General features: G+C 50.9%; 6 protein-coding genes across 13 annotated transcripts; 3 read left to right on the plus strand and 3 right to left on the minus strand.

Moving 5' to 3' along the window:
• Positions 1-2,316: 2,316 nt before the first annotated feature.
• Positions 2,317-18,400, minus strand: ZNF48 (zinc finger protein 48). Of its 3 annotated transcripts, none has more exons than XM_060648970.3 (3): positions 18,133-18,400; positions 6,150-6,243; positions 2,317-4,934 (listed from the first exon to the last, which is right to left on the minus strand). In XM_060648970.3, the coding sequence occupies exons 2-3, from the start codon at positions 6,226-6,228 to the stop codon at positions 3,133-3,135; spliced, it is 1,881 nt and encodes a 626-aa protein (XP_060504953.1). In that variant the 5' UTR covers positions 6,229-6,243; positions 18,133-18,400; the 3' UTR covers positions 2,317-3,132. The 3 variants fall into 3 exon arrangements, with proteins under 3 accessions (XP_060504953.1, XP_060504954.1, XP_060504952.1); XM_060648971.3 differs by lacking the exon at positions 18,133-18,400 and adding an exon at positions 6,782-6,989; XM_060648969.3 differs by lacking the exon at positions 18,133-18,400 and adding an exon at positions 6,411-6,770.
• Positions 14,542-18,393, plus strand: SEPTIN1 (septin 1). Of its 2 annotated transcripts, none has more exons than XM_078440043.2 (12): positions 14,542-14,586; positions 14,791-14,838; positions 15,014-15,104; positions 15,184-15,291; positions 15,517-15,640; positions 15,945-16,079; positions 16,178-16,295; positions 16,857-16,958; positions 17,080-17,179; positions 17,404-17,569; positions 17,817-17,907; positions 18,021-18,393. In XM_078440043.2, exons 1-12 carry the CDS (start codon positions 14,557-14,559, stop codon positions 18,105-18,107), a joined length of 1,200 nt encoding a protein of 399 aa, XP_078296169.1. In that variant the 5' UTR covers positions 14,542-14,556; the 3' UTR covers positions 18,108-18,393. The 2 variants fall into 2 exon arrangements, with proteins under 2 accessions (XP_078296169.1, XP_078296170.1); XM_078440044.2 differs by having other exon boundaries at positions 15,205-15,291.
• Positions 18,401-18,567: 167 nt separating the features above from the next.
• On the minus strand, positions 18,568-20,837 carry MYL11 (myosin light chain 11). The gene is made up of 7 exons (XM_060648986.2): positions 20,730-20,837; positions 20,025-20,120; positions 19,698-19,773; positions 19,395-19,499; positions 19,210-19,288; positions 18,855-18,903; positions 18,568-18,765 (listed from the first exon to the last, which is right to left on the minus strand). Exons 1-7 carry the CDS (start codon positions 20,730-20,732, stop codon positions 18,661-18,663), a joined length of 513 nt encoding a protein of 170 aa, XP_060504969.1. The 5' UTR covers positions 20,733-20,837; the 3' UTR covers positions 18,568-18,660.
• Positions 20,838-24,361: 3,524 nt separating this feature from the next.
• TBC1D10B (TBC1 domain family member 10B) lies at positions 24,362-35,335 on the plus strand. The gene is made up of 9 exons (XM_060648968.3): positions 24,362-25,666; positions 28,869-28,968; positions 29,264-29,371; positions 29,463-29,569; positions 32,512-32,626; positions 32,752-32,817; positions 33,037-33,226; positions 33,571-33,725; positions 33,813-35,335. The coding sequence occupies exons 1-9, from the start codon at positions 24,738-24,740 to the stop codon at positions 34,455-34,457; spliced, it is 2,415 nt and encodes an 804-aa protein (XP_060504951.3). The 5' UTR covers positions 24,362-24,737; the 3' UTR covers positions 34,458-35,335.
• Positions 35,324-37,126, minus strand: LOC132689330 (sesquipedalian-1-like). Of its 5 annotated transcripts, none has more exons than XM_060648982.3 (2): positions 36,906-37,126; positions 35,324-36,149 (listed from the first exon to the last, which is right to left on the minus strand). In XM_060648982.3, the coding sequence occupies exon 2, from the start codon at positions 36,123-36,125 to the stop codon at positions 35,505-35,507; it is 621 nt and encodes a 206-aa protein (XP_060504965.1). In that variant the 5' UTR covers positions 36,126-36,149; positions 36,906-37,126; the 3' UTR covers positions 35,324-35,504. The 5 variants fall into 5 exon arrangements, with proteins under 5 accessions (XP_060504965.1, XP_060504963.1, XP_060504967.1 ...); XM_060648980.3 differs by having other exon boundaries at positions 36,822-37,126; XM_060648984.3 differs by having other exon boundaries at positions 37,035-37,099.
• A 10-nt stretch (positions 37,127-37,136) lies between these two features.
• CD2BP2 (CD2 cytoplasmic tail binding protein 2) lies at positions 37,137-39,681 on the plus strand. Its single transcript, XM_060648979.3, has 7 exons — positions 37,137-37,244; positions 37,794-37,897; positions 38,141-38,279; positions 38,429-38,586; positions 38,699-39,134; positions 39,236-39,342; positions 39,433-39,681. The coding sequence occupies exons 2-7, from the start codon at positions 37,820-37,822 to the stop codon at positions 39,541-39,543; spliced, it is 1,029 nt and encodes a 342-aa protein (XP_060504962.1). The 5' UTR covers positions 37,137-37,244; positions 37,794-37,819; the 3' UTR covers positions 39,544-39,681.
• The last annotated feature ends 27,701 nt before the right edge of the window (positions 39,682-67,382 follow it).

Genomic DNA, 67,382 nt, shown 5'->3' on the forward strand with positions numbered 1-67,382 from the left:
GAAAGTCACCACTGGCAGGGTCTCCTGCTGTGGGAAGGCTTTGGAATAGATGCTTGCGAAAAAGGAAAAAGAGGGCTTCTGTCCATTTGCTCTACAAATGTGTACAAGCATATACCAGGACTCAGATCTAGTTTCTGTGCTTGAGAATCTTAGAGTCTAGTAAAAAAAGATTGTGATATATATATATATATATATATATATATATGAATAAATATACATATACATATACATATACATATACATATACATATACATATATGAAAGGGAAAACAATAGGTATATAAGTGTCCCGGCAGCATAGTAAGATGAGTGAATAACTGAATAACCCCCTTGGAAGGGAGTGGTTATTGGGTGCAGCCCTCGCTGAAGAGAAAAATGTGAAGGACCTTCAAAGATGAGTGGGAGTTTGCCATATTGACAAGGAAGTAGCAGTTTATGGGATTGTAAACTCCTATGAAGAGCCCATCATGTTTCAAGGACACCGTTCACCGAAGTATTCAGTGAGGCCTATTGTGTGCCAGGCTGCTGTTAGGACGGGGCGGGGGTGGGGGGGTGAGGGTGGGGTAGAAAGTTGAATTTGGAAAAGGCTTCATCTTACACCTCACCCCTCTGCATTTCACTATTTGCCTTCAGACTCACTAGAACTTTACTTAAATTCTTGGGTGCCCAAAGACTTGGTGCATACTCTTTTTCCTGCCTAGAAGACTCCAGCTCCTATCCTATCCCCCACTCCTTTTCTTAGCTTCTAGTTGCCACTTCTTTGGCGAGGCCTTTGAATCGGGCAGGATTCTCTTCTGTGTGTATGCTTCCTGCAGAGTCCTTACTACACTTGGAATTATTTGGCCAACGTCCATCTTCTGCATAGAAACCGAGGGCAGAGACTTTGTCTTATTCATCCTCCTATCCCCCATACCCAGCACACAGTAGGTAATGCTGTCGAGTGACTAATAAGCCTCAAGAAGTTCTGCAGGTGTTAAGTATTGAGAATAAGTAGATTCTAACCCAGGCTGGAGGTTCAGGGAAGGCTTGTGGGGGAAAGTAATGCTTGAAGCGTTCTGACTTGGAGAGGTTAACAAGGGGGAGGGAGTGGGGATGGGGATGAGCATTCCAAGTAAACGGAGCAATATTTGAGAGGCACAGGGCGGAAATCACACAAATGGAAGACCTTGAATGCCAACTTGAATGCCAAGGAGTTACGTTTTACAGAGAAATGTGGAAATACGGCAGGGTTTTTAATAGGGGAGCGACACAGTCAGATGTAATTTTACAAAGTTCGCTGCAGGCTGGCTTGGATGGAGGTCGACTGGTTGGGAGGGGAAACACGGAACCCAGCAGGGGCGATCTTCCAAACGCCCCCGGAGACCTCCATTCAGATCTGTGGGTGTGTGTGCACTTAAGGACCGAAGTCTCCAAGAACCCCAGGCTTGAATGCAGCATTCTAGGGTTTCGAGAGTGTATTTAACAACTTGGCAGAGGTGGGAAGACCCGGAGGAAGGGCGCTCTAGCAAGCTTTCGTTGGTTTCTAGGGAAGCCCGGCGGATGGTTACGATCTCGCGAGAGCGTCTATCCGGGGACCATTCCCCCCACGCAGAATAGCGGAGACGCCCAACTCGCGAAGTTGCTAAGCGGTCTTGTACTTCATTTCTCAGATGGGTTAACTGCCCTCGTCTTCTTTGTCCCTGGCCAATCAGGTCAGTTCCTCTTTTCCTCCCCATTGGCGCCCTCCTCGGAAAAAGCTAGGAATTGTAGTCCTGCTCCTAATGACGCATGGGTCGCTGAGAATATATGGTTGTTTTTTTCCAGGGACTAAAGAGGCATCCCCTTTGCCCTCCCTTTGGACTATGCAGTCAAACGACCTGTTTCCCGATAAATAAAAAAGGGCTTCAGGGAGGTGGGGTTTCCCAGTAGGCCCAGCATCAGTGTCGGGGACTTCTGTGCCTGTACTAGACGGACGGCCACCTTTCCCCGGGTACCTGTCGCCATAGCAACGGTGCTCACGGACCGACCCCCCCCCACCCCAGCCCGCCCTGTGGCGCCGAGTTTTTCCTTTTAGGGGCCGCGCTCGCCGTTGTGGTGTAGGTGGCGCCCGTGGACAGCCAGAAGTCAGTCAGGAGCATCAGCTGACAAACCTGGTGGCTGTTTTTTCGACCAGATGTCACACCTAGATAGCGGCAGCCTATTCCATCTTCTTTATTTGCTGGGCTCAAAGAAGGCAAGAGACCCCTCACAGGGTTACACATGGCTTCACCTGTGGTGGGGCTCTGACATCTTTTCCACCCCTCACCCTGCGCACACACACAAGCACAGAGTCCAAGCTTCAGACAAGAAAGTTTATTGGCAAGGAGATACATGGAAATGTGGCTGTCCTGCCTTGGAGCTTCCCTGGCCTCTCCTCACTCCAGTCCTGTCCTTCTCCCAGCCAGTTTGTCTCTGCTGACGTCCACCAGGACCTGGGCTTGGCATCGAGTGTAGGAGTGCTCCTTCTGCTGTCTCTGGTCTATTCTGCCAGTGTCCAGGTGTCAGGGCAGGTTAGGGTTCTCCAGGGCAGATGGGTCTGGGCTGTCCAAGAGCGCCCTTCCTGGCTAAGGCCATGTCCAGGGGCCTGAGCCTGCGTACTGCAGTCCACACAGCAACACTCTCCCCATCAGAAGGTTCAAGATGCTCCTGCCTCTCTACCACCCCAAACTCCTGAAGTCTCGCTGTTGTAAACACAGGTCAAACCCTGTTTGGTGCTGGCCAGGGTGCTGGTCTCCTAAGGGCAAGGTTGGGTAGGAGCAATCCTTAACGGGTTAAGAGGCAGCAGGAATTTAGAGTTCTTTAAGGGCCCTCAGGCTAAGGCCAGTTATTCATTCAACAAGTATTTATTGAGTGCCTACACTATTCAGAGTACAAGGCAGTGTTCTAGAAGCTGGGGGTATAGACCACACTGTCAAGATCCTGACTGAGCCCAGCCAGGACAGTTTCCTGAGCTTCAAGGTTATTGTCTCCAATCTCTATTTCTATCTATTCACTCCTTTCTCCCATTTCTTCCCCTTCTTCTCCCTCCCACCACCTCCCCGGCCCTTTCTTCTCTGCTTAAGCAGCCGATGCCCTCCCTTTGGTCTCCTGGGCCTCCACCTTCCCTGGACCCCATCATTCCAGTCCTGTTGGCGGCTCCTCTTTGAGGGGCCTTGCCCGACCATCCCCTGTCCCAAAGGGCCTCAGGACCAAGTGCCCACGCTGGTGCTTGATTCGGGCAGAACTGTCACCAAAACCTTTGCCACACTCTGCACACTTATATGGCTTCTCCCCAGTGTGTGTTCGCCTATGTTTGACCAGATCTGAGCTCCGGGGAAACTCCTTCCCACAGAAGCCACACACATGGGGCTGGCTGGGTCCAGAGGGCTGGGCTCGGACTCGGGGTCGAGGGGCCATGGGTGCTGGGCCAGGGGGGTTATGTGGCCTCAGGAGAGTGGATGGTGGTGGTGGCCGAGCCCGTTCACCTCGGTGGGTGCGGAGGTGCTTGACTCGGGCCGAGCTGTCAGCAAAACCCTTGCCGCATTCAGGGCAGAGGTAGGGTTTCTCCCCTGTGTGCACACGATGGTGTTTCACCAGGTCCGAGCTTCGGCGGAAGCCCTTGCCACACTCAGGGCACTTGTGGGGCTTGTCACCTGCCAGTGGTGGGGGTGGCTCCCCAGCCTGTGGGCCCCCGGGCTCTGGCTCCAAGCCAGGCAGGCCAAAAGGCCCATCACCTGAGTGTGAAGGGCTTCGAGGTGTCAGTGGGGGGCTTGTGCCAAGAGGCGGTGGGGGTGGGCTTGAGCTGGGGGGTGGGCTGGGGATCAGGGGGGCCAAAGGGTAGCCCGGGAAGCTGAAGTCCTGGGGCTCCATGTGAGTGAGGCGGTGGCGGAGGAGGGTGGAGCTGAGGCTGAAGGTGCGGTCACATTCCGGACAGGCGTGAGGCCTCTCCCCACTGTGGGTGCGGAGGTGTTTGACCCGGGCAGAGCTGTCGGCAAAGCCCTTGCCACACTCAGGGCACAGGTAGGGCTTCTCTCCCGTGTGCACCCGCAGGTGCTTCACCAGGTCTGAGCCCCGGGCAAACTCCTTTCCACACACATCACAGCCAAAAGGTTTGGGCCCCAGGTGACTGCGCTGGTGGCTCAGAAGGCTGCAGCTGAGCACAAATCTTTTGCCACAATCGGTGCAGATATATGGCTTGTCCTGGGCCTTGGGTCCCTGTGGGGCTGCTGTGGCTGCTCGAGAAGGCTGCCGTCTGGGCACCACGGGCCGGGGTGGCTGCTCCCCCCGGTGTGTCCGCTGGTGCTTTATACGAGCAGAACTGTCACCAAAGCCCTTGCCGCAGATGCCACATTTGTAGGGCTTCTCACCCGTGTGTGTCCGCTGGTGTTTCACCAGGTCAGAACTCTGCCGGAAGCTCTTGCCACATTCACCGCAGATAGTGGGGCGCTCACCAGCCGGGATCCTGGACCGAGGAATCTTTGGGGGACCCTGGGCTGGTGGTCGGGCTCTGTAGGGCTTTTCACCACTATGAGTTCGCTGGTGTTTGATACGGGCAGAGCTATCCCCAAAGCCCTTGCCGCAGACCCCACACTTGTAGGGTTTCTCCCCTGTGTGGGTCCGCTGGTGTTTCACCAGATCTGACATCTGCCGAAAGCTCTTGCCGCACTCGCCACACACGGCAGCCCGATCGCTAGCCTGGCCCCAGCGTGGCTCTCCCAGGAGCCGGGGACCTCTGTCCCGAGCCTGAGGTTTTCCCGGTCCCTCTCTCTGGACCCACAAGTCATCCCAGGTCTGGATGCCTTCAGGTTTGAGAGAGGCATTTCCTACTTCATGACCTGGAGCCGGATCTTCCTCTTCCTTGAACCCCAAGTCATCCTCCTGGGGGGGATGTTCAAACTCATCCGGCTGAGAAATCTCCACATTCTCACTCCCTAAACCTGGGGAAACAAAAGGGAGTAGTAGACCCTGCCCTTTGGCTCAGCTCCTATCTTTGATGGCACCTTCCCCAGGAAGGCTTCCTTGGCGATCTGTAGTCACAAGGATGTCTCTCCCTCTCTCCTCTGAACTTCTGAAATACTTATTATTGCTGCCTCTCATCAACAATGGTAACTTCCTGTCAACGTGCCCTTAATACGTGCCGGTCACTGAACTACCCATCACTGAATCCTTGCAAACAATCCTATGATACAATGCTACTACTACTCCCATTTTACAGACATGGAGATTCCAAGAATTTAAGCCACTTGCTTAAGGTTATAAAGTATCACGCTGGTAAGAACAGATACTACACTTGGCCAAAAGGCCAAGCAGCGATGGGGTTAGGAAGTATTAAAGCCACGTTTCTCACTCGGGTCTGTCTGATTTCCAGGCCTGTGTTAACCACTACATTATACTGTCTCTATATGGAACACCTACTATTTACTATTTCTATTATATCTTCTTATATTAGCCCATTGTGTAATGTATTACTTCAATTATCTTGCATATACCTGAGAGGACCCAGACCCACACCTGTCCCTCAAAATGCTTAGGAGAGGTAAGATCAAGCACAAATAATTATAATTGTGGGCTCAGAAAAACTGCGGTCACAAGAGAAAGAGGAAATAAGGAGATAGGGCAAAGCTTTCACAGCACAGAAAAGAGTAAACCATAGAGAGGAATGGAAGATAAAGCTGGAAAGGGATGTTGGGACTAGATTAGGCATGTAAGGCCTAGATCGAACACTACATTAAGGCTTTTAATTAGCAGGCAGAAGGGAACTAGGGAAGGTTTTTGAGAAGGCAAACAGGATTACATCTGGACTTGGATCAATGTGGCTGCTGAGTGCATCACTGAAGAGAAAAGGGCTGTGGGGAGGTTTTTGCAATTGTCAAGACGAGACAGAACGAGGCCTGAAGTAGGGCAGAGGCTGTGAGGCTGCTGAGGACTATCCAGGAGTGGGGAGAGTCCTTGCGATGATGCCCCTTCACGGCCTGACGCACAGTAGGTGCTCAGAAACGTTGGCTCCCTCCCTCGGTTTTTGCTCCCCTCCCCCTCCCCCTGGAAGCACGGTTCACGTCCGATTTTTCTGGGCTTCGGCCAGACACAGCCCGGCACCGGAGTCCCCACCCAGCCTTTACCTGCCGGTGGCGAGGCACTGCCCCGGCCCTCACCTGTGCGGGCGCCTCTCAGCTGCTCCCTCTCCTCTGCGCCCTGGAGATCCGGGCCCCAGGGCTCCACCGCGCGCTCCATCGCCCGCACGCCGCCCTGAGCAAGGGGACAGACACAATCCCACGGTCACACAGCCATGTGCGGCCCGCGGCACCCTGTCGCTGCCCTCTGCCGGCCAGCGCGGGCACCGGGCAGCGGCCGGGTCCGAGGTGCGGGGTGCGGCTCCCGGTGACCCCCGCCCGCGCCGCCGGCCGTCCCTGCACCTGCTGCTCCTTCCGGCCCGCAGCGCCCCCTTCTCCTCCCAGCCGCCTCCGGCTGTGCCACACCGGCGCCCTCACGAGCTCCTTGGCGGGGTTTCGCTGCCGGAGCCGCCGGCGGCCGGGGTATGCGGGCTCCGCGCCAAATGGGGAGGGGGCTCGGACCCAGGCGTCCCGGGGGCGGCCGCCGGGGGCGGGGACGGGAAGCGGAAGCGCCAGGCCTCACCAAGCCGCTCTAGGAACTGGGAGGAGCTGCAAGCCTGTGGAGGCCGCCCGCGTCGGCCGGCGCTCGGTGGCCGGCGGAAGGCCGCGTGCCGCGGAGAGGGCTACTCTAAGCCGAGGACAGTTGCCCGAACTCGGTGGTATTAACCGTGTACCTCCTGGGCCGGAGCCGGGTGATGAGGGCCGAAGACTCTTCCTAATTGTCGCTGTGTCGGGCCACCTGCGCCGACCCCCGGGGCTGGCCGACTGCGCCAGCCACCCTGGCCCGGAGAGACAAAGAGAGATCGAAGACTGACCCAGGGAAAGGGGTGGGGGAGAGACCCAGGCAAACAAAGGGCGGCGGAGACCCCAGACGGGGCGGGGGCGGGGCGCCGAGACACAGGAAACAAAGCGCGGCGGGTCCGAGAGGCCTGGGGCCGGGGGTGGGGTGGGGATGGGGGCTGGGCTGGGGGAGACCGAAGCCTGAGCGGCAGCTAGAGGCTAAAGGCAGATGCCTGGGAAATGCTGGGGAGAGTCAGCCTTTGAAGTCAGGCCCGGGGCGGAGACCCTGAGCCAGACACAAAGTCGTAACCTAAGAACCCCCAGTCAGAACGCAAAAGCCGAGAGAGACCGAGAGAGCGGCGAACCAAAAATACAGGAGCAAAAGATTGGCCTCCAGAGACAAAGAGATGTAGAAACATAAGAGATAGATGAAATCGTTGGAGCACAGTCGGAAGAGCTATAAGAAAAAGAAGGGAATCTGGAGAGAAAACAGGCCCAGAGGCAGAGAAACAAAAGAGAAACTAGCAGAGACAAAGAGATAGAGACACAAAGAAATAGGCCACAGGGAGACTAGGGACAGGTCGACAACCCTATAAAGGCCACACCCAGGGAGAGGCTAAAGCATTAAACTATCGTTCCCAGCTTGGTGGGCCGTTCCAGTGGACCCTGGGGCGTGATCCCCAGTATCTGTACTCTGCAAGCTTGCCTTTGGGGAAGGGGGGAGTGCTTGGAAGTGTTTGTTCATTATCTGATAAGTGAGGGGTGACAGAGGTTTGTATATCAATTCACAATTTATTAGCACCTCAGTGCTAAGCCAAGAGTTTGGAATAAGGAGGTGAAACACCAGTAAGATATATCCTTGGATGCTACCAGTTTTAAGGGGCAAGTACACAAACCATGAAAAAGAATTAATTGTAAGGGTGTGAGGTACATGCACCAGTTCAGGATAGTGTGCGAGAGCAGGAAGAATTCTAAATTGGGAGTGAGTCTGCATGGTTCTGGATGCCTCCTATTCATAGGTATTAGACACAGAAACTAGGACCACAAATCAATCAGTACATACTTAAGCATCACGAACCAATATCTAGACACTGTCTACTCCCTGGACTTACAAAGAAACTCTCCAGGGAGCTCTTGATCTAGTAGAATATGGAGATGTGCCGACGATGAGACAGATCTATACCAATCTGACGAACAAAATAGGAATGTAGTGCAGAGAGAGATACCTTCTGTAGAGTTTAGTGGCTGTGTACTCTGTCTTTAAGGCCATTTATGCAGTCTGATTCCTGACCTTGTCACTTAACTGTTTGACACTGCGGAAATTAGTTCTGTTTCCTAAACTGTAAAACGGGGATGATAATACCGAATTTGAATGGTTAAGGATTAATATGTGTAATATGTATAAAACACTGAGCCAAAAAATATCAGCTTTTACTCTTTTGGCTAGAGTAACCAAGAAAGAAGGTGGCATTTTTGAGCTAATCCTGACAGAACTAAGATTTCAACAAAGTCCAGAGCTGGCTGAGGTGGGGGCTGAATGAAGAGAGATGTGCCCCCACATTAACAGTTGCCTACACACTAATCGAAAACCTACTATGTGCTAGAAGCTTGAGATCCAAAGATGGCTAAGACCTACCCTCAAAGAGGAAAATAGAGAATAGTTCTGTTTTAATGTGTCACGATGTCATGAGTTTACATAATAGGAAAGCAGTGGAAGCTAGAGTGGTATGTTTATTCATTTGCTCCACAAACATTTCCTGGGGGCCCCCCATGTGTCAGGCACTTGTACTGGCAAACAGAGGCAAGAGGGTACCAATTGGCAAAGAGCTAGCCCCTCTCGGAGGAACCCTCCCCTGAAAGGCGGCCAGCCCACACACCATACTCACTCTTGGAGCTAGCTTTGACTTTGAGAAGAGAAAGCCTGGAGTCACTAAGTCCGAACCTGAACTCCAGTCTAAAGATACAGAAGCCCTTCTAGGGTCGCCGGGTGGGGCCTTAGGTAGCTATGCAGGTTTGATGGCAAGATGAAAAAGAACGAATCTAGATAATTAAATGAGAAAACTGTCCACCATATATTGCCCATAGGAATGTCAAGGCAGGATCTTCCTTTCTCTAAACAGGCCCCAAACCTTATAACATGAATGACTGGACACATTTGTTTGAATAATAAGCATGCAAATGAGTATTATGTCACTAGTAATTCATGTCATCTCTATACTAGACAAACCGAGAGCCTTTTCTGCAGGACAATTTGTTAATATGCACAAATGCCTTAGATACGTGACTTCCTTTGATTCAGTAATTCCCCTTCCCCTAAGGAAATGGGACAAGTACACAATGATGGCACCACAAACAGGCCCGACCCATTTCAGCATTGTTTATCACTGGGAAGAATGGGAATCAATCTAAATACCAAATATCTATGAATAGACACATGAAAAGATGTTCAACACCACTGATCGTCAGGGAAATGCAAATCAAAACTACAATGAGATTTCACCTCACACCTGTCAATGTCTAAAATCAGAGGCACCTGGGTGGCTCAGTCGGTTAAGCATCTGACTCTTGATTTCGGCTCAGGTAATGATCTCGAAGTTCGTGAGTTTGAGCCCTGCATCGGGCTCCGCACTGACAGTGTGGAGCCTGCTTAGGATTCTCTCCCTTTTCTTCTGCCTCTCCCCTGCTCACTCTCTCTCTCTCAAAAATGAACTTAAAAAAAAATGTTTAAAATCAACAACACAAGACACAACAGGTGTAGGCTAAGATATAGGGAAAAAGGAGTTCCTGTGCACTGTTGGTGGGAATCCAAACTGGTGCAGCCACTGTGGGAAACAGAAAAATGGAGTTTCCTCAAAAAGTTAAAAATAGAACTATCCTATGATGCAGCAATCGCACTACTGGGTATTTACTCAAAGAATTAAAAAACACTAATTCAAAGGGATATATGCACCCCAGTGTTTATAGCAGCATTATCAACAATAGCCAAACTATGGAAAGAGCCCAAATGTCCGTCAACTGATGAATGGATAAAGATGTGATATATATATGCAATGGAATGTTATTCAGGTATAAAAAAGAATGAAATCTTGCCATTTTCAATGACATGAATGGAGCTAGAATATGATGCTAAATGAAGTCAATCAGAAAAAGATAAATACCATATGATTTGACTCATGTGGAATTTATGAAACAAATGAACAAAGCGGGGGCGGGAGGGGGAAGAGACAAACCAAGAAACAGACTCTTAATTATAGAGAACAAATTGATGGGATTACCAGAGGAGGGTGGAGAGATTGACTAAATAGGTGATGGGGATGAAGGAGTGCACCTGTCGTGATGAGCACTGGGTGATGTGAACTGTTGAATCATTATAATGTACACCTGAAACTAATATAGCACTGTATGTTAACTAAGTGGAATTAAAATAACAACTTTAAAAAAAGAAAAAGCACTCTTATCAAATTGTTAAATGTCATTTTCCTAAAAATAAATGAACATGTCAAAAAATAATATATAGATGTGTATTCACTATAGAACAATGTACAAAACATATGAAGTGACAAAAACAGGATTCCAAACAAAGTTATAGTATGATCCTAGTTTTGTAAATATGTTTATTCACATCTATAGAGCTAGGAGAGAATCTAGAAGGATAAACATCAAAATAGGGTTATACCATGGTAGTGATACTGGATGTATATATCTTTTTAAAAATTGTTTTTAAATGTTTACTTTTGAGAGAGAGAGCGAATGAGCGGTAGAGAGAGGGGGACACAGAATCCGAAGCAGGCTTCAGGCTCTGAGCTGTCAGCACAGAGCCCAATGTGGGGCTGGAACTCAAAAACTGTGAGATCATAACCTGAGCCAAAGTTGGATGCTTAACCAACTGAGCCACTCAGGTGCCCCTAGATGCACACATTTCTATTCCATTTGCATTTTCTATTTTTTCTGTAAGAATGTGTTGATTATACAGCAAATAAATGAATATACATGTTATTTTCTTAAAGGCTCTTCAATAACTCAGGGAAGACCTGATCAGTTTGAACCCAGGGCAGATGCAAGGGGGTGGAAGGTGTAAAGAGAAGGAGGCCAATTATTTCTGATAGGAAGGTTCTGGAAACCAAGTGGATATTCAGTTGACCCTTGAACAATGCAGGGATTAGGGACGCCAACCTTCTGCACAGTTTGAAAATGCACGTACAACTTTTGACTTCTCCAAAACTTAACTACTAATAAAATACTGTTGACCAGAAGCCTCAACAAGATAAACAGTTAACCCATATTGTGTATATATACTGTGTTTTTACAATAAAGTAAGTTGGAGAAGAGAAAATGTTATTAAGAAAAGCTTAAGAGGGGCTCCTGGGTGGCTCAGTCGGTGGAGCTTCTGACTCGATATCGGCTCAGGTCATGATCCCAAGGTCGTGAGATCAAGCCCCCCATCACACTCCACACTGGGCATAGAGCCTGCTTGGGATTCTCTCTCTTCCCCTCTGCCCCCTCCCTCACCCCCACATGCTCTCTTTCTCTCTTCAAAATAAAAAAAGAAAAAAGAAAATCATAAAATACCTTTATAGTACTGTACTGTATTTATTGAAAAAAAAAAAATCTTCATAGGAGCACCTAAGTGGCTCAGTCGGTTGGGCGTCTGACGTTGGCTAGGGTCATGATCTCATGCTTCGTGGGTTCAAGCCCCACATGGGGCTCTGTGCTGATAGCTCAGAGCCTGGAGCCTGCTTGGGATTCTGTCTCCTCTCTCTGCCCTTCCGCTGCTTGTGTTCTCTCTCTCTCTCTCAAGGATGAATAAACACTAAAAAAAAAAAAAAAAAAAAAAAAGAAAAAGAAAAAAAAATCTGCATATAGATGGCCCCGCACAGTTTAAACCCGTGTTGTTCAAGGGTCAACTGCACTTATGGAGAGCAGCGGGGAGGAGCTCAGAGTTTTAATTAAGACCTTAAGGCTGCTCGGCGAGATAACAAACGCTGGAGGAAGAGCTGTGGTGGCTTGAGGAGGGGTATAATTAGCCCTTCCCTTGGCTTCTCAAAGTACTCTGTTTATCTTCTTGTTACACTACATTTTTAGCACCAGTGCTCTGTGACACACTTGTGGCTGTCTCTGTCTCCCCAGAGGGCCGAAACCCTGACTGATTCACTGTCTGGATCCTCAGCAAGGAGCAGATTTGAGATGCTGACATGTCACACCCCTCGGCTCGAGTAATAGTAGCAATAACTAGCATTCTGCGTGAGCTCATCTCATATGCTGGGTACTCAACTAAGAGCTTACTGTGGATTAGGCCATAGAATCCCCACTGTGACCCTAAGAGGTAGAATTATTAACATTTAACAGATAAAGAAACTAAGTCACAGAGAAGTTAAAGTCAGATGGCCACGATCACACATTTCTTAATCACGATGTCTCCATAATCCTAGGACTCTCGCACAACATTGGAGTTTTGTGTGGCAGGAGATTCCAATCCTATCTGATAGATAAAGAAAGTAAAGCCCAGAGAGGTTTTCTCCAAGGTTACACGAAGGGGACAGTAATAGAAATGAGTGTGAAGTAAGGGTAAGATAGACACATGGCAACGTGGATGAATCTTAAAAAATAACGCTGAATGGGGGTGCCTGGCTGGCTCAGTCAGAAGAGCGTGCGAGTCTTGATCTTGGGGTCATGGGTTCGAGCCCCATGTTGGGTGTAGAGATTGTGAAAACAAAACTTTAAAAATTTTTACTCTGTCTTGGGATGCCTGGGTGGCTCAGTCGGTTAAGCGTCTGACTTCAGCTCAGGTCATATCTCACGGTCCGTGAGTTCAAGCCCCGGGCTCTGTGCTGACAGCTCAGAGCCTGGAGCCTGTTTCGGATTCTGTGTCTCCCTCTCTCTCTGACCCTCCCCTGTTCATGCTCTGTCTCTCTCATTCTCAAAAATAAATAAATGTTAAAAAAAAAAAGTAAAAAAAATTTTTTTTAAAAAATAGTGATGAATGAAAAAGTTAACAAATACATATTCATAGATATATAACCGTTTGTGTCAACATGCACTGCATACTACACATTTTTCAAAATGTATACAAAGCAAAAAATTACACACAAAGCACATTAGGGTGGTTGCCTTAGGGCGAGGGATAGGAGTGAGCTATGAGGCTACCTTAGTCTGCTTCAGCTGCCATAACAGAATACCACGGACTAGGAATCTTAAACAAAAGACATCAACTTTCTCATAGTTCTGGAGACCGGAAGTCCAACATCAAGGTGCTAGCAGAGTTGGTTTCTGGCGAGGTTGATTTCTGGTTTCCTTGGGTCGCAGAGAGCCACCTTCTGTGTCCTCACATGGTCACATGGCCCCTCCTCTGGGCCTGCGCAGAGATCACAGGTGTCTTTTCTTATAAGGACCCCAGACCTATTACTGGATTGAAGTCCCTTATGAATTCATTTAACCTCAATTACCTTCTTAAAGGCCCTATCTCCAAATACAATCACATTGCGGGTTAGGGCTCCATCACATGATTTTGGGGTCGGGGGGACACAGTTGAGTTCGCAACAGGGGTGAACAGGGAAATAATAAATAGAACCACAAGGAATGGGAAAAGAAAATGAGGTTGGAGCAGTAGACAGGATCCAGATCAAGCAGGGCCCAATAGGCCATAGGAAGGAGATCATCTGTAAAGGCTCAGAGAGGTCACTCGGTTCGTCAAGTCTAACGCCAGGGTTTGTGTATGTAGCTGATTGATTCCAAAGCACATGTCATCTGAAACTGCTTGGAGTTCTGATAACTAAGTGGAAATGCATGTATTTCATTTTACCATGAGGAAAATGGAGTTTAGAGAAGTCAAATGACTTGCCCAGGTCACATAGTAAGTGGTAGAACTGAGGTTTGCAGAGTTCTTTCTGCCTCCAAAGCAAGGCTCCTTTTATATGTTCCGCAGCCTCCCAGCCTTTGGCCCTGAGCAACTTCATTCACTTGTTATTTTACGCACTCATTCATTGAGTATATTATTTATTGGCACCTTCTCTGTGCCAGGCCCTGTGCAAGACACCCAAGACATAGAAATGAAGAGAACATGGTCCCTGCCCTCAGAAAGCTCAGCCAGTAGAAAAGATAGCCAGATAAACAAATGCGAGCATTGGAGAGGCTTGTGAAAGGTGTTAGGGTCTGGAGGAGGGAAAATGACTCTGCCTGGGGTAGTTGCGCAAGATTTCTTAGAGGAAGATCTTTGAATCAAACCCTTGAAGAATCAAGAATGCCAGAAGAAAAAACTCAATGTGGGCAGAACAAAGGATGTGGGCACTCTCACTCCAAGGGCAAGTGAGAGAAGGGGTGATGAGTCCAGATGTGGAAGGCTCTGACTACCAGGCCAGAACTCAGACTTAATTCTGAGGCTACTGGGAAGCCCCTGAAGGGGCTAGAGCAGGTGAGTGCCTTGGCCAGGATTCTAAAGTAAGGTATCTCTGCCAGGGGTGTCCAAAGACTTGAAGTCCTTTTAAGAATCAGTTGAGCTGGTAAGGAAAATTGACGGCCCCTCCCACCTCTAATCTTGTTATGACTTTTGGTCCACGTAGACCGTGGGAACTTTAAAAAAATTTAACCATCCCAGTCAAAGCCTTCATCTCACTTACTAGAGATACTAACTTGCTTCCTTTCTCTCTGCCTACACCCACCTCCCACCAGGGTGATGGGGCTACAGTGGGGGCTTGGGAAAAAGGTGTGTAGAGAACCGAGGGTTGAAGCTTCCCATGGTGGGGGGTGGGGGGGGGGTTGCCAAAGGGATCCCATAAATGAGAACTCCAGGTATTCTTGGTCTTGGCTTTCCCCACCTCTCGGGCCCAGTTTGAGCATCTCAGCTTCCTACATTGCCCGCCCCCTTTTTTTTTTTTTTTTTGCCACACTCAACTTCCTGCCTCACCAGAGGAAGTGGGGAGAGACAGCAGGTGCAGCGACAGCTAGCAGGACCATGGTGAGTCCTTATGCCCAGGAATACAGGCATCTCTGCCTTCAGCTCCCAGCCCCCAGAGTAGCCAGATCCAGGCCAACCCACAGTAGGCTGACTTCTTGCTCCTGAGGTCAGGTTATACTCGAGGGCCCTTCCTGCTGCTCCCAGCAGCCTCATACTGTCTACCCCCCACCAACAGGACAAGGAGTATGTGGGTTTCGCTGCCCTCCCCAACCAGCTGCACCGCAAGTCCGTCAAGAAAGGCTTTGACTTCACACTCATGGTGGCAGGTCTGATGGGTTTTGTATAGGGGACCGGTGGGGGGGAGGGGGTCCTCAAGCCACTCTGGCTGTCTCCTCACCTGACCAGGAGGGCCTGTCCTGTCTACAGGGGAGTCGGGCCTGGGAAAATCCACCCTCATCAACAGCCTGTTTCTCACCAATCTCTATGAGGACCGGCACCTGCCAGAGGCCAGTGGTAAGATCCTCCCGTCCTCTCCAGGTTCTCTGTCTCTCCCATCCCCAGGCTGCACTCTCTTTCTTTTCATCTGGGTCTCCCATGACTTTCTGGGGAACTCAGGCAGCTCGCTGCTTTCTTGAGACTCCCCTGAAAAATGGCTGGGGGCAACTGTGATTCTGAGAACGGAGATCAGTCCTGTCTCAGGCCCCTACCCAGCTCCCTGTCCTCTCTCTGTCCTCACAGCTCGCTTGACACAAACGCTGACCATTGAGCGCCGGGGCGTGGAGATCGAGGAGGGGGGTATAAAGGTGAAGCTGACCCTGGTGGACACACCTGGCTTTGGGGACTCAGTGGATTGCTCAGACTGGTGAGGAGCAGGGGAAGGAGCGGGGGCTAAGCTTCCCGGTATGGCTACTCTATGAAGACTAAGGGGTCAGTTACAGGGCTGGTCTGCTCTGCTCCTGCCCTCCCCAAAAGGTGGGGTCTGTTTCTGGTGTCCATGCAGCCAAAGTGCCCAGTGTTTCCTGACACCCTGCCAATCTCCTCTGATGTCTTTAGTTGGAGCCAAAGAAACAAGTCCCCCTGCCCCCCCCAAGTCCTGGCTAGCCTTGGCCCCTTCCCTATGCTGTGGCCCCTCATCTCTGACTGTACTCTCTCCTCCCATACCCTAGCTGGCTGCCTGTAGTGCGCTTTATTGAGGAGCAATTTGAGCAGTATCTTAGGGATGAGAGTGGCCTGAACCGGAAGAACATTCAGGACTCCCGTGTCCACTGCTGCCTCTACTTCATCTCACCCTTTGGCCGAGGGTCTGGGGGGATACCCTGGGGGGCTGGGGTGTTTGGGGAGGGGTGGGGGAGGGTCTCAGTGGCTTAAGACTGAACCCTGACCAAATCCCTCGGTGCAGGCTCCGTCCCCTAGATGTGGCCTTTCTCCGGGCAGTGCACGAAAAGGTCAACATCATCCCAGTCATTGCCAAAGCAGATGCCCTGATGCCTAAGGAAACCCAGGCCCTCAAGCAGAGGGTAGGTCTGGTGACCTCTGACCTTTGGCCCTACATGAAACCAAAAGTCGCCATCAAACCTGAACTCAGCTTTGACTTCGTTGATCTTGGGCTAGCCTTTTGGAAGCATGATGTGTCAGGCTAGTCTGTAGGAGAAAATTCCTGAGGAAGATGGGGAGTAAGCTGACTGAAGGAGCTGTGTCTCTGGAGGCTCAGAATGGAACCCCTGGGCTGGATGCTTTGCTAAGGCCTGAGAGTGGCAGCAAAGATATGATCACTCTTGATAGCCCTCCAGCCCCAGGATAATGACCCCCACTCCAATGACTTAAGTAATCTCTACACTCAACATGGGGCTGAAACTCACAATCCCCGAGATCAAGAGTCACATGCTCCACGGACTGAGCCAGCCAGGCACCCCTTTGAGATTTTGGTTTGGGGTATCCTATATGTCCACCTCTCACCATCTCTGTCTTTCATGCCTTTCTCTCTGTCTCTGACCACCTGGGACCTGTATCTCACTGTCACCCACCAGGCAATGTCTGCTGCTCACAGCCTCTGTGTTTCTCTCTGTGTCTGCTCCCAGATCCGGGACCAGTTGAAGGAGGAGGAGATCAACATCTACCAGTTTCCCGATTGTGACTCTGATGAGGACGAAGACTTCAAGAGGCAGGATGCAGAGATGAAGGTGCAGAGGCAAAAGGAGGAAGGGACAGAGAAGCAGGGGAGGAGGAGGTGTTGGTGGAAGCTGACAAAGAGGTTTCTGGCGAGGAGGGGCCAACAGTGATTCCCTGACTTCTGCCCTCCAGGAAAGCATCCCTTTCGCAGTCGTCGGTTCCTGCGAGGTAGTGAGGGACGGTGGGACCCGTCCAGTGAGGGGACGCCGCTACTCCTGGGGTACTGTGGAGGGTGAGTAAGGTGGGGCACGCGTTCTGAGGCCAACAGGGAGCCCAGAACGCCGCTGAGTTAACAGCACCCAACATATGAAGTTGGGACGATCTCCGGTCCCGGGGGTCTTAAGAATCAAAAGAGGGGTCCTTGGACTGCAGACCCTCACCTAGAGTGGGGGCAGGACTCCGGGCAGACTAGACCCGGCCAAGAAGCTCCCTGACGCTCGCTGGTCCGCCCCTCAGTGGAGAACCCACATCACTGCGATTTCCTGAACCTGCGACGGATGCTGGTGCAGACACACCTACAGGACCTGAAGGAGGTGACCCACGATATTCTCTATGAGGGCTACCGGGCCAGCTGCCTACAAAGCCTGGCCCGGCCTGGGGCGCGTGATCGAGCCAGCCGCAGGTGAGAGCCCGAGCTCAGTCCTAGATGCTCCCAAGGCCCGGCCCTCACTACCCCGGACCCCGCCTTCACCATCCAGACCGATCCCCCAGAATCTTTCCCCACCCACTTTGCTGACGGCATTGGAAGGACAAGGCCCCGCCTCCTAGACCCCAACCTCGCCCCACGCCCTGCCTCGCGGCTGTGACCCACAACCAAGGGTCCCGTCCTTGATTCCCTGTCCTCCCCCCCCCCCCCCCCCGCCCTCTAGTAAGCTTTCCCGCCAGAGCGCTACAGAGATCCCGCTGCCCATGCTGCCTCTGGCCGAGACCGAGAAGTTGATCCGCGAGAAAGATGAAGAGGTGAGCAAGTACCTCGCTTCCCACCCCCCCTCCCCGACCAAGAACCCAAGTCCTCTGCGAAGTCCCTTTCTGGCCTCGCCCGGTCCCACCGCCTGCAATCTTGCCCCGCGCAGCTGCGCCGCATGCAGGAGATGCTGGAGAAGATGCAGGCCCAGATGCAGCAGAGCCAGACTCAGGGCGAGCAGTCGGACGCACTCTGAGGCCCCCGCCCCTGCCCTGCTTTACCTCGGCTCCGCCTTCAATCCGTCTTTTGTCCAATCCCCGAGCCTCTGGCTGCCGGGCGCTTAATCCCAGAGCCCCAAACTGAGAAGTCCGCCCCGGCGCTGGGTTCTCGGGCTAACAGGTTCCCGCAATGCCAGTTTGTAGCTCCGACTTTGGCCCCGCCCCGCCCTGCCCCGCCCCGCGCTTCCCACCCCGCCCCCTGACTCCCATCTCCGCCCCTCTTCCCCCAAGTTGTGACTTCAATAAAAAGTTTCCCTGAAGCCACTCGCGTCTTCGCTTTCCCAGCGGGAATAAGTAGCGGGTGAAACCGCCCCACCCAGGCCTCCGGGCCACTCTTTACTCATTCATTTGTTGGGAGCTGCCTTGGTGCCAGGCAGTGTTTCAGCCGGGCATCCCACCTGAGCCCCTCTCTCACAAATGCACCGAAGGCGCCGCAGCTAAGAAACAAAGACCAGTTGAGTTTTATTAGGAGTCGGGGTGGGGGGTCGGACTGGCAGGAGGCATTGGCCAGCAGAGGCCTAAGAGGGTCCCCTACTCCTGGTCCTTGGCGTCGCCATGCGTGATGACGTAGCAGATGTTCTTGTAGTCTACGTTGCCTCCCACGTCGGGGGGGAACGCTGCCCACATGTTCTTGATCTGGGGAAAGATTCAGGGGCGTCTTCTACCGGTTGCGTACGCTCCCCTCACCCCTCCCTCTGCGTCTCCCGGGGCCCTCCCCAACTCACCTCTTCCTGGGAGAAGCGGTCGCACTGCGTGGTAAGCAGCTCCTCCAGGCTGGAGAGAGGTGACATATGGGGAGTTGAGACTGGGCTTCGTGGTTCCTTTCCACTCCCTCCCACCTCATCCTTGTTGTCATTCCTGGTATCATCTTCAAAACCGAAGTCACTGTAGATCCCTCACTGGTCTCCCAGTCTGGCCTCCCTGCTTTTGCTCTTCCCCTCCCGAATGTGCTATCAAAATGTACTCCTATTGCCCATTTCCACAGTTCTAATTTTTCCCTTATTCCCTCCCTTATACCTAACCCTTGGTAAGAATTTAAGGAGGCTTTCTGTGTGTGAGCAGCTGGAGAGGGTCACTTACAACTTCTTCTTGATGGTGCCCTTCCCCTCATGATCCAGGACCTTGAAGGCTCCAGTGATCACGTCCTCAGGATCAGCACCTGCAGGGTCAGAGGGCATGTGAAGCGGAAGGGTCCCTGAACGGTCTGTCCTTGAAAGGTCTGGGGAGGAGCGGTTGGGGGCTTAGACCCAAGACACTTCATTCACCTTTAAGCTTCTCTCCAAACATGGTCAGGAAGACGGTGAAGTTGATGGGACCACTGGCTTCCTTCATCATGGCATCTAGCTCCTCATTCTTCACATTGAGGCGCCCTGGAGCAGGGTGGGGGGAGCTGGAGTGGGGTCCTGGGGCCAAGGGTTGATCCTTCCCATAATTTCAGGTCATCCCACCCACTTTTTGCCTGGGCAGGCTGAGGCCCAAGGTGGGGCTAGCAGGGCTGAAACCCAAGGCTTCCATATTCCCAGTACTTCCTCAGTCTTGAGTCTTTATGGGTGGGATAAGGGGCTCACCCATGGCTGCGAAGGTGTCCCGCAGATCTTCCTTGTCGATAATGCCATCACGGTTCTGGTCGATTACCGTGAAGGCCTGCGCAAGGTAGGGGCAGGGAGGGGTTAGGTCCCTTATGGCCGGGCTTCAGCATCCCTATCCCAGGCAGATCAGATTCTGGCCCCCAGCCAGCTGTCTTCTTACATGCCAAGCAGGGAGGGGAGCAAGGAATTCTAAACCCTTCCCCTCCCCCCCCCCCCAAACAGGTGCACATTCCAGGGAGGGGTATGAGGGGGGAGGAACAGCAGGGGGTGCCTTTGGTCAGCCTTCAGTCTCCCTTCTCCTCTCACCTCCTTGAACTCTTGGATCTGAGTCTGGTCGAACATGGAGAAGACACTGGAGCTTCCGCCCTCTGCTGCCGCCCTTCTCCTGGCCTTCTTGGGTGCCTGGGGGGTGAGGGATGGGCAAAGGGGTCTATGGGCCAATCCCTACTCCTCTCTGGAGGCAGTGGATTAGATTCAGGGTTCTTTGGGTCATTTTTCTAAAGCAACTGTTCTGGCTCTAGGCTTCCCCTTCCTTATGACCTCTGCTGAGGGGACTTGCTTAAATCTGTATCCCTAAATTCCTGTCCTTCATCCTACCCAACAAGTGGGACTTCTCAACAAGTCCCCCTCTCTGTGCCCTGAGCCTGTCTCCTCTGAGTCCCAGGCTTGTTGTGTGACCTAATCTACTCATTCACCCTGTCTGAACCTCTACTTCCTCATTTATAAAATGGGAGTTGGACTTCTTGCCTGGCTGGTCCCAGAGGGTTTGGGGAAGAGGGAGTGCAGAAAGGTGCAGAGGATGCTTTGAGAGGGACAGGTCTGTGAGTGGAGAGTCTGGGCAGATTATCCTTGGTTGGGTCCTGTAGGCCATCATTCTGTACGATCCCCATTAGTAATGCCAAGAAAGGGAGGATTCATCTTTTTTTCTCTTACTGGACTGGGAATCGGCTATGTTCTTTTCAAAAGTGAAGCTGCTCTGAGGTCTGAGGGGTCTGGGGGATTCTCACTCACCATGTCTTCGGTCTCCTGGGGGCAAGGCAGTGGCTCTGGCTGGAAAGGAGCAGAGTCAGCCTGGGGCAGTCCCTCTGGGGTTATATAGTCCTGCCCCAGGGAGCCCTCAACATTCCAAGGTAACCTTAGCCCTTTCGGTGCCCACCCCAGATACCAAAATAGCCCAGCTGAGGGCCTCTCCTTTCTTGGAGGGCCAAGCAGCAGCTGGAGCCCAGGGAGGAAGGAGGGAGTGGGTCTTGGGATGCATGTCTCACTGGGACCTGGGCAGAAAGGGATGTTCTCTTTCCCAAAAGCGGGCTGGAATGTGTCAGAGTTCAGAGAGGACCCAATCTGAGGGACAGTACTGGGGGAGAGATGAACCAGGCCCCTGTACCCCTGAGTGGGTGGGTCCAGATTTATTTATTTACTTTTGAAACATTCCTTATTTTGAAATTAATTTTTTATGGTTTTACTTATTTTTTTTAATATATATATTTTTTATTTTTAAGTAGTCTCTACACCCGATGTTGGGCTCAAATTTAACCCAGAGATCAAGAGTCGCATGCTCTACCGACTGAGCCAGCCAGGCACCCCTCCAGATTTAAACCCAGTAAAATTATTGAGCACTTACACTGTGCCAGGCACTGGGCTGTGCTTCATGGGTGCATTTTGGCAAGCACAATCCCTCAACTCCCATTGTGGAGTTCACAGTCAAGTGTATGTATGCCTGTGGGGTAGTGGCAGAGTTGAAAGGGAGACAGCTGTCTGGGAAAGCTGAAGAACAGGAAAGTCTTCTACCTCCCCTTCATGGTGGAGGGGAGGGTGTTTCAAGGAAAAAAAAAAAAAAAAAAAACGCCAAGCATAGAATGACCAGGGACTAGAGACTAGACAGAAAGCCTGCTCTGTGAGTTTGGGCTTCGTGCTTCAACTCCCTGGGTCTTGTTTCCACCCTCTATAAAATGGGTATTAATTCCCATCCCACAGAACTTGTGGATATGAACACCATTTGGGAACAGTTTAGTGAAATATAATCATTACAATGAATAGTTAGGCCCTGTCTTGGTGGACTTAGAATCTAGCTGTGGAGACAGGATAAATGCAGAGAATGATTCACAGCATTTGGTCAGGAGTACAGAAGTAGAGAGCATAGCAGCCGTGTCTGGGAGTATGGGGATGACTTTATGAAGGCCAGGAGAAGTGGGTCAGGTGGAAGTGGAGGGGCAGGTGTGCTAAGCAGAGAGCACAGACGGGCAAAGGCCTGGAGAAGTGAAAGATCAGGTTGCCAGAATGGTAATGGGGCTTGAGCAGAGGGTGCAAGGGGCTGGAGACCAGAGACTGGAGGGGCTTCGATGCCAGGCTGAGGGTTGAGAACTTGGGAGCCTTGGAAAGGTTTGAAACAGGAGAACATAATGGAATGTGAGTCTGTAATCATTTCTTTGGGTCCTATTATGAAAGTTGGAACCGAGCGGAGGGGAGTCAAAGACCCCAAGAGGACTGCTACTTGGTCACCTCCGCCTGGGGGGCTGGGATGGCCAGTGGCCCTTTCTCCATTCTGGGCAAGAACAAGTTTGGCTGACTGTATGACTTTGAGGTGCCCTCTCCTGGGGAAATAGTGGCTGAGGAAACCCCAGGAGGCCACGATTGGCGAGGACACCCATCTCCTCCTTCATCTGCTTCCTTTAGGACCCAGTGTCCTGAGGAAGATGCCTCCTCCGTCTCCCTCCTCCAGCCTCATGCCAATGCCTCTAAGACATTTTCTTTTCTGGGCACTGGGGCCCAGCCACCTGTTGTCTCTAAGAAGAGAGAAGGAGCCACCCTAAACTTAGCAGCTGCCCTCGGCCTCCTGCACTGGCCCCTCCCTACTTCAGTGGACAGCTGTCTCACCTTATAAGGTTACCATGGGGGTCTAGGCCCAGGGAGGAGCCTTATTCCTGGATTCTGGGAGGGGAGGAAAACTCCAAAGAGGGGAAAAGGGAAAGTGCTCAGGTAGCTTGGGCCAAATGAAAAGTGGGGAAGTTGAGGAGGAGATCAGGAGCTGTATATCTAATTCAGACACTGAATGAGAATACACAGGATCTGGGTCTGAGCTGGGAGTGAGTAGCCTAAGAGAACTCAGAAACCAAGGAGGACCTGGGCATTGGGAGCTAGGTCTGACTGAAATTTCAGGATGGTGGACTCTGTATGGAAATTTGGGCCCTCTAACCCTGAGGCTCGGAGGGATGTGGGTCAGAGAAAGGAGAGGCTTGTAAAGTCAGGGCTTTGTGTTTGTGGTCTAGGGTAGCAAGGGCGGGGGGGCTCAGGAGATTGGGGTCTGGTTTCTTAGAAAATGAGGAGTATAGAGAGGTGTGGCAGTGAGGGGAGAGGAGTTGATGGGATAGGTCCTGGATACCCAAAAGAATAAGAATACAGATATGGGAGTTCCTGTTACTGGGAATTCATAGTTTGGGTCTAGGATGCCTACTAGAATGCTGGGGGGCGGCACTCAGAGGATGAGGTCCAAGGAATTAGAGCCTGGATTCTGAGGAGGAGCTCAGATAGCTGGGGAGCTAGGAGAAGGACTTAAGGGCTTGGGAGGATCTAGAGAAATGGGTCGCTTAGAGGATTTGGGGGCTCTGGTTATAGTCGCCTGGGCTTTGGAGTATTGAAGTTGGTTGTGAGACCGAGATGAGAACTAGAGACGGAGTGGAGGTTGAGAGGACTTGATCAAGGCATTGGATCTGTGGTAGGGTCTCACAGACCACGAGAGTGAGGTGGCTCTGAAGCTGGATGGAGAAGGGGAGCCTAGGAGGCGCTTGACTGGCTCAGTAGGTAGAGCATGCGACTCTTGATCTCGGGGTCGTGAGTTGAAGCCGCACGTTGGGTGTGGAGCCTACTTAAAAAAGAGAGAGACAGACAGAATGGGAGCCCAGAAAGGACTCAAACAAAGCAGCGCCATGCTCTTATTGGCTAAGGGCTGCAGTAATGTCCCTGGCCCCCGCCCCCTCACAGTGCTATCCCCAACTGTCACCCCCCTTCTGCGCTTGTCTCCGGTTGTCACCGATATCCCTGGGCTGGCACCGCCTGCTGGCAGCACCCCTACACTTTGGATGCTTCCATTGGCTGAGACAGCCGTCTATCTTCCTCCCAATGCTTAAGCGAGGGAATGCGTTTATTGGCTGACAATGCAAATTAACTGCAAATTTGGCCCGCCCCCCTCCAGCTGTCATTCTTTCGTGACCTTCTTGGGAGACTTTAAGAATTCCTCAGCCCTTCCTATTGACTGCGGATGCCGTCTGTCACTGCCCAAATAGACACCACTGTCTGTCAACTTGCCCTCCACCTACTCGCCCTTTTCATTGGCTCCCTTTTTAGTATTCCTATTGGCCAGGCTAGCCTCTTCTCGCACAGCACCCGCCTCCTTCCGCGGTCATTCACTCTTTAGCCATTTTTATTGGCCAGGGCGTTCAGCCTCGCGCTTTTCTATTAGTTACTTCTTTCGTCCCACCTCCTCCTGCCTTCACCCCCCTTCTCATTGGTCTTCCAGCCCTTCTTCTTCTCCATTTCCTCTTCCCAAATTACCCAGCCCCTTCCCACCTCCAGCCCCACCCACCCTTCCAACGATTGGCAGAAACCCAGTTCCCTCTCTCCTATTATTCGCCCAAACACTCTGACGAGGAGGGAGAAAAAAGGAGCGCGACGGCCCTGTCCGCGCGCAGGCGTGAAACGCCGAAATGCTGGCCGCTTAGCCGGCACTGAGGAGTGTGCGCAGGCGCGAGGTCGGCCGCTCGCCCGGAGCAGGAGGGAGGGGGCGGCGGCGAGAGAGCGCCGGGGGTGAGAGGGCGCGAGCGAGACCCCGGCGCCTGGCGCCCCAGGACCCTTGCCACGCCTCCGCGCGCCCGGCGGCGGCCCGCGCGCCGCCCTCATCTGCGACGCGCGCCGGGCCGCGCCCTTCGCCTTCTCCTCTTCCTTGGCGGGCGGCGAGGAGCGGCCTGAGGGGCGGCGCCTTCTGCGTCCGCCCCGGCGGGGTGATGTGAGGGGTGGCCCGCGGCCATGGAGACGGGCCCGGCGCCCCTGGTGGCCCCGCCGCGCCGTCATGGCGCCCCCGCGGCCCCCTCGCCGCCGCCCCGCGGGTCCCGGGCCGGGCCCGTCGTGGTGGTGGCTCCGGGGCCGCCAGTGACCACGGCCACTTCGGCCCCCGTCACCCTGGTGGCGCCCGGGGAGGCGAAGCCCGCCTGGGTCCCGGGGCCCACCCAGACCTCGGCCCCGGCCTCGACCGTCACAGGCAGCACAGTGGTGGTGCTGACTCTGGAGGCCTCATCCGAAGCCCCGAGGGCGCAAGTCTCCGCTGACCCAGACCCCCTGGTGCCCGCGGCAGTGGCAGGAGCCGAGATGTCCAAGGCTTTGGGCCCGGGGACAGATTCTCCGAAGACGGAGGAGGCTAGAGCCTCACCCGCCCCTGGACCAGGTACCCCCACCAGGACCCCTTCCAGAACAGTTCCTGGGGTTCTGACCGCCAAACCCCCGCTTGCCCCCAAGCCGGGAACCCCAGCTGCCTCAGGAGTGACCGCGCGGGTTGCAGCAGTGACAGCAGGACAGGTGACAAGTGGACATGAAGCTGCAGCAGCAACATCAGCATCAACTGCACAGGCTCCAGAGGACCCCTCAGGGTCTGGCACAGGCCCTTCAGGAACTTGTGAGGCTCTGGTAACTGTCGTGACGGTCACCCCAGCTCCGGAGCCTGCTGAAAACTCTCAGGACCTAGGCTCCACGTCCAGCCTGGGACCTGGCATCTCTGGGCCTCGAGGGCAGGCCCCGGACACTCTGAGCTACTTGGACTCTGTAAGCCTCATGTCTGGGACCTTGGAGTCCTTGGCAGATGATGTGAGCTCCATGGGCTCAGACTCGGAGATAAATGGGCTGGCCCTTCGCAAGACGGACAAGTATGGCTTCCTTGGGGGCAGCCAGTATTCGGGCAGTCTGTGAGTACCCAGTGGGCACCCCGTGGGGCTTCAGGGAAGCAGAGGTTGGGGAGGAGGAAATGATACACCTTGCCCAGATCCTGGCAGCTCAGCCTCCTCCAAGGCTCCAGGGGAGTAGCTCCAGCAGGAGTGAGCTACTTGGTGATCCCTGTCATGCCCAGAGCATCCTGAGGTTTTGGTGGCACTTGCATGTTAGAGTTTCAGGCCAGGTGTCAGGAGTTCTGGGTTTGAGCTTTGCTTTTAGTGTGTTGTGTGCCCTTGAGCTAGTGTTTTCCCTATTTCTGTGTCTCAGTTTCCATCTCTATATAGTGAAAGGTTGAATGAGGTGATACTTAAGGTCGTCCCAGCTCCTTGATGTGAAAAACTCCAGCTGTGGGTCAGATATTCTGGAGGGTTGGCTGGGCAGGGATTCTGGTAGAGATATTTGGTCCCTGAAAGGGAAGGAGTCTGGGAGGGATGCAGTCATCTTCCCTCCCCCATAGCCCTAGGTCTGATGGGATGATGAGCTGGGGGAGGCCTCGTCGGTAGAGGGGAGACCGTGAGGGTAAGGCTCCTCTGCGAAACAGAGAAGGGCAATCTTGTGTTTTTACTGAAGGAAGGGGTTGGGGGAGGCCTCTTCCCCATTTCCTCATCTCCCCAGCCGGGCTTACTCTTTCCTAGTTCCCTCCAGGGGCCTGAGTCACTCCTGATGTGGGGGTGTGATTGCCTCTGACTTCTTCCTTCCCTCTCTCTGGGAAGGATCCTGCCCATTGTTCATGTACCGCTTTAAGCTGTTGGTCAGTTCAACCTACAGCATCACCTGAGCAGCCAGGTGCCAGGCCCTGTGCTAGGTACTAGGGATAAAATAGTTGTTTCAAGGCACTCGTTGTCAAAAGGGAGAAACAAATACTTAAACAATTGATGTCAATGTATTTTAGGTTTAGCCTAGAGATCTTCACAGGATTTTGTGAGTACTAGGGAAGGGACCTTTTGCCCACTCAGAATTCAACTGAGTCTGTTCCAAATCCTGAAGAATGCGTAGGATTTAGTCTAATCGTGTTATGTGTGTTGGGGTGGGGGGCACCTGCCTGGAGTTGGGGAAAACACTGTGGGAAGGTGTTCTAGGTGTTTTATAATCCAACAAAAACCAGAAAACTTTTGATTGAGCACCAACATTCATGGTCCTAGGAAGGCAACTGAAGTTTGACCTTGGTGTTTTCCCATGCTGGAGGGATGCACTGTTGTACCCAACGTATAGGTGAAGAAACAGGATTAGAGCAGTTGAGTGAATTGCCCCACTCACACCTGGATCTGTGTGACCAGTGGCTTTCTCCTCAATATTATGCTGCCCTAAGGAACTTGGATTGAATTGGATTTCAGTGAGCCCCTCTTGTGTGCCAGGCACGTTGCTCGATTATGTTTCTCTGCTTTGTAATTTTGTCCCTCTAAAATCTATCTTCCATGCTGGAAGAACATACTTCTGAGGCCAGGCTGACTGGGGCACATGTTACCTTAAAAACTTATGGTAGCTCTCCCCTGGCCACAGGATAAAGTGCCATGTGCTTTATTCTGCAGATGGACTCCTTATTTTCTGCCTTTGCCAGTCTTTCTGGTCTTCTCTCCCACCACTTCTCATCATGCACTTAATACTGTGGTCCTGTTGAACTGATTGTAGTCTCTCCCCCTTCATACTCAGGCTGTTCCACCTGCCAGGAATGCCTTTCTCCTCCTTCTTGTCTTGGTATGTTCTACTCAGTCCCTCCTGGCTTATAATGAAGATGTCTCCTTCTCTAGGAAGCCTTTCCTGATATCCACTGCCCCTACTCCAGTCAGTGCCTCTCCTGTGCATTTTTGTTATTGCATTTCCCACACCACATTGCAGTTATCTCCCCTGCAAGCTTGTGACCTTCTTGAGGGCAGGAAAGATATTACCTAATTCTTCCTGATCCTTAGTAGGGTTTGGAACCAACTTATGATAGAAATTAATGAGCAATGATGGGTGCCTGGGTAGCTCAGTTGGTTAAGCGTCTGACTTTGGCTCAGGTCATGATCTTGAGGTTCGTGAGTTTGAGCCCTGTGTCAGGCTCTCTGCTGACAGCTTGGAGCCTGGAGCCTGCTTCAGATTCTGTGTCTCCCTGTCTCTCTGCCCTTCCCTGCTCACGCTCTGTCTCTCTCTCTCAAAAATACATAATAAATATTTTTAAAATATTAATGAGCAATGATTAAGTGGTTCTAAGACAAAAGAAACTAATAGTTAATGAGCCCATCCATTTGCCAGTCCTTTATATACAGTTTCTCAGTAGTTCTCTCATACCTTTGTGATGTAGATGGTGGCATCCCTTTTTGACAGATGAGGAAGAGATTCAGGTTATCACTTGCCAAGATTTCCCAATTTCTAATGGACAGAACTGGGATTTGAGCTCAGGTTGGTCTGGAAATTCAAGCGCTTTCTTCCATTCCACTCATTTCCTGGTACTGGCTCCTACAAGTAACTGTTTCAAGACTCCTGGGGTATCTTGAGTGTGAAGCTGTGACAGAACAATGGGCAAACAGTGCAAGGAAAACTTCATTTGCTTGAGAATCTCGGGTGACTTCAGGGAGGAGGTAGAGGGAATTGCAGGTGGCCCAGGGGATCTCAAGAGTCTGATAGGAGGAAACTCAGTTGCTTCTAAGGAGGCAGAGAAGTATATTTATATTTGTTCTGTATTCTGTTTTATGGATAACAATTGCTCTTACTGAGCACTTGCTATTATATAACCTCTCAAGTAGATCCTATTTTTTTCTCCACCTTACAAATGAGGAAATCGAGGCTTAGAGGAATTCTGTGACTTGCCCAAGGTCACACAGTGAGTAAGTGGTAAAGCTACAACTTGGACCCAGGTCTAATGCAAACTGTGGCTTTTAAATATTCTGTACCCTCTCCCCAAACTTGTATGTGCCATAAGCAGGATTTGAACACACCCAACATGTACAGAGATCCAACATGAGAACACCATCTCTGTACAGAGATTCCTTCCAAGGGAAGAAGTCCTTTCAGTGTGGTGAACTAGGCCCTTAGATGGCTAAGTGGCCAGATATCCTGATATTTGGTAGCTCACAAAATGCTTTTACATCCAGTCTCTCATTTGAGCCTGGGGAGGTGGGTGGCTTGCTTCAGTTCCGCCAGCAATCCATGTTTTATACCACTGCTATTGACCCTTTCCATGCTTTCTTCATCCTGCAGAGAGAGCTCCATTCCTGTAGATGTGGCTCGGCAGCGGGAACTCAAATGGCTGGAGATGTTCAGTAACTGGGATAAGTGGCTGTCACGGCGTTTCCAGAAGGTTTGGAAGGCTGACTGGTGGGCAGGGCAATGGACAAGTTGGGAGGGGGTTAGGGAGAGCTCATATACTCCAGGGAAGCCATGATAGTATTTGTTCTCTAGGCCACATTGGGGATGGGTGGTTCTTGGGCCTGGGGGGAGGAGTAGTTTTAAAGATAGAAGGCCAGGCCAGGTCCAGTGGAGTCAAGCCAATGAGATGTGGGAGGGCTGTCCCAGGAAGCCTGAGGACTGCTGGGGAAAGCCTGGAGGCTATGCCAGCCCCTGAAGCTGTCACCCTGCCTGCCACTCTGCCTTAGGTGAAGCTGCGCTGCCGGAAGGGGATCCCCTCCTCCCTCAGAGCCAAGGCCTGGCAGTACCTGTCCAATAGCAAGGAACTCCTGGAGCAGAACCCTGGCAAGTTTGAGGTGTGTCCAGGGTATGGGGACATGTGATACTGTGTGAAGGGTATCATCAGTCCCCCTAGATCCTGAGATAATCCCTGATGTCCCACTGCAGGAGCTGGAACGGGCTCCTGGGGACCCCAAGTGGCTGGATGTGATCGAGAAGGACCTGCACCGCCAATTCCCTTTCCATGAGATGTTTGCCGCTCGAGGAGGGCATGGGTAAGATGGCCTGATCATGTGGGTCAGTCTGTAGAAGGCTCCAGGTGGATACAGGGCTGGGTTGAAAGCTGTTCTTGCCCTCCAGGGCTTCTAGGAAAGTGGTCCTTAATGTATTGAGTGTCAAGCCATATTGAGGGAACTGTCCTGGGAAGGAGATTCTGACTCGGGGCTGGGGGGTTGTTGGAGGGGAGATGGAGAGGCACAACAAGGACTTATTGAAGAGGTTGCATTTGAGTTGGGTTTTGAAGGTTAGATGGGAGCAGAGCCAGGGGCAGGTTTTTCCTGGCTGGGGGTTTATATAAGCTGTCTCTGGGATGTGGGGTTGAGTGGAGCTGAGGCTGGAAAAGCAGTTTCGGGTCAGATCACCAGAGGGCCTTAAAAATTGTTCTGAGGCACTTGTGCTTTTGTTCTATATGCTAGACTTCCCCAAGATGTATATATATCACTCCTTAGTAATATGCCAGATGGTATTAGGTGACTCTCAGATGCACATTTTTCATCAGTTGGTTCATCTTTTCAGCAAATATTTAACTGAACACCTGCTATCTGCCAGGAACTGGTCTAGTCACAGATGATAGCAGTTAACAAGACAAAAACTCTTGCCCTTATGGGGCTTATTACATTTTAGTGAGGATAGAGAAGGAAAGTATGTTGTATGTGAAAGGGTGGTAAGTATTAAAGAGGAGTTTAAAGCAAGAAAGGGTAATAGAGAATGTGAATGGAGATGTGGTTATAATGATCTGACTTGTGTTTTAAAAGGATCATTCTGGCTGCTGTGCTGAGAATAGTATAAGGAGACAAGGACGGAAGCAGAGAGACTTGTTAGAAGACTATTTCCATAATCCAGGAGAGAGAGGATGATAGATATATCAGAATGGTAGCCGTGGAACTATGGGGAAAAGTGGTTGGGTTCTGTCTATATTTTGAAAGTAGAGCCAAAAGGATTTGCCAATAGATTAGATGTGGACTGTGTGAGAGAGAGACAGAGAGAGAGAGAGAGAGAGAGAGAGAGAGAGAGAGATTGGAATTAAGGCCGACTCTGAAGGTTTTGGGCCTGAGAAACTAGACAAATGGAGTTGTTCATATATTGGTGTGGATGAGAAAAGGAGGTTAGAGGGGTATGTTAAGAGCTCAGTTTAGGAATGTGAAGTTTGAAATGCTAATTGGACATCCAGATGGAGATGTCAAGAAAGTTGGATCTACGACCTGTATAAGTCTGGAATTTGGGGAGAAGTTTAAACTGGAGGTAAGCTGGAGATTGAGAGTTATTGGCCTCTAGATGGGACTAAATTTCACCTGTGGGATTGGACGAGCTCATCAAGGCAGCAAGTGTAGATACAAAAGGAAACTCAGAGATTGAGCCCTGCAGCTGTAACATTTCAAGAATGGGAAGATAAGAACGAACCAGCACAGGAAGGAGAAACTAGAGAGGTAGAAGGAGAACCAGGGCAGTGTGATTTCTGGAAGCAAATCGAAGAGGGGTTTTGGGACCAGTTGTATGGAATGCTGCTGATGGGTCAAGTAAAGTCAAGTCTGCAAATTGACCTCTGGACTCAGCACAGTAGAGGTCATTAGTGACCTTGATAAAGGCAGTTTGCACAGGGCAGTAGTATAGAGCCTGACTGGAGAATGGGAGGAAAGAGATTAAAGACAGCAAGTCTTTATTCTGAAGTTTTGCTGACTAGGTAAAGAAAGAAATGATGTAATATTTGGAGGGGAAGGGGGGTAGTCAAGAGACTTTTTTTGTAACATAGAGGAAATAACAGATACTGGTATGCCACTGGGAATGATCTAGTAGGGAGAGAAAAACTGATGATGCAGGAGAGGTGGGAGGCTTGCTGGAGTGATGGACTGTGTAGGTGAGAGGGGATGGGACGCAGTACCCAAGTGGAAAAGCTGTGTTTGGCCAGGACCACAGACAGTTCACCCACAGCAACAGGGAGAAAGCAGGGACACAGATGCAGGTAGATGGGTAAAAATAGCATGGGAGCTTGTGGGAGTTACATGTTTAATAGGTATTAGGTAAAATAACTAGTACATCAAACCTGTCATTTCATGGATGCTATTGCAAAGTGGAGAAAAAATATTAAGTAAATAGTACTGGGTAAAACACAGGTAAAACACAAGATCACACTTCAATGACTGAATTTGGGGATGTAAGAGGTTATTACTTTTTACTTTTTTCTGGGTAAGAAATGAAAGTCTGAGCTCCGGAATGGCTGTGGAGGTAGAGAGAAGGAACAGGCATGAATGAAACTCAACATGTAGTGTTGATAAGACTTGATTAGCCACGGGGAGTGATGTAGGGCTCTCTTTTCCAACGTGGGGCTAAGTGAATGGAATTCTCAGACACAGCAATGGGCACCCACAAGAGGACAGGTCTAGGGCAGAGATTTTATTCTTTGGGATACAGAGACACGAGAAAGGTCTGAGGCACAGCTGGCTTCTCAGGCCTTCACCAAGAACCAGGGGCCAATGGACATGCTGGCAGAGAACTGATGAAATCCACTGAGGCAGATAGGGCAGGCCCTGCTCTGGGGTGATCAAAGAATTCAGACAGTGCTACGGGAGGTCTGATGCTGTGGACAGTGGAAGCTTTCTGAAGAAGGTGACCTTGAAGGTCTATGGGGTGGTGGCAGATGAAGGATGGAGAGAGAGCACATCCTGTGCTGGGGAACGGGTACGGAGCACATAGGATGTGGAGGCAAGGGTGGAAGGCTGGAGCCTGGAATGCTTTGATGATGGTCTCGGTCATTGGCTTAACCTTGATAGCAGTGCTAGGAAGGTCGGTGGAGGTGCGTGGTGGTGAACCTCTGAGGTTAATCTGGAACTGGATCTAGGAGGGGTCTGGGCTGGGGCTGGTTGTGGGGGGCAGGCTTAGTTTGGGGCAGAGAGCCCCCAACTCCTGTGATTGCCCTCATGGTCTTTCCCAATACCCACAGGCAACAGGACCTGTATCGAATCCTGAAGGCTTACACTATCTACCGGCCCGATGAGGGCTACTGCCAGGCCCAGGCCCCAGTGGCCGCCGTGCTGCTCATGCACATGCCTGCTGAGGTCAGCATACGCTGGTCCTGGTTGGGGAGGGACTGGGAGGACCTTGGCCTACAGTGGTGATGGGGGAGCTCTCTGCTCCCTGTTTCTCAGGCCCCTCCCTCCTTCCTTGTTCTCGCTCTTCTCAGCAAGCTTTTTGGTGCCTGGTGCAGATCTGTGACAAGTACCTCCCCGGTTACTACAGTGCAGGGCTGGTGAGTGTCTGGGGGCTGGGTGCACCCAAGGTGGTGACTTTCTCCTGAGGCTGCAGGGAGGTCCTTGTCCTGCCTCCTCCCTCTCCCCCCCCCTCCCTTTTGTCCTTTTGTCCCTCTGCTCTGGGCCTCTCCCACTGAGGTGAGGATCCCCCCACTAGGGACAGTCCTACCCCACGGGAGCCACAGTAGGCCTCTTCTCATGGCTCATCCCACTTCCAGGAGGCCATTCAGCTGGACGGAGAAATCTTTTTTGCGCTGTTGCGCCGGGCCTCCCCGCTGGCACACCGGCACCTGCGGCGGCAACGCATTGACCCCGTGCTCTACATGACAGAATGGTTCATGTGCATCTTTGCCCGCACCCTGCCCTGGGCTTCAGTGCTGCGTGTCTGGGATATGTTCTTCTGTGAAGGTACTTCTGTAGCCGTTCAGGCTATGAGGGGGCCGGGGTTTCCACGGTGGCTGCCAGAGAGTGGCCTGCTGCCCGAAGTTACCTCTGGGACCTAGGCTTCCCTGTAAGCAGTCTGGGGGCTGGAGAAACTGGGGCCTAGTCTTGGCTCTGCTATCAGTCCAGAACCTACTGTTCCTCTCAGGAACTCGAAACCCATGGCAGCTCATTTCCCTTCGTGGGACCTCAGTTTCCTCATCTGTATGGTTGGCAGTAGACAGGGATGGGGCCTGTTGAGTCTCTTCTGACTGGGACACACTGAGGTCCCGGCCCTGATCGCCCGCGCTCTCTTCTTTCTGACCTTGCAGGCGTCAAGATCATCTTCCGTGTGGCCCTGGTGCTGCTGCGTCACACGTTGGGCTCAGTGGAGAAGCTGCGCTCCTGCCAAGGCATGTATGAGACCATGGAGCAGCTGCGCAACCTGCCCCAGCAGTGCATGCAGGAGGACTTCCTGGTGCACGAGGTAGGCCGTGGCCTTAGCACACCCACACCTGCTTCAGCCCATCCCCATCCTCACCTTCACTCCGGTACCCGTTTCTTCTCCGTCTAGGTGACCAACCTCCCAGTGACAGAAGCACTGATTGAGCGAGAGAACACAGCCCAGCTCAAGAAGTGGCGAGAAACCCGGGGGGAGCTGCAGTATCGGCCCTCTCGGCGACTACATGGCTCCCGGGCCATCCATGAGGAGCGTCGGCGGCAGCAGCCACCCCTGGGCCCCTCCTCCAGCCTTCTTAGCCTCCCTGGCCTCAAGAGCCGAGGCTCCCGGGCAGCTGGAGGGGCCCCCTCCCCACCCCCTCCTGCCCGCAGGGCCAGTGCTGGGCCTGCCCCAGGACCTGTGGTCACCGCTGAGGGACTGCATCCATCCCTTCCTTCGCCTACCGGCAACAGCACCCCACTGGGTCCCACCAAGGAGACTCGGAGGCAGGAGAAGGAGCGGCAGAAACAGGAAAAGGAACGTGAGAAGGAGCGGCAGAAACAGGAGAAAGAACGGGAGAAGCAGGAGAAGGAGCGGCAGAAATGGGAAAAAGAGCAGGAGAAGGAGCAACAGAAGCAGGAGAAGGAACGGCAGAAGCAGGAAAAGAAGGCCCAAGGCAGGAAGCTCTCACTGCGTCGAAAGGCAGATGGACCCCCAGGCCCCCAGGATGGTGGGGACAGGTCCTCCGCATCTGAGGCCCGGCAGGATGCTTACTTCTGACCTCTGTCCCCGGGGCTGGACTGCATGGCCTCCCTTGTTTTCCCCTCAGTCAGGAGCAGGCCTGGCCTGGGGTGCTGCCCCGAGCTTCCTGGGCAGACTGTCCTTCTGGGGAAGTGGTTTGATTTCCCATCTCCTTGCCAGCTGCTGATCCCTACACAGCTGGGACAGTGACAGTGCATGGGGCAGCTGCCTTTCCTCGGGGCAGGTGTGAACAAGTCTGGAGCCCCTTCACCTCCAGTTAGGTCCTGCTGGGGTCTCTGGCACTCCTGCCCCGATTTCCTTTGGGGTTCTTTCCCAGGTGCAGTCCTGATTGGCCTTTTGTCACCTCAGGGGTGACTTGGCAATGGGAATCAGCAGTTTTCAGATTCTTACACTCCAGTTGCTCCCCTTATCCATGAGTGGAGCTGGGTTCCTTTTTCCCTTCTTCAGCCCTGCTGGTCTCCCCCACTTCCTGGCTGGGGACCACGGCTCTCCTTGCTCTACTTCTGGACATCTCTGTTGTAATTATGTACAGAGCAGCTGGTCGGCCCAGGGTGGGGGTGCTTGCTCTGTCTTCTATCCTTTGGTTCTCCTTCCATAATGTTCTTGCACTCGTTTATTTAAGGGGACATGCACTGGCACAGGAAATGTCCCCCCTTTCCCCACCTACCATTCTCCTTGTTCTCTTTCACCCACCCTCCTCTGTGTTCTCAGGCCTCTCCTGCTTTGTCTTACCAGGGCCCCTGCCTTCCACCTTGTTTCCCCTCCAGCCCCTATCTGGGTAAGGGGTCTTCCCCTGAGCTCCAGGGGGTGGAACCCAATGTTTACATTCTCTTGTCTCTGCTCCCACCCTGTGCGGCGCTTCGAGGAATCAGAAAAGAACCTGCTGTTGTACCTGGGCCTGTCTCCTGCCTTGTTATTTGATAAAGGGAGTTAGAATAAGAACTAGGTGGGGTGGGGTGGGGAGGAAACAATGGAGCAGGCCAGGATCTGGGTGTCTGCTGAAGCACTCAGCTGGTCTTGGCAGGGAGGGACCTTTTGGCCTTTGGTCCATCTTTCAGTCACTCATCAACAACTGTTGAGCTCCTGCTCCCCCTTTGCCTGGGATCTGCTGCCTCTGTTGTCACTGGACTGGAGTCCTCTACGCACCACCTGCAGCACCCGGATCTCTTTCCCAAAGTGCTCGTGCAACTCCTGGAAGCTGGAGGGGGGACTGAGGGTGGCTAGGAAGCCACAGTCCTCTGGGGGTGAGCTGGGTTCTTGGCCAGCTGCCTGGCACAGCTCCCGGTACTGGGCTTCCAGTGGGGGTAGTAGCGCCACCAGCCGCCTCCAGCTCACCCCAGCCAGTGCCCACAGCCACGCTGCCAGCTCTCCCTGGTTTTCTGCTGCCAGCTTGTAGGTCCGCCCACCTTCTGTGCCCTCAACCCCGGGGGTCAAGATGGTAAAGGCATAGGGTTCTGTGGCCCCGAGGCGTGGCTCCACCTGGCAGTTTTCTAAGAGGATGAGGCCCAGGGGTGTGCGGTCTGCCTGGTGCTCCAGATAGAAGAGGAGGTTTCCCCGGAGGACAAACCAGCGGCGTTGATAGCTGATACTTCGGGCTCCCTTCTTTAGCAAGATGCCCTCCCGGTCTGGAGCCTGTGTTCTGTATCCGTGGAAGAAACTGAGCACGGACTTTTGGTGCAGTTTCATGGTAGTTCAATCTGGGAGTTAATCCTGGGGGGCAGGAGAGAGGAGGGGTGGTCTCCTTATTATCATGGGTACCCCATGCTGCCCTCCTGGGGCTCCAGTAGGTTCTTCCTGGGCATAGCCTTAGTCTAGTGGGATTCAGGACTGTTCTGAAGAGCTAGAGGTCTTGTCCCCACAGCACAGGGACCCATACCCACCCCCCCATCCCCCCCTTTAGCTCTCCCCCTTGGGCCAGCTTACAGATTCTGGGCTGGGGCCGCTGGGACCCTACTTGCCAGCAGTGGGGCTTTATCCTGAGGCTGTGGTCTGAGAGAGAGGCATTGTTGCCTCTTTCCAGGCCTACCTGAGATCGGCGCACAAGAGGCTTCTAGCCTGGATTCTGGACACAGGAACCACTGTCACCTGTACGGTGATGGCTCTTCCCACCTCTGAAACCAGGAACTCAACCAGGGGACAGGCGTGGGGTAAATGACTTCCCCTGGGTCCTAAAGAGAGCTGGGTTCGGAAAGTGCCCCCAAAGCCAGCTGGGGGCTCCAGGCGGGCCATCGTGGGAACTCGGTCTCTCCTCAGGGAGAAGAGCAAGGCCGCACCTCGGACTAGGAGAGGACAGAACTAGACGCTGACTGGGAAAGCAGGATTCCTATGGAGACGGTGAGGGGCACAAAGCCCTTGGCCAACCCTGGAAAAAGGTGACTCAACTCTGTAAAGGGAACCGGGCCGAAACCCACTGTCCCACTTCGCCCCTCCATGATGCTGGGCGCCCCTTTAAGTAGTGTGCTTTACTTTCTCCTCAGAGTCTCTAACTGCTGTAGGAGGGAATCTAAACCGCATCCGGCCATCCCTATCGTCTGATCAGGGTCTAGGCGTTCATTTGTGGCCTGTTCTCGCCGTTGTCGCCCCCAAACTGCTCACGTCACCCTGGGGAGGGCGGGGTTGTCTTCCCCGCTCTCGGCATGCTTCCGCCCGCTTTGCCAGTTAGTCATCTAATCGGAGTGAAGCCACTTCCGGCCTTCTCTGGCGCCTTCCGCAGTTCTCTTCCGGGTGATGGCGCCCGGCGCCCCGGATGTAGCCCTGGGGAAAGTCTCTCTTTTTCTTCCCCCACGGCCTCCCGTGGATCCTGAGGTGAGCGCGAGCCGGTGGGGCTGCTCGAATCCCCGCGGCTCTGCCGCCTCTCTTTGTACACTTAGGCTTGTACACTTAGCCCGGGACAGTTGGGGGTCACCCCGCGGAGCTGGGAGTTCAGCGCGGGGCGGAGGGGGTGGCCAGGACGCCAGGTCCTGGGTCCGTCCAGGCCCCGCGGGCTCTGAGGGAGCTGGGAGTGGAGGAGAGGGTGTCGGCCCGCGGATCCCCGTCGCACCCAGGACTGCGGGGGCTAGGGATTGGCGGGGTATGTGGGGGAGCCTGCCTTTTTTCGTCAAGGGTGGGGGTTGCCCGTGGGGAGCCCCTCTGCGCCACCGCCCCTCCGCCCCCGCTCCAGCAACTCTTTTGGATGCGAACCAAGTCCGGGGGGCCTCCTGGCGGCCAGCTTCCCTCTCGGCCCCTCATTCTGTGCTCCCTCTCCTCCCGAGCTGGATCTAGTGCGTACCGGGTGATTATTTGTTGTGCTGGGGCTCTTCCGCGGTGAGTAGCCTCGCCCACTTCCCTTAATCTGCATCCTTTCTCTCGGCTCAGCCCAGGGAAGGCTCCTCAGTCCAGTCATGCCAAAGAGGAAAGTGACCTTCCAAGGTGTGGGAGAGGAGGATGATGAGGATGAAATCAGTGTTCCCAAGAAGAAGGTGAGGGGGCCAGACTCCTGCATTCTTAGGAGGAGTGAGGGGAGAGAAAGAACTAGAAGCCAGAAGAGAAAGAAGGGGGCGGGGGGCAAAGAAAGCAGAGAGGGGGCTAGCTTTTCCATGTTCTCTGGGAAGTGGGTTTGGAGAATTTCCAGTTGGGGAAGGTTTTGAAGAAAACTCTACCTGGAGTATTTTGAGGAATAGCCAGTAACCTGCGTCTCTCAACTTGCTGGCCCTTCCTCACAGCCAGTGGATCCTGTGGCTGGGGCAGGGGGTCCTGGGAGCCGCTTCAAAGGCAAACACTCTTTGGACAGTGATGAGGAGGATGATGATGAAGAGGAGGGGTCCAGCAAATACGATATCTTGGCTTCGGAGGATGTGGAAGGTGAGCTAAACCCAAGAATTGGTTCTGCTGGAGGAACAGATAGAGCTTTTGGGGATGGGGGGTGGCAAGGGCGCGCACGTGCGTGTGTGTGTGTGCGCGCGCGCACGCGCGCGTGCACCCAGCACGGGATGCCTGTGTCTTTCATGCAGGTCAGGAAGCAGCCACGCTCCCCAGTGAGGGAGGTGTGCGGATCACACCCTTCAACCTGCAGGAGGAGATGGAGGAAGGCCACTTTGATGCTGATGGCAACTACTTCCTGAACCGGGATGCTCAGATCCGAGACAGCTGGCTAGACAACATTGACTGGGTGTGGCCCAGGGGCTGACGTGGTGGGGGCCTGGAGGCAGCCAGTGCTGGGCTTGGGCCCTGCTCACGGTTTGTAGGAGATAACCACCCCCACCCCTGTTTTCACATCACAGGTGAAAATCAGGGAGCGGCCACCCGATCAGCGCCCACCGTCCGACTCAGAGGAAGAGGACAGCCTGGGCCAGACACCAATGAGTGCCCAAGCCCTTCTGGAGGGCCTCCTGGAGCTGCTGTTGCCAAGAGAGACCGTAGCTGGTGCACTGAGGCGTCTGGGGGCCAGAGGAGGAGGCAAAGGGGGCAGCAAAGGGGGTGGGCGGCCCAGTTCCCCCCAGCGCTTGGATCGGCTCTCTGGGTTGGCCGACCAGATGGTGGCCCGGGGCAACCTTGGCGTGTATCAGGAGACAAGGGAACGATTAGCCATGCGGCTGAAGGGGTTGGGGTCCCGGACCCAGGGACCCCCTGAGCCCACACCCCCACCCTCTCTGGACATGTTTGCTGAAGAAGTGGCAGAGGGGGAGCTGGAGACCCCAACTCCTACGCAGAAGGGAGGTAGGACTGGAGGGCAGAGGAGGAGTGCTGGGGGCAGGGGCAGGGGCAGGGGCCAGGGGCCAGGGAACTTGAGGCCCAGATGGCCTTGTCTGTTGTTTTAGAAGCAGAGTTGCCAGGAGATGGTCTGGTGGACGTGATGTGGGAATATAAGTGGGAGAACACAGGGGATGCTGAGCTGTATGGGCCCTTCACCAGCACCCAGATGCAGGTAAGCCACATTCTACTTCTTTCTGCCACTTCTCTCCTCCCCCACCGCCCATACCAGTCCTTTCCCAGCTCTTGCTCTCTTTTCCTGCAGACCTGGGTGAACGAAGGCTACTTCGCAGATGGTGTTTATTGCCGGAAGCTGGACCCTCCTGGTGGACAGTTCTACAACTCCAAACGCATCGACTTTGACCTCTATACCTGAGCCTGCTGAGGGCCCGGTTTGGTGGCCCCTTCTTTCCTGAACTCTCTGGAGGAGGCCCCCGCTGCCTCAGGCAGTGAGGACTTGAGGGGCCGCTTTTCAGTCAATTTCCCTTTCCCAATAAAAGCCTTTGGTTACATATTAGGGCCTTGGCTGTGCTGATGGCCAGAAGCCAAGGACCCCTTTGGACTCGCCTCATGAGTGTTTTCTCATGAAGTTCCTTCTTGGGAGTTTCTGGTTACTTGAACCACTTCACCTTTGTTTGTCACTCTGGGGGCAGAACCAGGGCTGTCAGGTGGCCTCTGGAGTTTCCTCACCATCTACAAATCCCTTTCACTCACATGCTGTCCTCCGGTATCCTCAGAGGGGGCTCCTATGTTGCAGTTCTTAGGTCTTTGGCCTTCAGAACCTCAGAGTCTCCGTCTTTGTAGCCAGTGTAAGGTAGAGCACCAGAAGTGGAGATTTGAGGCCTTGGGGGTTGGGACACCTGTTTGGGGGGAGTAGGAAGCCTGGTATCCACTGACTCCACTGTATTAGGCTTCGTAGGGGAAGTGCATACTCAGTGTTGGCACTTGAAAGCCCCTTCAAGGCCACCTGGGCCAACCCCTGAACTGGCACAAAGAGGGCCAGTGCCTCCCTGGAGCTCACACAGCAAATCAGAGAGCTGGCCCAGCCCCAGTGGGCTGCTTTTCCCAGACCTTTCTTCGCACCCTGGAAGTCCTGTGAGGTTTACATTTCCTGAGCTCCCAGTGTGCATGGGCAAGTGCGGTGAAGGAGCTGAGATAACTGGGTTAGTCCTTTTCCAGGAATTCAGATTCTGGGGGGTGTGGTTGGGAGGGAGACTGGTAGAATTGTATTGTCTGGACCTAGCACCTCCCACCTCTCGCCAGTGCTGCCTTCTGCCTCTTTCTTGTACCAAACTAGGTTGAACCCTCCACTTTTCTACCTTGGTTGTCCATTGGAGTCTCAGGGGAGCTGTAAAATTACTCCTCAAATTCTAAATGAATTAGTCTAGATAGTGGCTCAGTGGGTGGGGCTTTTTGAAAGCTCCCAGGTGTTTTCCAACGTGTGGACAGGTGGAGAGCCACTGGGCATGACTCGGGACTGAGGTTACACCTGGAGGGGCCGCTTCCCAGGTCCTGCTGTGGTGGCAGAGCTGAGCATGTGTGGCCAGGGTTCTGCTGGTCTGAAACGGGATTGCTGAGCGCCAGGACCCCAGGTGGAAGGATCCAGGCTTGGAAGTAGGAAAGACGGCAGGTTGGGGATACTTGATGCTCTAGTGAGGCCTCCAACTTCTGTATTAATTGGGTCCATGCCGGTGCCAGCCCAGACTTAGTGGTCACTGATTCCAAAATGCCTTCAGTTGTGAGAAGTGTTTATGTGTCATTAAGAAAACCCTGCCAATTGCATTTGTAAGATGTCCTTGATTAAACGGTGCATCTGGATTTCAGAAGTGAAAAGCAATACAGCTGGTCACCTTTATAACCCCAATGACTGACTGACTCATGGGAGGGATTTACTGTTGGGCGAATAGATGAAAGCCAAGGGGGCGGTTCCCTTGGATGTACCACTGGCACCTCGGGCTCCACACATCCAGATGTCACCCCCATCTACCCCTCACACTGTCCTCCTGTGATCACCTTCCTGATGTCAGGCTGTGTAGGCAGAATAATGGTCCCCGGCGATGTCCATGTCCTCAACAAAATCTGAATATGGGACCCTACGTGGCAAAAGAGACTTTGCAGATGTGATTAAACTAATGACTGACGTGGGCAGGGGGGGGCGTGCTATCCTGGATTATAGAGGTGGGTGGGCCCAATATCATCACAAAGGTCCTATAAAGTAAAAGAGCGGAGGGTCAAACACAGCTGCTGGCTTCGAAGACGTAAGACCAGGCCATATGCCAAGGAATGCAGTGGCCTGTAGAAGCTGGAGAAGGCAAGAGAGCAGTCCTTCCTGAGCTGCTACCAAAAAAAAAAAAAAAAAAAGACAGCCCCACTGAGGATTTGAACCCAGTGAAAAGCATTGTGGATTTCTGACCTCCAGAATCCTAATAAAGTTGTGTTATTTCAAGCCACAAAGTTTGTGGTTATTTGTTACAGCCCTGATAGGAAACTAACACATACCCCACCTAGCTGAATGCCTCTCCCCTTCCACGAGCATCACTGGAGTTCTCTTCCCTTTGGCTGTGGCCCTGCTGCAAGCCCCTATCAGCACTTCACTCCTTTGCCTTTCCTAAAACTGTTAGGTGTGTACATAAAATTACTATTTTTTTACCAAGAGCTTTACTGAGATGTAATGCACCCATTTGAAGTGTACACAGTTCAGGAGGTTTTTCTTTTTAGAACATTCACAGGGCTGTGCAGCCATCACCACAATTTTAGAACATTTCTGTCAACCGTAGAAGAAACCGCCCCTCTTACTCCCCACCCTCCTCATCCTCCAGTCCCTGGTAACCACTAATCTACTTCCCGTCTCTGTAGAGTTGCCTATTCTGGCCATTTCGTACAAACGGACTCCTACAATTTGTGGTCTTTTGTGTCTTCTGTATCTACTTAGCCAGTTTTTGAGATTAAGCCATGTAATATGCAATAGTAATCTTTTTTATTGTTGACTATTCCACCATATGAAGGTATGGTATATTACCATTAACTAAACCTCACACTTTCTTTGGGTTTTACTAATTTTTCTCTTCTGTCCCTTGTCTGTTCCAGAATATCTTCTGGGATACCACTTCACGTTCAATGATCATGTCTCCTTAACCTCTGGTCTGACAATTCCTCAGAGTTGTTTTTGCTGACTTTTGACAGTTTTGAGGAGAATTGGTTAGGTATTTTGTAAAATATTCCTCAAATTTGGGTGCTTTTTTTGGTCTGGGATTTTTCTCGTGATTGGGTTTGAGTTATGGTTTTGGGGAGGGAGACCATGGAGGTGAAGTCCCTAACCTTTTACTGGAAACTTATAATGGCTTCATTTCCCTCGAGATAAAGTTCAAAAGCTTGAAGGTGACTGAGAAGGTCTTCCAGGGCCTGGCTCGATGCAGCCCCTCCAGCTCCACATCTGCCTCTGCTTTCCTTCTCCATTTTCTTCCCTGATTCCAGGCTCCAGCCTTATCCCAGAACAGGGCAATTTGATTTCTCCAGGCCTGGCCAGTGATGCCTTTCTCTTCTCTATCTGGGAAAGACCAATTAATAGATCTGTTGTACTTAATTCTAGGTCTCCTTTTTTTTTTTTAATGTTTATTTTCTTAATTTGAGAGAGAGAGAGAGAGAGAGCGCGTGCGCGCGCGCGCGCACACACACACACACACACACACACACACACACACACAAGCGGGGGAGGGGCAGAGAGCAAGAGGGAGCCACAGAAACCAAAGCAGGCTCCAGGCTCTAAGCTGTCAGCACAGAGCCCGATGTGGGGCTCGATCTCGTGAACCACGAGATCATGACCTGAGCCGAAGTTGGACACTTGACCAACTGAGCCACGCAGGCACCTCTAGGCCTCCTTTTCCTACAGGCTTCCTAATAATCCACTCCCCACCCCCCTGGTTGGTCATTGTTTCTTCCACTGTGCCCAATAGCACAGATGTCTGGCCCCATACCCAGAGCAGTTTTTGCTGGCCTGTCTCCACCAGTTGGTCTGAGACAGGAGTTCAGTGCTGATGAATGACTAGGGGATGAGCCAAGTCTTTCCCGGTGGGACTGTTTGTCAAACCTTGCTGTCCCAGAAGGGGTGAGGTGTGACCTGGATGGGCAGTGTACAGGTGTCTAGACCCAATAGTCTCTCAGGGAGCAGGGCTGAAGGATCAGTAGGGTCATTTTTACTGAGGCCATGGGCAAATTTACAGGGCGGCTCAAGGTCAAAGCTGCAGAAGTCATCCCTGTATCTGGGACACCAGAGCCTTTTGTCTGTGGCAGGCCATTTTCCAGAAGACTAGCAAGAGTGGGAGAAGGCGAGTCCAGGCTCAGGCTGTGACACCCTCCCCTGGGCATCTGGTGGGGTCCTGGGGGAGACAAGGATGGTGGAGGACTTCAAAAAGGAGTTAAAATTGGCAAAGAGTCAGGCTCCACAAAGCCCACGGAGTTTGGGGGTCCCTTAATGCCTTTGACACATCTGTCACCCCTTCCAGACCCACCTGGCTAGTTTGATGCCTCTTTGCAGGGCCACTAATGCCAGGCTCCCAGGCGGTGGGGAGGCCTGAGACTGAGCGGCTTGCCTTCCATTCTGCTCCCAGCCAGGGCCAAGTCGAAGCCCTGGAGATGCCCAGCTCTTCCTGACACTGAGACCCAAGGAGAGTTTCTTTCAAGGGCGGATTTGGAAGCGGATGTTTTGCACGAGGCCCAAGGGTGGATGATGTTTCTTCCGAACTCCACATGGAGGCCAGGCTTGCCCCTTGGTCCTTTCTGGCCATTCCCCGGGTTCAAGGGCATGCCGTTCTGTGGTCGGTTCAAGCGGCCACCAGACCTCCTTTTGCCCCCTCCGGGGGGCCATCCCAGCACACATCTCCCTCTGGCCAAGTGGGGTCTGCTCACCCTGTCCCCACCAGTCTCCCTGTTCTCCAGGAAGCTTGTCTGGCTCAGCCTGCCCTGTAGATAAGACCCCACCTATCTGTGGAGACACCACACGTGACAAGCCTGTACAACCCACTGTAGATGCTGGCGCTGCCTGAGACTTGCTTGGGTAGCCTCTGGTTTTCCTGTTCTGATGCTATTGTTCTTGCCCTCGTTTTCTTGTCTCCACTGACTACCCTACGCATCTCTGCCCCACAGCTCCAGGGGCGTCAGCTCCACACCCTGTTTTGGACACATTTCTCTGTCTCAACTCTTCAACTTGCTTAAATACAATGTTGGCTTTTCCCAGGCTTAAAACGTGGTACTAAACCTATCTGTATTTGAAAGGACATCTGGCATTTCTTTTCTTTTTCTTTTTCTTTTCATTTCTAATGTTTATTTATTTATTTGGGGGGGGGGGAAGCACAGACAGAGAGGGAGAGAGAGAATCCCAAAGCAGGCCCCGCGCCAACGTCAGCCACAAGATCACAACCTCGGTTGAAATCAAGAGTCAGATGCTCAACCGACTGAGCCACCCAGGTGCCCCTGGCATTTCTTAAGTATTTAAATAAGTTAGGAATATTATGTGTAGTCTTTCTGACTACCTACTATTCAGTTACGAATGTCCTCCATTTTGCTGATGAGAAAAGCGAGGCTCACAGAGGTGAAGTGATCTATCTCATGCCGCACAGCCTGAAAGTGGTAAAGCCGGCCTCTGAACCCAGGTGTGTGTGATCCTGAAGTCCAGCCAGAATATTTGGTGAAATGTCTGCTCCTAATTTTTTTTTAAGATGTTATTTTTTTTTTATTTAAAAAAAAATTTTTTTTTAACATTTTATTTATTTTTGAGACCGGGAGAGACAGAGCATGAACAGGGGAGGGTCAGAGAGAGGGAGACACAGAATCTGAAACAGGCTCCAGGCTCTGAGCTGGCAGCACAGAGCCCGACGCAGGGCTTGAACTCACAGACTGTGAGATCATGACCTGAGCCGAAGTCGGCCGCTTAACCGACTGAGCCACCCAGGAGCCCCTAAGATGTTATTTTTAAGTAATCTCTATACTCAACCTGGGGCTCGAACTTACAACCCCGAGATCAAGAGTCACCTGCTCCACTGATTGAGACAGCCAGGTGCCCCTGTTCCTATTTTTTGTCTATGATAAAATTGGGTTATTTGTCTTATTATTATTGAGTTTGTAGCAGTTACATATCCCAGATACAAGTCTTTTGTCAGATATATCTTTTGCAAATATTCCTCTTGGTCTGTGGCTTGTTTTTAACTTCTTTTTAATCAGTATCTTTTGAAGAGTGGAAATTTTAAATTTTGATGAAGTTCAATTTTGGATTTTTTGCCCTTATAGTTTGTGCCTTTTTGTGTCCCATCTAAGAAATCTTCATCAAACTCAGAGTCACCAACATTTTCTGATTCTTCTAGAAGTCTTATAGTTTCAGTTCTAACATTTAGGTCTATGATATCTTTGTGTTAACTTTTGTATACACTTCACTTTTTTTGTGTATGGCTAGCCAGTCACGTGAGCACGTTTGTTGAGATTTTCCTTTCCACTGTTGAAAAATTGCCTTGCCCCCTTTCCAGAACATCAATTGTCCACATATATGTTCATCTATTTCTGAATTACGTATTTTGTTCCATTGATTTCTATGTTTATCTCTATACTAATACTATACTGTCTTTTTTTTTCTCATTTTTTAAAAAAAGTAATCTTTAAGCCAGCCCATCAAGGGGCTTGAACTCATGACCCTGCTATGAAGAGTTGCACATCCCCTTGACTAAGCCATCCAGGTGCCCCTCAGTACCATACTGTCTTGATAACTGTAGCTTTTTTTTTTTTGCCTTTTTTTTAAAGTTTATTTATTTATTTTGAGAGAGAGAGAGAGAATGCACGTGTGCTCATGCTGGCAGAGAGAGAGAGAATCCCGAACAGGCTCTGCACTACACTGTCAGTGCGGAGCCTGTTGCAGGGCTCGATCTCACAACCCTGGGATCATCACCTGAGCTGAAATGAAGAGTTGGATGCTTAACCGACTGAGCCACCCAGGTGTCCCGGTAACTGTAACTTTAGGGTGAATCTTGACATCAAGTAGTGAACATCCTCTAACTTTTTTCTCTTTAAAGATTGTTTTGGCTAGTCTATGTCCTTGGCATTTCTTTTTCTTTCTTTCTTTTTTTTTTTTTTAATGTTTTATTCATTTTTGAAAGACAGAGTGTGAGTGGGGGGGAGGGGGCAGAGAGAGAGGGAGACACAGAATCTGAAGCAGGTTCCAAGCTCCAAGCTGTCAGCACAGAGCCCAATGTGGGGCTCGAAATCACAAACTGCGAGATCATGACCTGAGCTGAAGTCAGACGCTTAATCAACCGAGCCACCCAGGTGCCCCTGTCGTTGGCATTTCTAAATAAATTTTTGAATCAGCTTGTCAATTTCCCAAAAAACCTGGTTGGGATTTGAAGGGAATAATGTTAAATCTATGTAGAATTGATATTATTTCTTCATTAAATGTTTGGTGGAATTTACCAAAGGAGCCATCTGTATCTGGAATTTTCTTTGTGGGAAATTTTTTTTCCCCTGAATTTTTCCAGGTATTATCTACAGTTTATGGGGACCATGAAGGAATTCAATTGGTTTTATCAAGTTCACCAGCAAAGCAACAATGCGAAACCTGAGAGTGAATCCTTTCGGCTTCCAAATATTTTGAAAGCTGGCTCCTGAAAAATAACAACAAAACCATTGTATGGGGATGCCTGGCTGGTTCAGTGGGTGGAGCGTGCAACTCTTGATCTCAGGGTCATGAGTTCAAACCCCATGTCGGATGTAGAGTTTAGTTAAAAATAAATAAATAAAATCTAAAAGAAAAAAAGTTGTATGATGAGAAAGTATTTCTAGGATTGAAAGAGAAAAATCTTGTCTCTCAGTACCTAGAAGTCTGTGCTGGTTCCAAAGAGAATGTTTTTATTTTAGGCACAGAGCTCCAATTAATGTTATGGGAAGATTTAACTACAAATTCAATTTCGTTAATTATATGTGAGGCTATTTAAGTTTTCCGTTTCTTCTTGAGTGTGCTTTGACAGTTTGTTAGTTTTAAGGAATTTTTCCATTTCATCCATGTGATTGAATTTGCTGGCACAAAGTTGTTCGTGGAATTACTTCCTTAATTTCATTTTTGGTCTGTTGCACTTTGAATATGTCATTCTACTCACTGACTTCTGGCCTCCATTGTTTCGGATGAAAAGTTTGTGTAGATCAGTGTTGATGCTCTCTGCACATGATGAGTCTTTTTTCATTGCTGCTTTTATTATTTTCTCTTTGTCTTTCTTTAAAAAGAATTTTTTTAAACATTTATTCATTTTTTTGATAGAGAGAGAGACAGAGTGTGAATGGGGGGAGGGGCAGAGAAAGAGGGAGACAGAATCAGAAGCGGGCTCCAGGCTCTGAACTGACAGCACAGAGCCCGCCGTAGGGCTCGAACTCACGGACCGGACTGTGAGATCATGACCTGAGCCACCAGGCGCCCCCTTTCTGTCTTTCAATGGTTGGCTATGATGGGTCTAACTGTGAATCCCTTTCCATTGATCCTACCTCGTATTCACTGAGCTTCTTGGATGTGTAGATTAATTTTTCAACAAATTTGGAAGTTCTGGGCCATTGTTTCCCTTTTTTTCCCTCCTTTTCCCTGATGCAGTACTCTATGAGTTCCTGTGGTGACATACTCTGTGACAAAATGTTTAAAATTTTGGTGTCGTAGTCAGTGTCCCAGGTTTGAATTCCAGCTCTGCCAGTTATTAGTTGTGTAAACCCAGACAAGTCACTTCGTTGCCTTGAGTCTTTATTAAAAAAATTTTTTTAATGTTTATTTATTTTTGAGAGGGAGACAGAGTGTGAGCAGGGGAGGGGCAGAGAGAGAGGAAGACACAGATTCTGAAGCAGGCTCCAGGCTTTGTCCGAGCTGTCGGCACAGAGCCCAACGTGGGGCTCGAACCCACCCACCGCGAGATCACGACCTGAGCCGAAGTCGGATGCTTAACCAACTGAGCCACCCAAGCACCCCACAGTCTTATTTTATGTTTACCACCTTATTATAAAGGATATGATAAGGGATACAGATGACAACATGAACGGCCAGATGAAGAAGTACATAGGGTGGGGTCCTGGAGCTTGGGGTCCCAAGTTCAGGAGCTTCTCTTTCTATGAAAGTGGGGTGTGCTACCATCCCAGTATGTGGCCTCTGGTGCGACTCAGCTTGGAAGCTCTGTGATTCTTTCTTCAAATCTTTCTGCTCTTTTCTCTCTTTTCCTTTCCTACTGGGACCCCTGTTATGTTTATGTTCGTGCACCTGATGTTGTTCCATAGATCTCTGCGTAAAGATTCATTTTTTTCTTGCCTTTTGAAGCAAGAATCTGAGTTCTTCAGATTGGATAGTTTCTGTTGATCTTTCTTCATGGACATAGATTCTGTCATCTGTCATGTCAAATCTGTTGTTGAGCCCCTGTAGTGATTTTTAAGATTTTATTTTTAAGTAATCTCTGCACCCAACATGGGGCTTCAATTTACAGCCCTGAGACCAAGAGTCACACTCTCCACTGACTGAGCCAGTCAGGTGCTCCTCTAGTTGTGCATTTTGAGTCTGGAGTTTATTGCCATTTTAACCTTTTGTTTGGTTTGGTTTGGTTTGGTTTGGTTTGTTTGTTTTTTTTTTTTTTTTTTTTTTTTGAGAGAGAGAGAGAGAGAGCACGAGCTGGGGAGGGGCAGAGAGAGGGAGAGAGAGAATCCTAAGCAGGCTTCATGGTGTCAGTGCAGAGCCCGACTTGGGGCTCCATCTCATGAAACGCAGGATCATGACCTGAGCCAAGATCAAGAATTAGACGCTTTAAAAAAAATTAAGCTTATTTATTTATTTTGAGAGAGAGAGAGAGAGAGGCAGAAAGAGAGGAAGAGAGAGAGAGAATCCCAAGCCGGTTTCGAACGGTGAGCACGGAACCCGATGTGAGGCTCCAATCCGTGGAACCACAAGGTGATGACCTGAGTTGAAATCAAGAGTTGGACGTTTAAACCTGTGGTCGGGTCCCCTCCCTAAGGAGCGAGAAAAAGAGAGAGAAAACTTCAAGGTAACCTGGCTATGTGCCTATGTGACAACATCCCTCATGACCTTGTAAACAGGCTACTTAATCAGACTACGTGTTTGTGTGTGTTATCATATATGGGAGACAAAGAAATAGAAAATGTATAAAAAAAAAACTATGCCATGTGACATGCGGTGCTCAGTTCTTTGGGTATGAACCCAACTGAGCGGTGCCGGCATGAATAAAGTTGCTTCCTGGAAATTAAAAAGCCTCGGTGTCTCTGTGCGAGAATCTTGCTACATTGCTTGGGGGCTCACATCAGGATTTGGAGATGGTGCGTTTCTACCTCTTTTGCCACTGGGTACACAGCCTCAGAGCGCCAGGAGAAGCCACCTCGCCTGGTGCCAGCGGACCCCTTCACCCGTAGGAGATTAGCCTATCCCGGGGTGCCGGGGCGCCGGGGCGAGGACCCCGTGTAGGCTAACAAAACCTGTGAGGCCCAGGAACCAGCTCAACGAGTGCCGCCCATCAGACTGGTAAGAACCCGGGTTCGTTTTGGCAGACCTGCCCCTAAGAGGCAGAGGGGAGCCTGATCACCTCCCAGAGTTGCCCTAGTAACTCTCCACAAGGGTCGAGGAATGCAGCTGTAACTCAAAGGTGCTGAATGTATGGCAGTGGGTTGGAGTCTTTGTGTGGATGTGTGTGAATGAGACTACAACGGGAAGGTTCCGACCTGACCAAGGGCCGAAGCGGGTGTTGAGTCCTGGTCCGAGGTTCTGTGGTGAGGCTTAAGGCGGTGTCAGACTTCCTCGGGAGTCTGATCCTGGTCGGGGATTGAAACTGAACCCGCCAATGCTAAGAGGTGCCTGAAATATCTTCGAGAGGAGAGTGGGCGGGAAACCGACAAAGTGAGTGTGCATCCTCTCCAAACTAGTCCCCCTCCTTCCTTTTTTTCCCCCCCTTGTGTGTGTGAAAGTCATCTGTTAGGGGCAGGAAATGGGTGGAAAGCAGAGTAAAGCGCCTCTCCTAGAGTTTATGTTGAGAAACTGCAAAAAGGGATATTCAGGAAATTATGGTGTGAAATTAACTCATGAAAAGCTCCAGGCATTCTGTGAGATTGATTGGCCATCATTTGGGGTGGGCTGGCCCTCCCAGGGTTCACTTGATAAGGAACTAGTTGGCGAGTGTTCAGGGTCATCCCCCGGGGGATCCAGGCCACCCTGACCAATTTCCTTACATTGACTGTTGGCAAGACCTGGTCCTATCCCGGCTGCCTTGGCTAAAAAGTCTCTATGAGAGAGCTGTAAAGTTATGATGGTTCACATCATGGCTTCCTCCAAATGCTGGCCAGAGATTAAAAAGCCCATACTGTTGGGAGAACCTGAAGAAACACCATATGTCCCACTGCACCCCTTACTGCCACCTGTGCCCCCAGCAGCCCTAACTGCAGAAACCTCATCAGAGTCTGCCCCCAGCCCCAAGGCCTCACCACCCCCAGCACCAACCAGCCCCCCTGAATGTGACCGACTTCCCCTGGACCACCAGTCTTAACCCTGTATATGACTCCTGAACGATGACTAGAGAATCAGACTGGTGGAGGCAGCCCCTCCCTGCAGCCACACCGGAGAGCCCTACAGATGCCACTGAGGGAAACCAGGGGACCCATCTATTATGATCAGGAAGGCCAGATCCAAGGAGGCCAACGTGTTTTTATGTACCCACCCTGTATCACTATGGATCTCCTAAAATGGAAGCACCATACCCCCTCTTATACAAAGCCCCAGGCCATGATGGACCTAATGCAGTCCCATAATTCAAACCCACAAACCTACCTGAACGGACTGCCGCCAACTTCTTCTGACCCTCTTCAACACTGAGGACGGTTGCCGAATTACTCAGGCAGCCCTAAAATGGTTAGAGGAGAATGCCCCGGCTGGGACACTAGACCACCAGGCCTACGCTCGGGCTCACTTCCCTGGGGAGGGACCCAGGGAGCCAAATGACTCAAGTATAGGTAGAGGGTTTGCAAGGACTGAATGATATCAAGAAGCCCTTCTAAATGGCAAAAAGAAGGTGGGGCGGGGGTGGGTGGGGGAAGGCCATAAATATGAGTAAAACATCAGAAGTGCTCCAGGGACCCGAGGAAAGCCCGAGCCAGTTTTATGAGAGACTATGTGAGGCGTTTCGTCTCTACACTCCCTTCGATCCAGAAGCACCTGCCAACCAGCAGATGATTAATGCGGCTTTCGTAGCTCAGGCCCAGGGGGACATTCAGGGCAAGCTGCGAAAACCAGAAGGCTTCACTGGCATGAATATCTGTCAGTTGCTAGAAGTAGCAACCCAGTTGTTTGTTAACCGTGACCAGGCAGCACGGAAGGAAGAACGCGGAAGGATGCAAAAACAGGCAGACTTGTTAGCTGCCCCTTGGTGGAGCACTTGAAACACCCCCGGAAGAGTTCCCCACAGGGAAGTAGGCCAAGGCCAGAAAGGGGAGCAGCAGGGAGGAGGCTCTTGCCCCGGACCAAAATCAGGGTGGAATCAGTGTGCTTCCTGCTGTCAGGAGGGCCACTGGAGCAGCGAGTGCCCCCAGCGACCTGGTAATTCTCAGCAAGTCCCCAGGCAGAAAAAAAAAAAAGCCCCTGTGGTCTAGGGCTGGTACCAACCAGCATCATGGCCTCATGGGGCCCCCGAAGATGATTTTGTGAGGATAGCCGCCATAGAGGACTACGAGGAGGACTAGGACAGACCGGGCTCTATTTGGTTAGGCCCCCAGGAGCCCATGGTCCGAATGAATGTGGGGGGCCGACCCATTGACTTTATGGTAGATACTGGAGCAGAACACTCAGTAGTGACCCGACCCATGGGCCCCCTCTCACAGAGAGCCACCATCGTGGGGGCCACAGGCAGTCCGACATGCCGTCCCTTCCTGTTGCCTCGGCAATGCAATTTACGTGGCCATGAAGTCATCATGAATTCCTGTACCTCCCCGACTGCCCCGTGGCTCTAATGGGCCGTGACCTATTGGGAAAAGCTGCAGGCCCAGTTAGCTTTCAGCTCTCGGGGACAGACTGCTCTGACCCTACTGAAACCAGATGTAAAGATTTTGACTCTCACGATTCCCCAAGGGAAGGAGTGGCGTCTCTGTAGTCTCAAGGCAAAACCACAACCGGTGCCCGAGCTTCCCTTTAAGGTCCCAGGATCGTGGGCTGAAGACAACCCACCAGGAGTCAGTCCAAAACATATCTCCAGTGGTTGTGGAATTAAAGTCCGGGCGTAGCCCACCTGCCAGAGACGATACTTCATCCCTCGCAAGGCACAGGTCAGGATCCAAAAACACTTGGAGAGACTTTTATTATTATTTTTTTTAATTTTTATTAAAAAAAAATTTTTTTTAAGTTTATTTATTTTTGAGACAGAGAGAGACAGAACATGAACGGGGGAGGGGCAGAGAGAGAGGGAGACACAGAATCCGAAACAGGCTCCAGGCTCTGAGCTGTCGGCACAGAGCCCGACGCGGGGCTCGAACTCACGGACCGCGAGATCATGACCTGAGCCGAAGCCGGACGTTTAACCGACTGAGCCACCCAGGCTCCCCACCTGGAGAGACTTTTAAAGTATGGGATCCTCCAGCCGTGCCAGTGGCCTTGGAACATGCCCCTCTTGCCTGTCCATAAGCCTGACATAGACAACTACCGGCCGGTTCAGGATCTGTGAGCAGTAAACCAGGTAACTGTCACCATACACCCGGTGGTCCCAAGCCCCTATACACTTTGGGGGCTCATTCCTGCTGAAGACACCTGCTTCACCTGTTGGGACCTTCAGGATGCCTTTTTCTGCATCTGTCTGGCCCTCAGAGCTAATTGATCTTTGCCTTCCACTGGGAGGATCCTGAAAATGGTGACAAGGGCCAATTAACTTGGATCAGGTTGCCTCAGGGGTTCAAAAACTCCCCAGCCATTTTTGGCACTGCATTAGCCTCTGACTTAAAAGCCTTCCCAGGGGATCAGTACGGCTGTGTCCTGCTTCAGTACGTGGATACTTTGGTGCCGGCTGGGAGGTCCCGGAAGGGCTGCATGGAAGGGACTCAGCAGCTCCTTACCCTCCCATGGAAAACCGGTTACAAGTTCTCCAGGAGAAAGGCCCAGTTCTGTCAGGAAAAGGTTAAGTATCTCGGCTTCCACCTGTCCCACGGGCAGCGCCAACTCAGCCCAGAGAAGAAGCAGGCCTTTTGTTCAATCCCGGCCCGACAACCCGACGCCAGGTTCGAGAGTTTCTCGGGGCTGCAGGTTTCTGTAGAATCTGGATACCTAACTTTTCAGTCCTGGCAAAACCCCTCTATAAGACTACAAAGCAGGGAGAGAGAGAACCCCTGAGGTGGGAATCAGTACAGCAAAAGGCCTTCGAGGAAATAAAGCGAGCCGTTACTAATGCGCCTGGGTTAGGGCTCCCAGACACGACCAAGCCTTTCTTTCCATATGTCCACGAGCGCAGTGGTATTGCAGTGGGAGTCCTAACTCAGATGTTGGGATCATGGCATCACCCGGTGGCATATCTCTCCAAGCAACTTGACTCTGTGGCCCAAGGTTGGTCCCCCTGACTATGGGCGCTGGCAGCCACAGCCCTCTTAGTGTGGAATTGACAGTCCGGTTGCCACATTCAGTATTGACGTTAATGGAGTACAAGGGACAATACTGGCTAACCAACGCCAGGATGGTCAGATATCAGGGAATGTGATGTGAGAACCCGGAAGTACTGCGGGCCCTGAACTCTGCAACCCTATTTCCTGCTGGGCCAGGCCAGCCAGACCATGAGTGTATTGAAGTCATGGATGAGGTGTTCTCCAGCCGACCAGACTTGAGGGATCAGCCCCTCAAAGACCCCAACACTGAATATTTCACTGATGGTAGCAGTTTTGTAAAGAGGGGAGAGCGTCTTGCAGGTTATTCCGTGGTGACCCTGAACTCTGTCATTGAAGCGGAGCCCCTGCCGAAGGGGACTTCGGCACAAAAGGCAGAGCTCATTGGTCTAACCCGAGCCCTCCAACTGGCAGCAGGGATACGTGTTAATATATACACAGACTCTAAATATGCCTTCACCACCCTCCACGTACCTGGGGCCTTATACAAGGAGAAGGGTCTGACAAACTCGGGAGAAAAGGACATAAAATATGGTAAGGAAGTCCTTGAACTCTTAGACTCTCTGTGGGCCCCTAAAAGTGTGGCAGTCATGCATCGCCAGGGACACCAAAGGGGAGACACCACGGCTGCATGGGGAAGCCGTAAGGCAGACTGAGAGGCAAAGCAAAATCAGCAGCTTTAACCACTGCACTGTTCCCCAACCCGCTGGCAGAATGGGACCCTAATTACTCACATCATGAAAGTACTTGGTTTAAGACTGAAAATGGAAACTACTCCCCCCCCCCCCCCCCCCAGGCGGATGGTGAAAATTTGAAGACAGCGGAGTAGCAATTCCTGAGACCCTGGCGCCAGCCTTTGTTAAACAGTTCCATCAGGAAACTCACATTGGCAGGACAGCCTTTGAAACAGCCTTAAGCCGGTATTTCTACCTCCCTCCACTCTCCAGCATAGCCCGGGCGCTTTGTGAGCAGTGTGAAACCCGCGCCCGGAATAACCCACATCAGGGACCCCAGGCCGCTCCTGGGGTGCAGAGTGTCGGGGCAGCCCCATTTGAAAATGTGACGGTGGACTTCACTGAGCTCCCCCGGGATCCGGGTTGTAAATACCCGTTGGTCTTTGTATGCACTTTCTCAGGTTGGGAGGAAGCTTTCCCTACTTGAACAGGAAAGGAGCACGGGGTGGCCCGACTTCTTCTAAAGGAAATTATCCCACGATTTGGGATCCCTGTCGCTATGGGTTCAGATAACGGGCCAGCACTCGTGGCTGAGGTGGTGCAGCTGGTGGCAAAGGACTTAAGATCTCCCGGAAGTTACACACGGCATACAGACCCCAGAGCTCCGGGAAGGTGGAACGAATGAACCCAACCCTGAAGCTACAATTAAGTACGCTGTGCCAAGAAACCCACCTGCACTGGGACCAGGTGTTGCCAATAGCCTCGTTAAGAATCAGGCGCAGCCCCACGAAGCAAACAGGGCTTTCCCCCTTATGAAATCCTTTATGGGCACCCTCCCTCAATTATCAAGGGCATAGCGGGGATTTAAAGGAAATGGGCAGGCTAACCCTGAGGCGGCAGGTGCGGGCGCTGGGCTCTACTCTAAGCACCCTACACCGATGGGTTAGAGAGCGATGGCCTGTGAGTCTGACCACAGATCGTCACTCCTTTGAGCCAGGAGATGCTGTATGGGTAAAGGAGTGGAAAGTCCAGCCACTCAAACCCCTTTGGAGGGGCCCGTTCACTGTCATTGTGTCCACCCCTACTGCAGTAAAAGTAGCCAAGGTGGGTCCCCGGATTCACCACGGCAGAGTGAAGCCGGACTCCCGGGACTGATCCATCCACGCCGTGCAAGCTGACCACCCGGAAGAAGCAATCTGCAACGCCGGGGATTCCAGCGGGGGACCGCTGCCCTGCTTTAGTCACTCCGGAAGCTGACCAATCTACACACAGCAGAAGCTTGAGGAATCGCCGGTCCGGTGAAATAAATAGACTGTCCTTGTTTTCTATGTCTGTCTTCTTACCGTGATGCACTGCCACCCCTTGTCTCTCACTGTTATTGTAATTTTTGCCCTACTTCTTGCTATCGGATTGGCGAAGGTTGCCCCAGCCGGCTGAAAATGTGGCAAGAGGTTGCTGTCAGCACTCACTTTCCTCTTGTGGGCAGGATGCTTTGTTGGCATTTGTTGCTTTCAATCTGGACCCTGTTTGTGAATCTAGATCTCTCATCGTGTGACCCATGTATTCGCATAACCAGGTCAGGCCAGGGAGTCACCTGGACCTTACCATACCATACCATACCCAGTTCTCATGCCAGGCAAAGACCCTGGCGCCCTGCATACACAATAAGACCCCCTATTCCATCTGCCAATGGGGGAGTCAATACACTTGCTTTGTGTCAATACCCCAATGCTCCCCAGATGAAGACTGCTTAGAAGTCCGATCTTACCAGGAAGTGGGGGGGTCTTGATCAGCTGGACACAGATCACTAACCCCAAGCGTCTGGTGTCAATATTGTTTGATGAATGTGCAGTTATAGGTATTGGCCCGGAGGCATCTGTTGTATGAGAAAAGCGGGCACTTGTCATGGAGGGCCCGAGGACTCTTGATATACCATGTGGAGGCTTGGATTGGGAGCGAAAATACCGACTCAGTGACAAATGCACGTGTGAGGAAAACGGTGTATGTGCCTGTACACCTGAGTTTTTATGCCCCAGTTGGAGCTGTGTTTCATGGGCTACTTGGGGGGAAAAAAAAGGCACAACAGCGCTCCTTCAGGAGGGAGCTGCTACATCAGGTTGTCAATCAAAAGCCTGTAACCCTGTTAATTTCACCATCATTAACCCAGGAGACCATATGTGGCAATGGGGCGCCCGAATTGGCGTCTGAGTCTATGGGTGTGGCAGACAACCAGGGACTGTGCTGTATTTCAAGAGGGTCACTACCACCCATCCAACCACGTCCCGTCAAGCCTTCCACTCCTTCTCTGAAGAAATAAGTAGTCCCCCTCCAATTTCAGTCCCAGCAAGGAACTTGTTTCTAGTCCTGGTAGAGACTATAGCCCAGACCCTAAAGATCTCTTCATGCCATGTATGTGGGGGAACCAACCTGGGGATCAATGGCCATGGGAGGCCAGGGAATTAGATCCCCCCAAGCCTTATAATGGAACAAAATACCCCAGTTCCACTACCGGGGTTTGGCTCCTCAAAACCTCAATCATTGGGAAGAACTGTCTTGCCTGATGGGGGAAAAAGTTCACCATCCCTGTTGGAAGCTTAACATGCCTAGGCCAAAGGTTTTATAATTCAACCACCTGGGAAACCCAACGGTGGGGTCCCCCGGTCACATTGAGCCAGACCCTCACCCCTTGTTTAACTTGTCTCATCTCCGAGAGGCTTGGGACAACATTGATGCAGCCATCGAATGGCAGGCCCCAGGTGGGCTATATGGGGTATGTGGGAAAAGAGCCTCTATGGTACTTCCTTCAGGCTGGTCAGGGTCATGTGTGCTGGGGACTATCCATCCATCTTTCTTCCTACTTCCATTGCAGGAGGAGAACATCTGAGAGTTCACATGTACGGAGATAGGCTCGAAGAAAGCGAAGTACCTTGCAAATTGGCAAATGGAAAGATGATGAGTGGCCTCCTGAGCATATAATCCAATATTATGGCCCTGCCACCGGGGCAGAGGATGGGTCCGGGGGCTACCGCACTCCCATTTACATGCTAAACCGCATAATTAGACTGCAAGCAGTTGTAGAAATTATAACCAATGACGGGGCGCCTGGGGGGGCTCAGTCAGTTAAATGTCCAACTTCGGCTCTGGTCATGATCTCGCGGTTCATGGATTCGAGGACCACGTCTGGCTCTGTGCTGACAGCTTAGAGCCCGGAGCCTGCTTTGCATTCTGTGTTTCCCTCTCTCTGCCTCCTCCTCCCCTCATACTCTGTGTCTCTCTCAACAACTGGTGCCCACAGACAGATGATGAGGAAAAAGTCATGGAGGAGATCACAGATCGAATGAGAAAGGTTGCTCATGTCCCCCGTCCAGACCTGGAAAGGTGAAAACCCCAGGGAAAGGTGAAAATCAACTCTCGGAGGATGCAAAACCTTCATGGGAATGATCCTCCTAATTTTGGGAGGGTGCTGGATCTTACCCTGCTTCGTCCCCTTGGTTGTACGGTCCGTCTCCAGTCTCATTGAGGCCATGGTTGAAAGAAAGACGGCCACTCGTGTAATGATGTTCTGGAAATACAAACCTCTAAACCAAGATGATGCTCTTTGACCCAAAATGGAGGGGTCCAAGCATCAAAGCGGGGAATGTGGTAGGGTCCCCTCCTCAAGGAGGGAGAAAAAAGGGAGAGAAAGCTTCAGAGTAACCTGGCTATGTGCCTACGTGACGCCATCACTCATGACCTTGTAAACTGAGACTACTTGATGAGACTGCATGTTTGTGTGTGTTATACCATATATGGGAGACAAAGAAATAGAAAATAGTATAAAAAACTATGCCACGTGGCGTTCGGTGCTCAGTTCTTTCGTGTACGAACCCAACTAAGGGGTGCCGGCAGGAATAAAATTGCTTCCTGGAAATTAAAAAGCCTCGGTGTCACAGCTCTCTGTGCGAGAATCCTGCTACAAACAAACTGAGCCACCCAGGCACTCCTCAAGAGTCAGACACTGAACCCACGAAGCCACCCACGCACCCCTAACAATTTTTAAGTGTATAATCCAGCAGCATTAAGTACGTGGACAGTGTTGTATATCTGCTATTATTATCCATTTCCAGATGTTCTTTATGATACGTTGTCTCAACAGAAACTCTGTACCTATTAAATGACAACGTACCATTCCTCCCTTCCCCCAGCTCCTGATAGCCTCTGCTTTTTCTGTCTCTATGAATTTGTATATTCTAGGTGCCTCATATAAATGGAGTCATACAATATTTTTCCTTTTGTGTCTAGCTTCTTTCACTTAGCATAATGTTTTGAAGGTTCATCCATGCATATTGTAGTAGGTATCAGAACTTCATTCCCCACCCCCTTTTTTTGGAGGGGGGTGGGAAGAGAGAGAGAGAGAATCTTAAGCAGACCCCACTCCCAGTGTGGAGCCCATGCGGGGCTTGATCTCATGAACCATGAAATCATGACCTGAGCCAAAATCAGGAGTTGGGTGCTTAGCCAACTGAACCACCCAGTGCCCCAGAACTTCATTCCTTTAAAAAACATAATTTCTGGGGCACCTAGGTGACTCGATTGGTTAAGCATCCAACTTTAGCTCAGGTCACGACCTCACGGGTCATGGGTTCGAGCCCCACGTCGGGCTCTGCACTGATTTGCAGAGCCTGCTTGCGATTCTCTCTCCCTCTGTGGCCATCCCTGACTCGCACTTTCTCTCACTCTCAAATAAAATAAATAAACTTAAAACATGAAAATAAATTTAAAAACATAATTTCGGTGCACCTGGGCGGCTCAGTTGGTTAAGGACAGACTCTTGATTTCAGCCCAGGTCATGAGCTCATGGTTCATGAGTTCGAGCCCCATGTCGGGCTCTGCGCTGACAGCATGGAGCCCGCTTGGGATTTTCTCTCTCTGCTCCTCCTCTGCTCACTGCCTTCTTCTTTCTCTCTGTCAAAATAAATGAACATTAAAAAAATAATAAAATAAATAATTTCTATCCTCTTACCAAGATGATCTATTTTGTCACAATTTCCTTTGAGTTTTTTTAAAATTTTAGTTCTTTGACCATATTTATCATATTTATAATAGCTGCTTTCAAAGTCTTTGCTAAATGCTAAATGGCTTTATCTTCAAAGATGCTGAATGCATCTGGGGACACTCAGAGGCGGCGGGGGGGGGGGGGGGGGGGTGGGAGGGGTGTGGGGGGGTGTCTACTTGTTTTCCCAGAGTTTAGACTGCATTCTGATGCCCCCTACAGGTCGGTGTTGTCATTGGTTTTTGTTTGTTTTTCTTTGTTTAATAATTTGCTTCTGCTTGATCTGTGAAATCTGCCTCACCCATGGTGGATATCCACTGATGTCTCTGCCCCATTTAAAATAATTCTTGCTTTGGGGTGCCTGGGTGGTTCAGTCAGTTAAGCGTCCGACTTAGGCTCAGGTCACAATCTCGTGGTCGGTGAGTTCCAGCCCCGCTTCAGGCTCTCTGAGGACAGCTTGGAGCCTGGAGCCTGCTTCGGATTCTCCCTCTCTCCCTGCCCCTCCCCCACTCGCTCGCGCTCTCTCTCTCTCTCTCTCTCTCTCTCTCTCTCAAAAATAAATAAACATTGAAAATTGTTAAAATAATTCTTGCTTTTATTTTTAAGCCTGGATTCCCAGAAATACCCCTGTCTGTGTAGCTTAATGGTCAGCTAATTATTGGACGGCGGTTGTACTCAGTCACGCTGAGCCAGTGAGAATTCTGTCCTCTGCCAGTGGATCTATGGGTGGGTAGGAGAGTACAAAGTTCAGGCTGTTTTCAAGTTGACCATAGCTTTGCTTTCCCCTGGGCCCTTCTGGGCCTTCTCTGTGCATACAGCCCCAGGGTTTTAGCCAAGAATGTACGGGTAACGGGTAACGTGGGCTCTCCCTGCTGCAAATGCACACAGCTTTAGCTGGGAAGAGGCTCCCTTCAACCACAACCACAACATCAGGCTAATAGAGCCCTTGCTCTCCCCACTCGCTTGTCACCGAGCTGGCCGCTTCCTCTGGCGACATCCCTGGACATGAACATCATCCATGTGTCCTAATCAAATAAACCCCCTTCAGCAGTGGAACTGCCAGCCCTCAAGGCCCATCCCCACCCCGGCAGAACTTCTGCACCTCCCGAGCTGCCAATGGAGAAAGAGAGAGAGAGAGAGAGCAGCCCCAGTCGAGAACACCACCGACTCCCTCTGTTCTAACTCAAAGTTGAGCGGGGTTCTCAGGTTGTGGTAGGCCTTTGGTGGATCTCAGGGAAGCGACTGTTTTGTTTACCTTGTGCGGCTTTATAGGTGAGTTGGGGGAGAGGATTTGCTGACCTCCTCACTCAACCATAGGTGGAAATCTCCTCTTTTAAATACTTTGAACTTTGTCCTGGGAAAGAGTTCTATTACTTGGCCAAGAAGTTTGGAGGGTTTGAATGCCTTGGAAACACTTGGAGCCTTCCAAGGCTTGCCTTTACGTGTTAAGCGGGACCAGAATAACCTTCGGCCTGGGGTTAACTTGGCCCCACTGCTGAGGCTATGCCCTTCTGAGTCCTCTACTAGATGTCTGTGCGTTTGGTGATCTTTTCACGACGGCTGGTGGGACCATGAGCCACTTCCACCGTGTGCGAGCCCCGGGGATTGTTTGCTTAGTACTCAGATGAAGCCTTGTGGCAACCGAGCTCTGCTGGTATCTAGAATTCTCTCCTCCCATCTCTCCGGCCTGTGGATCCTCCCTATAGAACTCTGTCTCCTCACTTCAGGGAGACTGCTGGAGTCTATTTGGATCCCCTCTTCTTGCGCTCTAGGACTCTCCAACCTGCACTGCCAGCTGTCCAGTGACCGAAAGTTCTTTCTTCTTGTTTAAGGTAGGCAGGTGTACCTGGCACTTTTTACTTCATTCTGGTCAGAAGCCCCGGTCAGGCTTTTTGATTACACGATGCTGTGCCCCAACCCCATCCCATCTTGTGCCCCAATATCAGTGGCAGTAGAGACAGTGAGCAGACTCCGGTTTTCCACAAATGTACCCGAAGTCCTCCGGGGAGGTCAGCAGAGGGCACTATTCTCTGTCTTCAAGAGCAGTGTGGACGAGAGGCAGGCTAGGGAGAGCAGGGTGGCAGAAAGAGCCTGGCTGTCAATGTCCCAGGGCTTCCTGTGAACCTATTGCCACCAGCTAATCTGGGATCCATGAGGAGGCTGGACACGTGACATCGACCTGGAGCCCACTAGAGATGTCCAAACTTCCAAATTTATGAAACACTAATGATGTGCACTTAGACTCGAGGCTAACTTTTATTTACTTATTTTTAAAGGTTTGTTTATTTATTTTGAGAGAGCTTGAGTGGGGAAGGGCAGAGATCAAGGGAGAGAATGTGAAGCCCAAGCAGGCTCCATAGAGCCTGACATGGGGCTCGAACTCATGAACCGTGAAATCATGACCTGAGCTAAAATCAGGAGTTGGATGCTTAACCAACTGAGCCACCCAGGTGACCCTAGGCTAAGTTTTAGATACACGATGCCTACATGATATACATGCTATTTACATGATATCATGGGATGAGGTATACTATTGTTCTCCAGGTGTAAACCTTTCAGTACCTGGAAAGTGAGGCCTTCTGGAGTTTCCTAAAGGAGAAGCCAGAGTGACTGGCATGGGGAATACTGGAGGGATGTCTTGGACCGGCGGCTCTTTACAAAACTATTTCATATTGGGGCGCCTGGGTGGCTCAGTCGGTTAAGCGGCCGACTTCGGCTCGGATCACGATCTCGAGGTGAGTGAGTTCGAGCCCCACATCGGGCTCTGTGCTGACAGCTTGGAGCCCGGAGCCTGTTTCAGATTCTGTGTCTCCCTCTCTCTCTGACCCTCCCCCATTCATGCTCTGTCTCTCTCTGTCTCAAAAATAAATAAACGTTAAAAAAAAAAAAGAACTATTTCATATCTTAACAACACCAGTGTGTGCCAAACGAACTTGACTCCTGTGGGGACGTCAGGAAGATTGTGGGCTATGCAAGTTCTAGCACGGGCAGTAGGCGGGAAGGCACCAGCATGATCCTGCATGGGGTGTCATTACTGACAAGACTGCGTGTGGGGGCACCTGGGTGGGTCAGTCGGTTAAGTGTCTGACTTCGGCTCGGGTCATGATCTCACGGTTTGTGAGTTCGAGCCTCACATTGGGCTCTGTGCTGACAGCTCGGAGCCTGGAGCCCGCTTCGGATTCTGTGTGGGTCTCTCTCTCTCTCTGCCCCTCCTCCACTTGTGCTCGGTCTCTGTCTCTCAAAAATAAATAAATGTAAAAGAAAAAAAAAAAAAAAGACTGCGTGTGGACACCGGGGCTATAATAGAACAGGACGCCTGGCCGGTTTGCTCTCACCTTTCCCAGCAAGGGTCTCCAGGCCTGTGTTTGCTTTTCTCACCACTTCCCAAGCCCCCATACTCTGGCCACATTGAGCTCCTTCCAGCAATTTCCACATCCAAGGCTCTTTGTTGCCTCCAGGCCTTTACTAAAGCTTTTCCCACTTTCTTGACATCTCTTCCCTCTTCTCTCTGCCTGGACAACTTCTATTTAATCTTCAGGCAACACATAGGCAACTCTTCCTCTAGGAAGCCTTTCTCCCTTCCTTTTTTTTAAAAGATTTTATTTTATTTTATTTTATTTTATTTTATTTTATTTTATTTTATTTTATTATTATTATTATTTTAAGTAATCTCTACACTCAAGATGGGGCTCAAACTCACAACTCTGAGATCAGGAGTCTCACGCTCCACCGACTTGAGACAGCCAGGTACCCCCAGGAAGACTTTCTTGACCTCCAGATTTGAGTAGAGGCTCCTGTCATGTGGCCCATGGGTCCTTGTGTTCCTCCCTCATAACCCTTATCAATGGCTGCGGTAGGTTCCGTGAGAACTGGGGGCCCGTGTGTCCCCAGCACTGACTGCCATGCCTGGAACACATAGTAGGTGCTCAATAAGTATTCTTTGAGGGCGCCTGGGTGGCTCAGTTGGTTAAGCGTCTGACTTCAGCTCAGGTTATGATCTCACAGTTTGTGGGTTCAAGCCCTGCATAGGGCTGTCTGCTGTCAGTGCGGAGCCCTCTTCGGACTCTCTGTCCCTCTCCTCTGCTCACGTTCTCTCTCTCAAAAATAAGTAAACATTTAAAAAAATAGTATTCTTTGAAAAGGGCTTGGAAGGGTGGTTTGAGGTGGAGACCACACTTACATAGAGCCCCACAGTCTCAACAGCCCCAAGGAGGGAATTGAAGACTGGGGTCCAAGGGATCATGCCAAACTGAGATTTGGGATACAAGGGATCTTGACAAGCCTCTTCCTGGCCCAAATGCCATGAGCTCTGAGCCCAGCCTGTTTCCAAACTGTTTTTCTTTATACCCCTTTATCCCATACTCCAGCCCAGCCAGCCCTGGCCCCTTTCTGCCTCTGCTGTGCTCAAGCTTCTTTCCCACTCTGGAACACCCACTCCAGGCTCTCCCATGGAGCCCTCCCACATCCTGTTCTTCTACCCTGTCCTGTGAGGACTTATTTGACCTTTTCTTAGGCTCATGGAGCATGGTTTTGCCCCTCAGTGGAAACAAGGCAGCCTACTGACTCACACTAGGTTATTTTTGTGAAAACCACTGTCCTGGGTAACATACGTCTCTAAACACGGTGTGTGTGTGTGCATGTGTGTGTATGTGATATGAACTAAGCTCTTTTTTTTTTTATTCAAGTATAATGAACATACAGTGTTATATTAGTTTCAGGTGCACAACACAGTGCTTCCACAATTCTGTACATGACTTGGTGCTCATGGCAGTAAGTGCACTCTTAATCCCCTCCACCTGTTTCACCCATCCCCCACCCACCTCCCCTCTAGTAAACCATCTGTTTGTTCCCTGTAGTTAAGAGTCTGTTTTTCTGTTTGTCTCTTTTTCCTTGGTTCATTTGTTTTGTTTCTTAAATTCCACTTATGAGTGAAAGAAATCATGGTATTTGTCTTTCTCGGACTTATTTCTCTTAGCATAATACCCTCCAGATCCATCCATGTTGCCACCAATGGCAAGATTTCATTCTTTTTTATGGCTGAGTATAAAAAAAATGAAACCTTGACATTGGCAGCAAGGTAAATATACATATCTTCTTTATCCACTCATCTATCTATAGACGTTTGGGCTACTTACATATCTTGACTATTATCAGTCATACTGCGGTAAACATAGGGGTACATATGTCTTTTTGAATTAGTGTTTTCATTTTCTTTGGGTAAATACCCAAGAGTGGAATTACTGGATCATATGGTAATTCTATTTTTAATTTCTTGAGTAACCTCCATAATATTTTCTGAACTAACTCCTTAAAGGAGCTGTTTTAGACAGCAAACTCCTCTTTTTTTAAGCCTTGTTTTATTTTAAAATTATGGTTTTTGAGGCACCTGGGTGGCTCAGTTGGTTGAGCATCTGACTCTTGATTTCGGCTCAGGTCACGATCCCAGGGTTGTGGGATTGAGCCCCGTGTCGGGCTCCGCACTGAGTATGGAGCCTGCTTGAGTTCCCTCTCTCCTCCCTCTGCCCCTCACCCTGCTCAAGTGCTCGCTCACTCTCTAAAAATAAAATAAAATAAAATAAAATAAAATAAAATAAAATAGAATTAAATTAAATTAAATTAAATTAAATTAAATTAAAAAATGGTTTGTTTTTCTATCAAAATAGTAATACATATAATTTTAAGAATTCAAATAGCCTTCCAAGGCTTGAAAAGCAATTCCTTGCACTCTCCCCCCCAAATCTCCCTCCTGCACAACTACTCTAGACTCTCGTGAGCTGTTTCTACTGGTATTTACCTCCATGTTTCTTTCTTTCTTTTTTTTTTTTTAAGGTTTTATTTTTTCAGTAATCTCTACACCTAATGTGGAGCTTGAACTCATAACCTTGAGATCAAGAGTTGCCTGCTCCACAGACTGAATTAGCCAGGGGCCCCCATACCTCCATGTTTTCTAATAAGATACTGGCTTTTATGTCATTGCTTTTAGACCTTGTGTCTTTTTCTTATAATTACTTTATGGAGCTAAAGTCACATACCATATAATTCACACATTTAAGGTGTATCCTCGATGATTATTTCCCACATCCACGGAGTTGTTCAGCCATTGCCATGATAATTTTAGAGCATTTCCATCCCTGCAAAAAAGAAACCCTGTACCCCATTTCTCTCCTACTTCTCCAGCCCCTGGCAACCACCAGTCTACTCCTGTTTTTATGGATTTGCCTTTTCAGGACATTTCAAATGAATGAATTATACAATATATGGTCGTTTGTGCCAGGCTTCTTTCACTTGCTATGATGTTTTCGTGGTTTATACATGCTGTAGCAGGTATCAGCATTTCATTCCTTTTATAGTTTTATTTATTTATTTATTTATTTATTTATTTATTTATTTATTATAAGTGGGCTTCACACCCATTGCGGAGCCCAACGCAGGGTTTGAACTCACAACCCTGAGATCAAGACCTGAGCAGAGATCAGGAGTGGAACACTTAACTGACTGAGCTACCCAGGGACCCCTTATCCCTTCTAAAGCTGAATAATGTCCCATTGCATGGCAACGCTACATTTTGTTTATTCATTCATAAGTTGATGGCCACGTAGATTGTTTCCACTTTTTTGCAGTGATGAATAATGCTGCTTTGTGAACAAGTTTTCATATGTGTATAAGTTTTTATGTTTTCAGTTCTCATGGGCACATGGCTAGGAGTGGAATTTTGGGGTCATATATGGTTATGACCACATGGTTAAGCATGTTTTACCATTTTGAGGCGCTGCACCATTATAGGTTCCTCTCTGCAGTGTATGAGGGTTAAATATTATGCCTTGAATATCTGTTAGAATGGTTGAGGGTCAATGACAGTTAAAACTGGATTCGCAAATATGTAAACCGGATAAAAATGCCTTAGTTTTGACAGATGTGGGGCATGTACCAGTCAGTCCCAGCAGGGGACAGAATCCAATTCCAATGGTTTTAGACCAGTGCCATCCAATGGAACCTTCTGTAATGACTGCAATGTCTCTATCTGCGCTCAGCAAAATGGTGGCCACTAGCCACATTCGCTATTGAACCTTGGAATGTGGCTAGTGGAATGGAGGAGGCACATTCTAAATTGTATTTAATTTTAAGTCATTTGAATTCAGAATTTTTTTTTACATTTATTTATTTTTGAGAGAGACAGAGCACAAGTGGGGGGCAGGCAGAGAGAGAAGGAGACATAGAATCCGAAGCAGGCTCCAGGTCTGAGCTGTCAGCACAGAGCCCGATGCGGGGCTCGAACTCACGGACTGTGAGATCATGACCTGAGCCAAAGTTGGACGCTTAACCGACTGAGCCAGCCAGGCACCCCTTAAGTCATTTGAATTCAAATACCTACATGTGTCTAGTGGCTATCATATTGGACAACACAGTTCTAGAGGCTTTAACATTAGGACTCTATGTAGAGGTGGGGATAGTTAGAAGAACCTACAAGGAATGTGGAAACACTCGGGGCTTAGCCACAGTGGAGAGATGCTACTATGATCAGGGCTCTCTGGGAAGGGGAGGAAATCATGAAAGTTGGAGATACAGAGGAGGAGGTAAAATTCTGATCACCAATTGCAGCGTGTGCACGCGTGGGTGTGTGTGTGCGTGTGTGTGTGGTTTGGGGAGCTCTGTGCCAGAAATGGGGACAGAGACCAAATATATATTCTTTATAATAAGTCCCAATATCACAGGGGTCCACCTGACAGATGCTAGACATGGGTTGGTGATGAAGCCAGTGCCAGAGATGTAACTCAGGTTAGGAAGGAATCTGGGAAGAAACATCCTGCCTTTGCTCTGCCTCTCCCTCTGATCTCCAGCCCATCCTACCTTTAGCCAAACCCGAGTGGAAGCCAGAGC

The sequence above is a fragment of the Panthera onca genome, chromosome E3 (genome assembly GCF_046562875.1).
Source record: "Panthera onca isolate mPanOnc1 chromosome E3, mPanOnc1 haplotype 2, whole genome shotgun sequence".
In the NCBI taxonomy this organism is placed as follows: Eukaryota; Metazoa; Chordata; class Mammalia; order Carnivora; family Felidae; genus Panthera; species Panthera onca.

What these genes read in the sequence shown, in the direction of transcription:
- ZNF48 (XM_060648970.3), bottom strand. Translation starts at nt 6,228, where the DNA reads ATGGAGCGCGCGGTGGAGCCCTGGGGCCCGGATCTCCAGGGCGCAGAG. An exon ending in GCTGAGAGGCGCCCGCACAG is followed by an intron (nt 4,935 to 6,149) that starts GTGAGGGCCGGG and finishes TTGTTTCCCCAG; the next exon opens with GTTTAGGGAGTGAGAATGTG.
- SEPTIN1 (XM_078440043.2), top strand. Translation starts at nt 14,557, where the DNA reads ATGGGGCTACAGTGGGGGCTTGGGAAAAAG. An exon ending in GCACCTGCCAGAGGCCAGTG is followed by an intron (nt 15,292 to 15,516) that starts GTAAGATCCTCC and finishes CTGTCCTCACAG; the next exon opens with CTCGCTTGACACAAACGCTG. An exon ending in CGTGATCGAGCCAGCCGCAG is followed by an intron (nt 17,570 to 17,816) that starts GTGAGAGCCCGA and finishes CCCGCCCTCTAG; the next exon opens with TAAGCTTTCCCGCCAGAGCG.
- MYL11 (XM_060648986.2), bottom strand. An exon ending in AGATCCAAGAGTTCAAGGAG is followed by an intron (nt 19,774 to 20,024) that starts GTGAGAGGAGAA and finishes TACCTTGCGCAG; the next exon opens with GCCTTCACGGTAATCGACCA. An exon ending in GGCACCATCAAGAAGAAGTT is followed by an intron (nt 18,904 to 19,209) that starts GTAAGTGACCCT and finishes ACCTCTCTCCAG; the next exon opens with CCTGGAGGAGCTGCTTACCA.
- TBC1D10B (XM_060648968.3), top strand. Translation starts at nt 24,738, where the DNA reads ATGGAGACGGGCCCGGCGCCCCTGGTGGCCCCGCCGCGCCGTCATGGC. An exon ending in AGAACCCTGGCAAGTTTGAG is followed by an intron (nt 29,372 to 29,462) that starts GTGTGTCCAGGG and finishes GTCCCACTGCAG; the next exon opens with GAGCTGGAACGGGCTCCTGG. An exon ending in TCATGCACATGCCTGCTGAG is followed by an intron (nt 32,627 to 32,751) that starts GTCAGCATACGC and finishes CGCTCTTCTCAG; the next exon opens with CAAGCTTTTTGGTGCCTGGT.
- LOC132689330 (XM_060648982.3), bottom strand. Translation starts at nt 36,125, where the DNA reads ATGAAACTGCACCAAAAGTCCGTGCTCAGTTTCTTCCACGGATACAGA.
- CD2BP2 (XM_060648979.3), top strand. Translation starts at nt 37,820, where the DNA reads ATGCCAAAGAGGAAAGTGACCTTCCAAGGTGTGGGAGAGGAGGATGAT. An exon ending in GGCTTCGGAGGATGTGGAAG is followed by an intron (nt 38,280 to 38,428) that starts GTGAGCTAAACC and finishes TCTTTCATGCAG; the next exon opens with GTCAGGAAGCAGCCACGCTC. An exon ending in GGCTAGACAACATTGACTGG is followed by an intron (nt 38,587 to 38,698) that starts GTGTGGCCCAGG and finishes TTCACATCACAG; the next exon opens with GTGAAAATCAGGGAGCGGCC.